The sequence below is a fragment of the Bubalus kerabau genome, chromosome 16 (assembly GCF_029407905.1).
Source record: "Bubalus kerabau isolate K-KA32 ecotype Philippines breed swamp buffalo chromosome 16, PCC_UOA_SB_1v2, whole genome shotgun sequence".
NCBI classification, from domain to species: domain Eukaryota; kingdom Metazoa; phylum Chordata; class Mammalia; order Artiodactyla; family Bovidae; genus Bubalus; species Bubalus kerabau.
This window is the reverse complement of record NC_073639.1, coordinates 18,741,739-18,813,827: the sequence shown is the minus strand read 5'-3', so window position 1 is coordinate 18,813,827 and position 72,089 is coordinate 18,741,739. Positions and strand designations below refer to the sequence as shown.

The following is a 72,089-nucleotide window of genomic DNA, read 5'->3' as shown; positions in this document are numbered from 1 at the left end:
TCCTTCACAAATGAAACCATAAAATCAATGAAGCGCCATTATTCATACATAGATAAAAGGAAATGTACAACTTTTGCTGATATTATGCCCCCAAAATACTTAAAAGGCAGAGTTTCCACATCATTGTATAAGTCCTGGTCACAAATTTCTTATCATGTGCATGTATTTGAAGAGTTGAGAAGGCAACTTGTTCAGAGAATTTGTTAAACGGCTAAAGACAAGAGACAATTCTAAAGAGAAGGTATTTTTCAAAATTGTATCTCTGTCCAAACTACAAGAATCTTATTTCTAAAATATATTTGTTAGTAAATAATGCATCAGAGTCTTCTGAAATATTTGCAACTCAAATTTATACATTCCTTAGCCCTGTCTAGAATTAAAAGTGCACAGATCTAAAGTGTTTATTTTTTGTGGCAGTCTGGCTTTCAGCCCATATGAAAAAAACAAACACTGGCATTTAACTCAAAATAAATTTTAACAACGAATAGTCCTAATAACGTATTTAACTTCTGGCCTAATAACAGCAGTTCCCATAGGTTGCAATAAGAGAAAAACAGCAAGCATAATGGGATAAAAGAAATATACATGAATTAGATGAGATTAACAATTCTCTACAAAGCCTATTCAAACTGCTGATGAAACTTTCTGAAAGGTTACATGAATCATTTTTAACCTTTCAATTTTGGCTTACAGTTACTATATTCTTCAAAAAAATCATTAGCAATAATCAAGAGTTTCACGTTATTGAGAAAAGAAATCTTGAAAGAAGCAGTAGTTTCTCTTTCATTTGACATATCAAGTCTCTTTCGACCACGTGCCCAATCTCTGGAGATAAATTCAGTAGCATGATCTCATTCAGTAGCATGATCTCAAGAACACCCTCTCGGTCCGTCCCATTCTCAAACCAAAGATGACAGTGCTGCCAATATATTTCTGTTATGTTATGATAGACAACCAGGGTAACATATTACTCCATTTAGTTCAACAGGCCGGATTCACCAAGGCATCTCTTTCCTTTGTATCACTCACCAACACACATTTTCTACCATAAACTTAGCTTTACTTCCCATTCTGTGCAACAGAGGCTTGGGAACAAACATCCAATTATCCACACCATAATTATTGTCTCTACTTTACAATACTCTACAAAGGCAGTGTGGTGTAGCAGAAATCACATGAAGTTTGAAATAAAGCAGATATTGGTTAGAATCCCAAGATCACTTACTAGATATAAGCCCTTGAGAAAATTACTCAGCCTGAATCTGTATCATTATCTGTAAAATAAGAGGAACAATACTTCATCAGCAAATTTGTTGTAAAATTTAAATGTAGTATATAAAGTACCCATCCCCACCAAATAATAAATACAAAGGCATACATTAAAGCAACAAGTTTTCATTCTTTCTGCATAGCAAGGTCATGCTTTGTACTGTTATCTATAAAAAGATAACAAGGCCTCCATGAATTATTTAATCTCACTCCCTGCAGTCCATCACCAATCCATTTCCCACTTCTGTTGCTTTCATTCCTAGCCAGGTGATGGTATTAGGAGCCACAATCTGGTAAGAAGGAGACATTAGAAAGACTATCTTAAAGCTGAACTTGCACAATAGGATTACTGTTTTGGTTCCAGTAAAAAGAGGGATTTTTGCATTGACTTTGTGCTTGCAAAGCAAGCAACCTGACTTTATATATGCTATATGTTACAGGAGTTTTCGGGAGGCTGATGGAGATACAAAGCACCTTAAAAAAAATCTCCTTCTCCAGACATACAGATGGCCAACAGTCACGTGAAAAGATGCTCAATGTTGCCAATTATTAGAGAAATGCAAATCAAAACTACAATGAGGTGCCACCTCACATCATCAGAATGGCCATCAGTAAGGTCTATATCCTACATACCTACAGCCAGACACCCTAGAATGTGAAGTTAAGTGGGCCTTAGGAAGCAGCACTACAAACAAAGCTAGTGGAGGTGATGGAACCCCAGCTGAGCTATTTCAAATCCTAAAAGATGAAGCTGGGAAAGTGCTGCAGTCAATATGCCAGCAAATTTGGAAAACTCAGCAGTGGCCACAGAACTGGAAAAGGTCAGTTTTCACTCTAATCCCAAAGAAGGGCATTGCCAAAGAATGTTCAAATCACTGCACAATAGCACTTATTTCACATGTTAGCAAGGTAATTCTCAAAATCCTCCAAGCTAGGCTTCAACAGTATGTGAACCAAGAACGTACAGATGTACAAGCTGGATTTAGAAAAGGTAGAGGAACCAGAGATCAAATTGGCAACATCTGTCGGATCATAGAAAAAGCAAGTGAATTCCAGAAAAACATCTATTTCTGCTTCATTGACTAAAGTTTTTGACTGTGTGGATCACAACAAACTATGGAAAATTCTTCAAGAGATGGGAATACCAAACCACTTTACCCGCCTCCTGAGAAACCCGTATGTACGTCAAGAAGCAACAGTCAGAACCAGACATGGAACAATGGACTGCTTCCAAATTGGAAAAGGAGTACATCAAGGCCATATATTGTCACCCTGCTTATTTAAAATATATGCAGAGTACATCATACAAGATGCCAGGCTGGATGAAACAGAGGCTGGAATCAAGATTGCCGGGAGAAATATCAACAACCTCAGATATGCAAATGACACCACCCTAATGGGAGAAATCGAAGAGGGAATTAAAAAGCCTCTTGATGAAGGTTAAAGAGGAGAGTGAAAAAACTGACTTAAAACTCAACATTCATAAAACTAAGATCATTGCATCCAGTCCCATCACTTCATGGCAAATAGATGGGGAAACAATGGAAACAGTGACAGACTTTATTTTCTTGGGCTCCAAAATCACTGCAGATGGTGATTGCAGCCATAAAATTAAAAGACATTTGCTCCTTTAATACTTAGATAGCAGGTATGAAAAAGAAGAGACATCACTTTGCTGACAAAGGTCTGTATAGTCAAAGCTATGGTTTTTCTAGCAGTCATGTACGGATGCGAGAGTTGAATCATAAAGAAGGCTGAGCGCCAAAGAACTGATGCTTTCAAACTGTGGGGCTGGAGAAGACTCTTGAGAGTCCCTTGGACAGCAAGGAAATCAAACCAGTCAATCCTAAAGGAAGTCAAACCTGAATATTCACTGGAAGGACTGAGGCTGATGCTGAATCTGAAGCTTCAATACTTTGGTCACCTGATGCAGAGAGCTGATTCACTGGAAAAGATCCTGATGCTGGGAAAGATTGAGGGCAGGAGGAGAAGGGGGTGACAAAGGATGAGATGGTTGGATGGCATCATCAACTGAATGGACATGAGTTTGAGCAAACTCTGGGAGATAGTGAACGACAGGGAAGCCTGGTGTGCTGCAGTCCATGGGGTCTTGAAGAGTTGAACACAACTTGGCAACTGAACAACGACAGTGTGTTACTTTTTAATTTATTGTACGTATGTTTATTGAGTACTTACTGTGTGCCAAAAACTGAAAATGAAATGGTGAATAAAAACAGTATTTCCCCTTCCTTGGTGATGCTTGCGTACAATCAGGGGAAAGCACCATCAATCCAATTATCATCAAACAAATTGAAAACATTAACTATGAAAAATGTTGCAAGGTGAAGAACATGATGCTGTAAGAAGGCCAATTTGCCAAAAATCAATTTGCAGCAAGCCAATTTGCCAAAAGTCAATTTTCCAAATGACTGATTCATTGAATTCCCTAACAGAAAATTCACTGAAAGATAGTTCATCCAAAACCAATTTCTAGAAAATCAATTTGATGAAAAGTAGTCTTTCAGATCATCACTTCATCAAATGACCAATTTACTGAATTATTGAGGACTTTTTGAAGTCTTAATTTCACAGAACTTTCAATGCAGTCCTTTCATGACAGCTCTTTAACCTCAAATTTGACAGTCTGTCTGGGCTGGATATCAATTTCATGTTTTCACATTTCAGATGCCAAGTCCTTCTCTAAAGCCCAATGATCCAGTACTTTAATGTAAGCAAATGGTGGGTTGCTTCTTATATGTAGTTACTGTCTTTAGGTTTGAGCTTTTTCCAGAAAGTTTGCTGCAAAAACACATCCTTGACCTGGGCAATGAACTGGTCTCCTGAAAGTTGGTTTTTGCTAAATTGGTTTTTAGCAAATTGGTCATTCATGGAACTCACCCTAAGTTTATTGTTTCTCAGTGAAATTACCTAAAGGCAATGCTTTGGAACTGGGGAATTTGGTCTTTCATGGCAGGGACAGAAGATTTTATTGAGGAAAACATAACTGGACTAAGGTCAGAAGGATAAATTTTAAAATCAACCAAGTAAAAGGAGGAAGGATCAAAAGGCAAAGAATATGCAAAAACTATTTGAAAGGGCAAAGAATGTTCAAACGATTGCACAATTGCACTCATCTTACACGCTAGCAAAGTAATGCTCAAAATTCTCCAAGCCAGGCTTCAACAGAACATGAACGGAGAACTTTCAGATGTTCAAGTTGGATTTAGAAAAGGCAGAGTAACCAGAGATCAAATTGACAACATCCGTTCAGTCATAGAAAATGCAAGAGAATTCCTGAAAAACATCTACTTCTGCTTCATTGACTACACTAAAGTAAAATTTGACTGTGTGGATCACAACAAACTTTGGAAAATTCTTAAAGGGATAGGAATATCAGACCATCTCCTGAGAAATCTGTATGCAGGTCAAGAAGCAACAGTTAGAACTAAACATGGAACAACGGACTGGTTCCAAATTGGGAAGAAGTATGTTAAGGTTGTATATTGTCAGCCTGCTTATTTAACTTATAAGCAGAGTACATCATGTGAGATGCCGGGCTAGATGAAGCACAAGCTGGAATCAAGATTGCCAGGAGAAATATCAGTAACCTCAGCTATACAGATGACACCACCTTAATGGCAGAAAGCTAAGAGGAACTAAAGAGCCTCATGAGGAAAGTGAAAGAGGAGATTGAAAAAAGCTGGCTTAAAACTCAATATTCATAAAATGAAGATCATGGCACCTGGTCCCATCACTTCATGGCAAATAGATGGGGAAACAATGGAAACAGTGACAGACTTTCTTTTCTAGCACTCCAAAATCACTGCAGATGGTGACTGCAGCCATGAAATTAAGACACTTGCTCCTTGGAAGAAAAGCTATGACCAACCTAGACAGCATATTAAAAAGCAGAGACATTACTTTGCCAACAAAGGTCTGTCCAGTCAAAGCTATGGTTTTTCCAGTAGTCATGTATGGATGTGAGAGTTGGATCATAAAGAAGGCTGAATGCTGAAGAATTGATGCTTTTGAACCGTGGTGATGGAGAAGACTCTTGAGAGTCCCTTGGACTGCAAAGAGATCCAACCAGTCCATTCTAAAGGAGATCAGTCCTGGGTGTTCATTGGAAGGACTGATGCTGAAGCTGAAGCTCCAATACTTTGCCCCCTGATGTGAAGAACTTACCAATGAAAAACACCGTGATGCTGGGAAAGGCTGAAGGCAGAACGGGATGACACAGGATGAGATGGTTGGATGGCATCATCGACTCGATGGATATAAGTTTGAGCAAGCTCTAGGAGTTAGTGATGGACAGGGAAGCCTGGTGTGCTGCAGTCCATGGAGTTGCAAAGAGTCAGACACAATTGTTACTGAACTGAACTGACTAATTTGAAAGGAAGAAGCACTGAAATCAGGAGAGTTAATGGTCAGTGTGGGTCAAGTACAAAGAACATGTGGGGAGCATAGTGTGAACTGAGTCCAGAGATATGGCTGGGAGCTAGACCATGCTGCGTCTCATAGACCATAATAAAAATTTCTGTTCTTTGAAAAATGTGGAACTTTAATACATTTTATGTACAGGAATGATATGACCAGATTACACTTTGAAAGATTATTCTGCAAGTGGTGTGGCTACCATGTTTTAAGAATGTGGTGGTATAGGCTATTTTCTTACCTGGAAATTTATTATTGAAGTAGTTCAGAAGAGAGAAGGTAGTACTTAGACTAGGGAACAGAAAAAAGTGGAGCAAGTTATTTAAGAGATCAAAACAGCATAATCTGTTATGCAGTGTTTGACATGGAGATGAAAAAGAGGAATGTAGGGAAATGTCTTGGACAACTCCTAGATTTCTGGTTTGCATAGCTAGATTGTGGTGCCATTCCTCAGAAAGGGAAAACTAGAAGACCAGGTTCACATAAGATCCTCTCAGTGTATTGCTGTATATTTGTACATTTTAGGTATCTATCAGAATATCTTCTTTCAAACTTTAGGTCCTTCACTATCTCTCAGAGTTTCCTCAAACTCACATCCATTGTGTCAATGATGCCATCCAACCATATCATCCTCTGTCGTCCCTTTCTCCTCCTGCCTTCGATCTTTCCCAAAACCAGAGTCTTTTCCAATGAGTCAGCTCTTCACATCAAGTGGCCAAAGTATTGGAGCTTCAGCTTCAGCATCAGTCCTTTCAATGAATGAATATTCAGGGTTGATTTCTTGTTGGATTGATTGGTTCAATCTCTGTGCTGTCCAAGGGACTCTCAAGAGCCTTCTCCAGTGCCCTGTATGTGTGGGTATTCCATAAATCATAATCATCTTCATCCAGCCTCCATCATTACTAGATTTGGTGCAACTGACTTAGTCTCTCTGTGCCCGTTTCCTCAGCCTTAAAATGGAAATAACACCAGTGCCTGCCCGGGAAGAAACTAGCTAGCAGTATTTCCACAATCCATTCTCTCCCTTTACTGACGGGAGGCCCCTAGAAAAGAAGGACACTGACCTAGTTGAACCTCCTTATGAACATAATGACAAATCTCCTAGCAAATCTGAAGCAAAGTTAATTATGCCAAATTATCATGTCACTCAATGATGCCAGTGAGATCTCTGACTCTTGTCTGACTGGAGAATACAATCTTTGTGTTAAGATTACTACATCAAAGGACACTAGTGAGGACTAAATGAGTCCATGCTTCTGAAAATGGAGTGCCAAGCTCGGTTAGCAGGCACTCATTAAGCTGGTGACTATTAATAATATATTATTATAACACCAAAAAACAGTAAGAGCTATCATTTACAGAGTGCATATTATGTGACCGGCAATTAAGCTAAGTGTCTTCCATGGATTATCTCATTTAATCACCAAAAAAGCCCTAAGTTCTATGTTTTTTACCATTATATAAGAAGCCTGAAGCCTGGAGATTAGTTTTCCCAGTCATACAGCTAGTAAACTGTGGCACTAAGTTTTACACCCAGGCAGTCTAACTCTCCAGTTGAGCTCTTGTCCCTAATTCCAAATAACATTGCCTTGCTACACTCCCGCCTCTGAAAGCTCACTACAGTGTCCGTCCGGGCACTATTTTAGTATGATGAAAGCATAATTTATTAAGAAGCACCAAAATGGCGCTCAAAATGTTAATATAGTTTCTAAATATACATGAGTTCCATTGAGGGAGCTGCTAACCTCAGGAGAAGTAAAAACAGAGAAAACTATTATTTTTACTCCATTTCTCAACATGTAATGACCATTTGATATTCCACTGAGCACAGCCCCCTTGTGCTGCCCCCAAAAGAGGCATAGGGCTGGTCAGTTATGAAACAATGAAATAAAACTGGAGTTGTAGGAAAATTACCACAAGGTTTGGTGAGTTTCTTTTTCTCTCTATGCTCATATCACTTAAGTTATTTTATCTCCTTATTGTTATCTTATAAACAACAATAGGGATAAACAAAGCAAAACAAGAGATACAAGTTAACTCAACTTTGCATACAGCAATAATTAACAAATATGGCTAAATTATTTTGGAGGGTGAAAGAGTATTGATTTGAAATCATGTTTAGAAATGACATAGGCTTTCCACAGCCTCTATTACATAAAAGTTATAAGCCACAGGCACTCATTTTAGTCTTAATTCATTCATTATGGCCATTCCCTTTTTAATAAAATCATCTGTATATTGGATACAAAATCTTATTCCCATGGATAATCCTGAGAATAAAATAACTATATATCAGTGTCCCTGGCACTGACACAGAAAAGTAGAAGATTATCTAATGTTACCCAAGAAGCTTTATGGTAGCCATGTTCCTGCCCATTGTGGTTTTCAGTCTAGATATCGAACAGGAAGCATTTTTCCTGCTAAACGGAGCAGACCACAGCCTTGAAGAAAACAGGACATGGCAAAGAGAACAAGGTGCACAGAAGCCATGTGAGGAAAGGGCCATATTTAAAGTAAGCTCTGCTCTAGGAACTTCAGATGCATAGGCAAAGACATTTCTGTAAATAGTTAATAAAGGCTTTGATACAAAAAAAGTCACCATTCTATGGCAGATTTGAATGGAACCCTCCAAAATATGATCAGGAAGACCTGGAAGAAAATAAATCTAGTTTGGACCAGAACACAGAAGAATGCTTATTAAGAAGGAAAATAAAATTGGCATCAGTATCCCATTTGTGAATAATTCATACTTAAATGTTATATAACTATATGGAAGTTAACTGTACATGAATATGCATATTTGTTGTTTTAGAAATCCCAAAATGAAGAAATTCTCTAAGTATCATTGGAGATACCAGAACTGAAAGGACCTATTGGGAGATGTAATCTGCCACAGGCAGTTAGCATCCTGCACTTTTTTTGCAAGGTGTGAAACGCATGCAAAGCTCTGACTGCTCTCTGCTCAGACCATTTCTCAAAATTGTGTTTGCAGAGACCAATCTTGAGAGATAAGGTAATGCACCCATCACAAAGAAACAGCAGGCTTGCTTGCTGCTTGCTATAAAAACCATGGATCCCCAAGTTTGGCTAGAATACAGCTGACTGCATGTGTCAGCTCCCCACTAGGCCCTCCCAGTGTACTCTCACATGAATGAGGGGCAAGGGGAACTAACGCCAACATACTGATGCTCATGCATTGATAAAACAGTAACATGCTTGCTGTTAGCTTGCAAGCATCGTAAAATCAAACTGCAGAACTGAAAAATCCTGCCTGTCGTTATAATAAATTTCTGGGGCCCAGAATAAGAGAAGTAAGCAGCATCTTTCATAATATGTCTTGGTTTTTTTAAAATAGGCTTTATTTTTTAGAGCAGTTTTGAGGCTTAAAGAAAAATCCCCCAGAAAGTTTAAAGGAATTTCCTATTCCTCCAGGTTTATACACTATCATTAACTAAATGTGACACACTTGTTACAATCAATGAAGCAATATGATACATTAGGGTTTACTTTTATGTCCTACATTCAGTGGATTTAACAAATGCATAATGGCATGTCCATCATTACAGTATCACAAAGAATAGTTTCACTAACATAAACATTTCCTGTGGTCTACTTATTCAACTCCTCTTTCCCCTAACTTCTGGAAACCACTGATTTTCTTTATTCTCTCCTTGGTTTTGTCTTTTCCAGAATTTCATACAGTGGGGATTATAAAATACAAAACATGTATCCTTTTCAGACTTGCTTGTTTCACTAAGCAATATGCATTTTCCCCCATGTTTTTCCATGGCTTGATAACTCATTTAATTTCATCACTTTGTGATCAGAGAAGATACTTGTGTGCTCTTTGAAACTACAGAGAATGTATTATATACATAACCAGGAAATTTTCCCATGTGACCTTGAGAAGAATGTTTTGCTATTTTTGTTGGATACAGTGTTCTGTATGTATCTATCAGATCTTGTTAGTGTATTGTGTTAAGTCTTCTATTTCCTTACTTAACCTCTGTCTGTTCTATCCAATATTGAGAGTGTATTGAAATCTTTCAACTATTATAGAACTGTTTCTCCTTTTATTTTTTCTGGTTTTATAATTGACATACAACATTGAATTAGTTTAAGGTGTGCAACAATGATTTGACATGCGTATATACTGCAACGGAGATGGCACCCCACTCCAGTACTCTTGCCTGGAAAATCCCATGGATGGAGGAGCCTGGTAGGCTGCAGTCCATGGGGTTGCTGAGGGTCGGACACGACTGAGCAACTTCACTTTCACTTTTCACTTTCATGCACTGGAGAAGGAAATGGCAACCCACTCCAGTGTTCTTGCCTGGAGAACCCCAGGGACGGGGGAGCCTGGTGGGCTGCCGTCTATGGGGTTGCACAGAGTCGGACATGACTGAAGCAACTTAGCAGTAGCAGCATATACTGCAAAATGATTAAGACAGTAAGTTTAGTTAATACTTCCCTGGTAGCTCAGAGGTTAAAGCGTCTGCCTGCAATGTGGGAGACCCAGGTTTGATCCCTGGGTTGGGAAGATCCCCTGGAGAAGGAAATGGCAACCCACTCCAGTATTCTTGCCTGGAGAATCCCATGGACTGAGGAGCCTGGTGGGCTATAGTCCATGGGGTCACAAAAAGTCAGACACGACTGAGTGACTTCACTTTTCTTTCATATAGCTACAGGTTTTTCTTGTGATGAAAACTTGTGAGACTCACTCTCAGCAACTTTCAAATATACAATATGGTATTTTTAACTGTATTCACCATGCTGTATATTACATTCACAAAACTTATACTAGAAGTTTGCACCTTTTGACCACCTTCACTCTTTTCCCCTACCCTCAACCTCTGCTTCTGGCAACTACCAATCTGCTCTCTGTTACTGAGTTTGATTTTTTTAGATTCCACATATAAATAAAATCATTCAGTATTTGTGTTTACCTGATGTACTCCCCTTAGCATTATGCATAGCTCACTTTAATTCTCTTTTGCTTCATATATTTTGATGGTCATGAAGTGCCTAAGTGTTTGTTACATCTTCTTGCTGCATTTAAACTTTTCTAAATGTTTTTGTCTCTTGTAACCTTTTTTGATGTAATGTCTATTTTGTCTGATAGAAGTATAGCAACATTTTCTCTCTTTTGGTAACTATTTTTATAGAATATCGTTTCCCATTCCTTCACTTTCAATCTGTTTGCACCTTTGGATATTAAATAAACCAATTGGAGACAGCATACAGTTGGATTATGTGTTTTTAATCCACTCTTCTAATCTCTGTTTTTGTCATTCACATGTAAGTACTAATAAGGAGTACTATCATTTTTTCCAGCCTTATTGAGATATAATTGACATAACACTGTGTAGACTTCGGAGAAGGCAATGGCACCCCACTCCAGTACTCTTGCCTGGAAAATCCATGGACAGGGGAGCCTGGTAGGCTGCAGTCCATGGGGTCGCTAAGAGTCGGACACGACTGAGTGACTTTACTTTCACTTTTTACTTTCATGCGTTGGAGAAGGAAATGGCAACCCACTCCAGTGTTCTTGCCTGGAGAATCCCAGGGACGGGGGAGCCTGGTGGGCTGCTGTCTATGGGTTCGCACAGAGTCGGACACAACTGAAGCGACTTAGCAGCAGCAGCAGCAGTGTAGACTTAGATCAGGGTGTACAATGTGATCCTTTGTTACACATATATACGTGAAATATTTACCATAGTAAGATTGTTAAAATAGTCCTCCTCTCACATAATTACCTTTGCTTTTGTTGTTGGGGTGACAATGGTTAGAACTCTACTCTCACAGCAACTCCCTAGCGTACAACACACTAACATTAACTAGAGTCCCCTTGTACTACCTTAGATCCACAGGATTTATTCATCTTCTAACTGGAGTCTGTACTATTTAACCAACATCTCCCTATATCCTCTATTCCTCAGCCCCTGGCAATTACCATTCTCCTTTCTGTTTCTAGGAGTTTGTTACTGGTAGATTCCAGGAGTTTGTTACATTTAGATTCCACGAGTGAGGTCATAAAGCACTTATCTTTCTTTCTCTGACTCATTTCACTTAGTAAAATGACTTCAATGTCTATCCATTTGTCACAAATGGCAAGATTTCTTTTATATGGATAAATAATATTCCACTCTACAAATATACCTCATGTTCTTTATCCATTCATCTGTCAGTGAACACCTAGGTTATTTCCATGTCTTGACTGCTGTGAAGAACACTACAGTGAACATGAAGGTATAGGTATAGCTTTGAGATAGTGATTTCATTTCAGTACATGGGTGAATCATATTATAGTTGTATCTTTAATCTTCTGAGAAACTGCCATACTTTTCCAATACAATAGGATGGGTGAATCATATTATAGTTGTATCTTTAATCTTTTGAGAAACCACCATACTTTTCCAATTGTGGTTATACCAATTTACATAGGAATAAAGGTTACTAAGAGTATTGCCAAAAGAATGTACTGGTCATAGCAAACACCCTCTTCCAACAACACAAGAGATGACTCTACACATGAACATCACCAGATAGTCAATATCAAAATCAGATTAATTATATCTTTCAGCCAAAGATGGAGAAGCTCTATACAGTCAGCAAAAACAAGACCAGGAGCTGACTGTGGCTCAGATCATGAATTCCTTATTGCAAAATTCAGACTTAAAATTGAAGAAAAGTAGAGAAAACCACTAGACCATTCAGGTATGGCCTAAATAAAATCCCTTTCAATTATACAGTGGAAGTGACAAATAGATTCAAGGGATTAGATCTAATAGACAGAGTGCCTGAAGAACTATGGACAGAGGTTCATAACAATGTACAGGAGGCAGGGATCAAACCATCGCCAAGAAAAAGAAATGCAAAAAGGCAAAATGGTTGTCTGAGGAGGCCTTATGAATAGCTGAGGAAAGAAGACAAGCTAAAGGCAAAGGAGAAAAGAAAAGATATACCCATTTGAATGCAGAGTTCCTAAGAAAGGCAAAGAGAGATAAGAAAGCCTTCCTCAGTGATCAATTCAAAGAAATAAAGGAAAACAATAGAATGGGAAAGACTAGAGATATTGTCAAGAAAATTAGAGATACCAAGGGAAATTTTCATGCAAAGATGGACACAATAAAGGACAGAAATGGTATGGACCTAACAGAAGCAGAAGATATAAAGAAGAGGTGGCAACAATACACAGAAGAACTATACAAAAATGACCTTCACGGCCCAGATAAACATAATGGTGTGATCACTCACCTAGAGCCAGACATCCTGGAATGCAAAGTCAAGTGGGCCATAGGAAGCAAAACTATGAACAAAGATAGTGGAGGTGACAGAATTCCAGTTGAGCTATTTCAAACCCTAAAAGTTGATCCTGTGAAAGTGCTGTACTCAATATGCCAGCAAATTTGGAAAACTCAGCAGTGGCTACAGGACTGGAAAAGGTCAGTTTCATTCCAATCCCAAAGAAGGGAAATGCCAAAGAATGTTCAAACTACTGCACAATGGTACTCAACTCAAACACTAGCAAAGTAACGCTCAAAATTCTCCAAGCCAGGCTTCAACAGTATGTGAACCGTGAACTTCCAGATGTTCAAGCTGAATTTAGAAAAGGCAGAGGAACCAGCAATCAAATTGCCAACATCTGCTGGATCATCAAAAAAGCAAGAGTTCAGAAAAACATCTACTTCTGCTTTATTGACTATGCCAAAGCCTTTGACTGTGTGGATCACAATAAACTGTAGAAAATTCTTAAAGAGATGGGAATATGAGACCACTTGATCTGCCTCCTGAGAAATCTGTATGCAGGTCAAGAAGCAACAGTTAGAACTGGACATGGAACAACAGACTGGTTCCAAATCAGGAAAGGAGTACATCAGGGTATATATTGTCACCTTGCTTATTTAACTTATATACAAAGTGGTGGTGGTGGTGGTTTAGTCACTAAGTCATGTCCAACTCTTGTGACCCCATGGACTGTAGCCCACCAGGCTCCTCTGTCCATAGGATTTTCCAGGCAAGAATAAAAGGGTGGATTGCCATTTCCTTCTTCAAGGGATCTTCCCGACCCAGGAATTGAACCCAGGTCTCCTGCACTGCAGGCAAATTCTTTACCGACTGAGCTAAGAAGGAACATCATGAGAAATGCTGGACTGGATGAAGCACAAGCTGGAATCAAGATTGCCAGGAGAAATATCAATAACCTCAGATATGCAGATGACATCACCCTTATGGCAGAAAGAGAAGAAGAACTAAAGAGATTCTTGATGAAACTGAAAGAGGAGAGTGAAAAAGCTGGCTTAAAACTCAACATTCAGAAAACTAAGATCATGGCATCTGGTCCCATCAGTTCAATTCAGTTCAGTTCAGTCGCTCAGTCATCACTTCATGGCAAATAGATGGGGAAACAGTGGAAACAGTGACAGACTTTATTTTTCTTGGGTTCCAAAATCCCTGCAGACGGTGACTCCAGCCATGAAATGAAAAGACACTTGCTCCTTGGAAGAAAAGTTATGACCAACCTAGATAGCATATTAAAAAGCAGAGATATTACTTTGCCAACATAGGTCTGTCTAGTCAAAGCTTTGGTTTTTCCAGTAGTCGTGTATAGATGTGAGACTTGGACTATAAAGAAAGCTGAGCACCGAAGAATTGATGCTTCTGAAGTGTGGTGTTGGAGAAGACTATCGAGAGGCCCTTGGACTTCAAGGAGATCTAACCAGTCCATCCTAAAGGAGATCAGTCCTGGGTGTTCACTGGAAGGACTGATGCTGAAGCTGAAACTCCCAACACTTTGGTCACCTGATGCAAAGAACTGACTCATTGGAAAAGACGCTGATGCTGGGAAAGATTGAAGGTGGGAGGAAAAGGGGATGACAGAGGATGAGATGATTCAGTGGCATCAATGACTCAATGGACATGAGTGTGAGTAAACTCTGGGAGTTGGTGATAGACAGGGAGGCCTGGCGTGCTGCAGTCCATGAGGTTGCAAGAGTCAGACACAACTGAGCGATTGAACTGACTAAACAATTTACATTCCCACAAACAGTGTGCCAGATTTCTTTTTCTACACATCCTTGCCAGCATGTGTCTTTCTGAGAACAATCATCTTAACAGATGAGAGATAGTATCTCATTGTGGTTTTGATTTGCATTTTCCTGATAGTGACACAGAGCTTCTTTTCATATGCTTTTTGGCCATTTGTATGTTTTCTTTGGGAAAATGACTGATTTTTGCTTTTTTTACTTGTGTCTTGGGATTCACATCCAAAAAATGTCATTGCTAAGACCTATGTCAAGGAGCTTTTTCTGTTTCCAAAAAATTTTCATAATTTCAGGTGTTATGTTATTTAATTCATTTTGAGTTACACATTGTGAATGACAGGAGGGTGTAGCTTCATTCTTTTGCAAGTGAATATCCAATTCACTCAACATCATTTACTAAAGAAACTATCTTTCCCCATTGAGTATGCTTGGCTCCCTAGTTGGCCATATATGCATGGGTTTATTTCTGGGCTCTCAATTATGACCCATTGGTCTATGTGTCTGTTTTCTGCCAGAACTATATTGTGTTTATTACCATAGCTTTGTAATATAATTTGAAATCCGAAATTGTGATGCCTCCAGCTTTCCGAGATACCTTTAGCTAGTTGAGGTCTTTGTGATTCCATATAAAATTTAGGATAGTTTCTTCTATTTCTCTGAAAAATGCCATTGGAATTTTGATAGAGATTGCATTAGATCTATATATGAATGAGATTAGTGGTCCCCAACCTTTTTGGCACCAGGGCCCAATTTCAGGGATGATAGTTTCTCCATAGACCAAGGGGATGGGGTGGTTCATGTGGTAATGTGAAAAATGGGGAGTGGCAGGTAAAGTGCCACTCACTTGCCCATTGCTCACCTCCTGCTGTGAGGCCTGGTTTCTAAGAGACCACAGACTGATAACTGGTTGGGGACCCCTGGGTTTAGGTAGTATGGCCATTTTGATAATATTAACTCTTTAGATTCATGGACATGGAAAATCTTTCCTTTTATTCATGTCTTCGTCAATTTCTTTGATCAATGTCTTAGTTTTTGGAGTACAGACCTTTCACTTTCTAGATTAAATTTATTCCTAGATATTTTATTGTTTTTGATCCTATAAATGAGACTTTTCTTTTTCAGACAGTTCATCATTAAAGTATAGAATTGTAAATAATTTTTGTATATTGATTCTATATTCTGCAACTTTACTTAATTCATTTCTTAGTTCTAACAGTTTTGGGTGGATTCTTTAGGATATTCTACATACAAGATCATGTCACCATCAAACAGTTTTATTTTTTTCCTTCTTAACATAAATGTTTTTTCTTTCTTTGTCCTGCCTAATTGCTCTGGCTAGGAGTTGCAGTTCTATGCTGAATAGAAATGGTGACAGTGGTCACCCTTGTTCTAATTTTAGAGGGAAATGTTTTGATTTTGCACCACTATGAAGTTAGTTGTCGGTTTGTCATGTATGGCCTTTATTATGTTGAGGAAGTTCCTTCTATATTCAACTTTTCTGTTTTTATCATGAAAAAAATGCTGTCAACTGCTCCTTCTGCATCTGATGAGGTGATCATATGATTTTTGTCTTTCATTCTATTAATGTGGTATATTACATTTATTATTTGTGTATATTAAGCCATACTTTCATCCCAGATATAAAAATCACTTGATCATGGTGTATGATCCTTTCAGTGCACTGTGGAACTCGATTTGATCTTCCTTGTTAAGGATTTTTACACCTACAATCATCAGAAATATTGGCCTGTAGTTTTCTTCTTTTGGCTTTGGTATCCGGGTAATGCTGGCCTTATAAAATAAATTTGGGAGTGTTCACTCCTCTTAAATTTTTTGGAAGAGGCTGAGAAGAGCTGGCATTAGTTCACTGTTAAATGTTTGGTAGAGTTCACCAGTGAAGCCATCTGTTCATGGTCTTTGATTGGGAGTTACATGATTACTGATTCAGTCTCCTTGTCTGTTCGAATGATCTGTCTTCATGGTTCACTCGGTAGGTTGCACTTCTGTCATGTTGCTCTGTTTTCTGTATGTCTTAAACATTTTTGTCATCCATTTCCTATATTACTGTCCTCTTTCGTGTTTGTGCTTAGTCACTCAGTTGTGTCTGACTCCTTGCGACCCCAAGGTTCTCTCATTGTCTTTGGCACTTCTATGGGTTGTTTAAAATGGAAGGTTTTTTATAGGAAGAAGGGTGGGGAAGGGAGCTATTAGCAACAGAACAGAAGGAATTACTTTAGGCTGGAGGACATTTTGGGGTGAGTGGGGAAGAACCACAGGGTTTTATCATGCAGATTGCCTCTCTTCCTCTAGAGGATGGAGAAGGCCCGCAGTGGCAGATTACCTCTGGTCAGATTGGTGCTGACAGAAAACTCCAGACTTGTTGATTAAGGGCAAACCATCCTTCAGTTCAGTTCAGCTCAATCGCTCAGTTGTGTCCGACTATTTGTAATCCCCTGGTTGCAACACGCCATGCAACCTTTGGTGAAGGCTTCCCTGTCCTTCACCAAAACCCAGAGCTTGCTCAAACTCAAGTCCATCAAGTCGGTGATGCCATCCAACCATCTCATCCTCTGTTGCTCCCTTCTCCTCCTGCCACCAATCTTTCCCAGCATCAGGGTCTTTTCAAATGACTCAGTTCTTCGCATCAGGAGGGAAAAGTACTGGAGCTTCAACTTCAGCATCAGCCCTTCCAATGAATATTCAGGACTGATTTCCTTTAGGATAGACTGGTTTGATTTCCTTGCTGTCAGAAGGACTCTCAAGTTCAAAAGCACCACAGTTCATAAGCATCAATTCTTCAGTGCTCAGCTTTCTTGATTGGTCCCACTCTCACATCCATACATGACCACTGGAAAAACCATAGCCTTGACTAGACAGACCTTTGTCAGCAAAGTAAATCTCTTCTTTTTAATATGCTATCTAGGTTGGTCATGGCTTTTCTTCCAAGCAGCAAGCATCTTTTAATTTCATGGCTGCAGACACCATCTGCAGTGATCTTAAAACCCAAGAAAATAAAATCCGTCACTGTTTCCATTGTTTCCCCATCTATTTGCCATGAAGTGATGGGACCAGATGCCATGACCTTAGTTTTCTGAATGTTGAGTTTTAAGCCAACATTTTCCTTTTTCATTTTCCTCTTTCATGAACAGACTCTAGTTCTTCTTTGCTTTCTGGATAAGACTGGTGTCGTCAGAATATCTGAGGTTATTGATATTTCTCCCAGCAATCTTGATTCCAGCTTGTGCTTCATCTATCCCAGCATTTTGTATGATGTACTTTGATGAAAGTGAAAGAGCTGAGTGAAAAAGTTGGCTTAAAGCTTAACATTCAGAAAACTAAGATCATGGTATCCGGTCCCATCACTTCATGGCAAACAGATGGGGAAACAGTGGAAACAGTGTCAAACTTTATTTTTCTGGGCTCCAAAATCACTGCAGAGGGTGACTGCAGCCATGAAATGAAAAGACGCTTACTCCTTTGAAGGAAAGTTATGACCAACCTAGACAGCATATTAAAAAGCAGAGACATTACTTTGTCAACAAAGATCTGTCTGGTCAAGGCTATGGTTTTTCCAGTGGTTGTGTATAAATGTGAGTTGGATTATAAAGAAAGCTGAATGCCAAAGAATTGATGCTTTTGAACTGTGGTGTTGGAGAAGACTCTTGAGAGTCCCTTAGACTGTAAGGAGATCCAGCCAGTCCATCCTAAAGGAGATCAGTCCTCAGTGTTCATTAGAAGGACTGATGCTGAAGCTGAAACTCCAATATTTTGGCCACCTGATGCAAAGAGCTGACTCATTTGAAAAGACCATGATTCTGGGAAAGATTGAGGGCAGGAGGAGAAGGGGACGACAGAGGATGAGATGGTTGGATGGCATCACCGACTCAATGGACATGGGTTTGAATGAACTCTGGGAATTGGTGATGGACAGGGAGGCCTGGTGTGCTGCGCTTCATGGGGTCACAAACAGCACACAACTGAGCAACTGAACTGAACTGAACTCTGCATATAAGTTAAATAAGCAAGGTAAAAATATACAGCCTTGACGTATGCCTTTCCAAATATGGAACCCTTCTGTTGTTCCATGACCAGTTCTACCTATTGCTTCTTGACCTGCATACAGGTTTCTCAGGAGGCAGGTCAGGCAGTCTGGTATTCCCAACTCTTTGAGAATTTTCCAGTTTGTTGCCATCCACACAGTCAAAGGCTTTGGCATGGTCAATAAAGCAGAAATAGATGTTTTCCTGGAACTCTCTTGCTTTTTCCATGATCCAGCAGATGTTGGCAATTTGATCTCTGGTTCCTCTCCCTTTTCTAACTCCAGCTTGAACATCTGGATGTTCTCTCTTTACAAACTGTTGAAGCTTAGCTTGGAGAATTTTTAGCATTACTGTGCTAGTGTGTGAGATGACTGCAATTGTGCGGTAGTTTGGACATTCTTTGGCATTGCCTTTCTTTTGGATTGGAATGAAAACTGACCTTTTCCAGTCCTGTGGCCACTGCTGAGTTTTCCAAATTTGCTGGCATATTGAGGGCAGCACTTTCACAGCATGATCTTTTAGGATCTGAAATAGCTCAACTGGCATTCCATCACCTCCACTAGCTTTGTTCTTAGTGATTCTTCCTAAGGCCCAGTTGACTTCGCACTCTAGGATGTCTGGCACTAGGTGAGTGTAATCATACAGTTGTGGTGTCTGGGTCATTAAGATCTTTTTTGTGTAGTTCTTCTGTGTATTGTTGCCACCTCTTCTTAATATCATCTCCTTCTGTTAGGTCCAAACTACTCCTGTCCTCTATTGTGACCATCTTTGCTGAACTGTTCCCTTGGTATCTCTAATTTTCTTGAAGAGATCTCTAGTCTTTCCCATTCTATTGTTTTCCTCTATTTCTTTGCATTGATCACTGAGCAAGGCTTTCTTATCTCTCCTTGCTATTCTTTAGAACTCTGCATTAAGATGGATATATCTTTCCTTTTCTCCTTTGCCTTTGGCTTCTCTTCTTTTCTCAGCTATTTGTAAGGCCTCCTCATATAGCCATTCTGTCTTTTGGCATTCCTTCTTCTTGGGAATGGTTTTGATCACTGCCTCCTGTACAACGTTACGAACCTCTGTCCATAGTTCTTCAGGCACTCTATAAGATCTAATCCCTTGAATCTATTTGTCACTTCCAATGTATAATAGTAAGAAATTTAATTTAGGTCATACCTGAATGGTCTAGCGGGTTTTCCTTCTTTCTTCAATTTACATCTGACTGTTGCAATAAGGAGTTGGTGATCTGAGCCACAGTCAGCTCCTAATCTTATTTTTGCTGACTATACAGAGCTTCTCCATCTTTGGCTGCAAAGAATATAATCAATCTGATTTTGGTAGTGATCATCTGGTGATGTCCATGTGTAGCGTCGTCTCTTGTGTTGTTGGAAGAGGGTGTTTGCTATGACCAGTGCATTCTCTTGGCAAAACTCTGTTATCCTTTGCCCTGTTTCTTTTGTACTCCAAGCCAAATTTGCCTATTACTCCAGGTATCTCCTGACTTCCTACTTTTGCATTCCAGTCCCCTATGATGAAAATGACATTTTTTTTTTTGGTGTTAGTTCTAGAAGGTCTTGTAGGGCTTCATAGAACCATTCAACTTCAACTTCTTCAGCATTAGTATTTGGGGCATAGGCTTGGATTACTGTAATACTGAATGGTTTGGAACAGAGATCATTCTGTCATTTTTGAGACTGCACCCAAGTACTGTATTGTGGACTTTTCTGTTGACTGTGAGGGCTAGTCCATTTCTTCTAAGGGATTCTTGCCCACAGTAGTAGATATAATGGTCATCTGAATTAAATTTACCCTTTCTGGCCCATTTTAGTGCACTGATTCCTAACATGTTCTCTCTTATCATCTCCTGTTTGGCCACTTCCAATCTACCTTGATTCATGGACCTAACATTCCAGATTCCTATGCAATACTGTTCTTTACAGCATCGGACTTTACTATCATCATCAGTCACATCCACAATTGGGCATTTTTTTCGCTTTGGCTCCATCTCTTCATTCTATCTGGAGTTACTTCTCCACTCTTCTCCAGTAGCATATTGAGCACCCACTGATGTGGGGAGTTCATCTGCAAGTGTCCTATTTTTTTTGTCTTTTCATACTGTTCATGGGGTTCTCAAGGCAAGAATACTGAAATGGTTTGCCATTCCCTTCTCCAGTGGACCACATTTTGTCAGAACTCTCCACCATGACCTGTCCATGTTGGGTGGCCCTACACGGCATGGCTGAGTTAGACAAGGCTGTGATCCAAGTGATCAGTTTAGTTTTCTGTAACTGTGGTTTCCATTCTGTCTGCCCTCTGATGGATAAGGATAGAGACTTATAAGGATAGAAGACTTGTGGAAGCTTTCTGATGAAAGTTTGTTGCTGAACCACAAGAAGACGCTGGGATTCTTGGCCCCCGGAGGAGAAGAATTGAATCCGGGGCCAGAGACAAGGCTTGATTGCTCAGAGCTTTTTGTGTAATAAAGTTTTATTAAAGTATAAAGGAGATAGAGAAAGCTTCTGACATAGGCATCAGAAGGGGCAGAAAGAGCACCCTCTTGTTAGTGTTAGCCATGGAGTTATATACTCTCTAATTAGTTATTACAGTGAATCAAAAGAATGTCTGAAGGTTGTAAAGACCTCACTAGACCTACTCCCATAATTTACACCTTAAGATAACAGTATTAGCCAGAAGGTTTAATCCAGAGACTGTCCTCAGGCAGGATACATAATCCTAAGGAATGTAGAGGGAAAAAAAGTTTGTCCTGTCTTCCTCCTTGAGAATTCCAGACCCCTCTCTCCTTGGGGACCCCTGGACTTCTTATCAATCTGCCTCAGAACTGACTCTCTCACTAGGCTAGATATTAAATTTAGGTGTAGTGTCATGGATGTTAGCACAAGTGACACTATCTTGGACCTGTGATTTTTCTCTTTAACATCACCAAATGAGCAGAAGAAGTATGTGTTGTGTGCCATTATTTGAAAAACATTATTTCTAGATTTAATCCACAGAACATCCCTAACAATAAGAAAATATTCTCATTTTACAGATGGGGAAGCTGAGATCCAAGTATGTGTCTCACTGAAGGTCACAACATAAAAGAGGGTGGTACAGTCACTCTATCAATACCTAGGTCTGTACTTAAAAACAGTAATATTTCTTCTGCACTAATATGCAACTGAAAATAAAAAGTATACAACATATAAAAAGCCAGAAAGATTATTTGGCCTGCTTTGTTACCAATTCTCTGATTCTTTGCTTACCACCACAACAGTCTACTTTTTAGAGCTAAAAGAGAACTTCAGAGAAACACTCTGGATTGCTCTTAACACTCTGAAATGCTTTGTAACTAAAGCTGACTTAAGCACTAGCTCCTTAAAATACAAATAATTTCTTCTACACTGAGAAACAAAATTCCCTGGTGAACTTTGAGAAAAAATATGTACAAAGAAAGGATATCTCATCTTTGAGAAAGAATATGTACAAAGCTTCAGAAGGAAGGCAATAAAACATTACTTGAAACAGTTAATAACCTAAAAGTTGGCAATGTCTACAGCATGTAAGAAAACTCATCAATATATAAATATATTCCAATTACAGTAAAGAAAAATAACACATAGTCCCTACAGATTTATAATGTCACTAAAAATCTTATTTCCTGTCTAATTTCTCTTTAACAGTACTGATATATGCCAAATGAGCATATCCCCAAAGAGACTTTTTTTTTTTTTTTAACTAAAACCAAGATTCATTATTTAATAATTACTGAGTGCTGAGTACTGGGAGATACTGTGCTGGGTGCTGGGTAAGGAGCAGGAAGAAAGATAACACATGACAAGTAGCCTCAAAGAACTTACTTTCTAAGGTAGAAAAAAGACATTCAAAAATTACAGAAAAAATAAGTATAATTGTGATAGGTGCTTGAGAGGAATACAGGATGATCTGAGGATATTTTATAGAATACTTGATCTATTTTGCGAAGTTAGGTAAAATTTCCCCTGAAGATGGGACATTTAAAGTGAGATCTGAAAGAAAATGTTAGTGATACTTGAGAAAAGGAACCATGATAGGGAAGACCTACTATTATTAAAAACACACACACATGCATACAGTAAAGAGTTTATGTAAATAACTAGAGAGGGTTTTTTACAACCAGAAGTCATTATTTTATTTCTATAAAAGATTCTCTGGTGGCTCACTGGTAAAGAGTCCATCTGCAAAGCAGGAGACACAGGTTCGATCCCTGAGTTGAGAAGATCATCCCTTGGAGAAGGAAATGGCAACCTGTTCCAGTATTCTTACCTGGGAAATCTCACGGACCTAGGAGCCTGGCAGGCTACAGTCTATAGGGTTGCCATAGAGTCAGATACGACTTAGAAACTAAAAAGCAACAAGACATTCCAAAACTAATCAAATAATTTCCAGAGAACTTTCAAGGAAATACAATTTAAGGAACCACTGGGCTCTGTACCTGTACCTTGCATATTTCATTTCATTTACTCTTACAATGAAACTATGAGGTAACTATTTGTATAGGCCCTGGTTTTATTCTTTCTATAATTTGCCAAACCGAAGTGTGTCTTGCACGCTGATTGTCATGAGAGAAACTTTAAAAAGAACCTAAACAGTAAATGATAAAGTTCTCAGTCCTGCTTTCCATCTAAGTCTTCAAAATCCGTACACAAACACTGCATGATTATCCATTCCAGCCCTCTCCCCATCTTAGCAAACTTAAGTCTTCAGACTCTGTAAATACCCTAATCGCATAAGAAGTAAAACTGCTGCCATGCCACAGCCACCTGCTTCCTTGTTCTTCACCTCATTCCTACTGACATCACCCTGTGACTACATGGACCTCTTTGAGCCAATCGAAGCCTTCACTGTCCCCAACCAGAAACGTTTTTACCTCTCAACATTCAAAAGCAGTGACAGTTCTCAGTTCCTTTTATAAATAAATGGAGACATACAGATCTAGTCTTAGATTAGGGGAAAAGATAAGCATGTGGACCAGATAAGAATTATGTAAAAATTAATATTCCCACCCACTGCTTTTTCCAGTATCACATGTTGCTTACTTGTGGCAAAAGAGGAAGTATTACAGTTTTTTATTAATATGTGTCTATAAACATTATTGGCTTCCCTGATAGTTCAGTTGGTAAAGAATCTGCCTGCAATGCAGGAGACCCCGGTTCAATTCCTGGGTTGAGAAGATCTGCTGGAGAAGGGATAGGCTACCCACTCCAGTATTCTTGAGCTTCTATGCTCAGCTGGCAAAGAATCCGCCTGCAATGCGGGAGACCTGGGTTTGATCCTGCAAGAGTCATTTCCTAGGCAGGTTGATAAGAAGTCTAGGGGTCCCCAAGGAGAGAGCGGTCTGGAATTCTCAAGGAGGAAGAAAAGACAAACTTTTTTTCCCTCTACATTCCTTAGGACTATGTATCCTGCCTGAGGACAGTCTCTGGATTAAACCTTTGGGCTAATCCTGTTAGCGCAGGCGGCTTCGACGGGCACGCCAAGCACAGCCGAGAGGAGCCACCCCACGTCCCAGGTCAGGGGCAGAAGCCAGGAGGACCCCATGCCCGAAGGGCGGCGGCCAAGAGGAGTTACCCCACGTCCGAGGTCAGGGGCAGCGGCCGAGAGTACCAGACTGCGACGGCGCAGGAACAGCCGAGAGGAGCTACCCTGCGTGTGAGGTCAGGGGGGCGGCCGAGAGGAGTTACCCCACGTCCGAGGTCAGGGGTGGCAGCCGGGAGGAGACACCCCAGGCCCCAAGCCCAAGGCCAAGGGTGGCGGCAGGGAGGAGCAACCCCACGACCGAGGCCAGGGGCAGTGGCCGGGAGGACCAACCCCATGTCCAAGGAGCCGTGGCTGCGCAGGCGCAGGAGGGCCTAGAGGAGCTATCCCACGTTGAAGGTCAGGAAGGGCGGCTGTGAGGAGATACCCCTCGTCCAAGGTAAGGAGCAATGGCTGCGCTTTGCTGGAGCAGCCATGAAGAGATACCCCACGCCCAAGGTAAGAGAAACCCAAGTAAGATGGTAGGTGTTGCAAGAGGGCATCAGAGGGCAAACACACTGAAACCATACTCACAGAAAACTAGTCAATCTAATCACACTAGGACCACAGCCTTGTCTAACTCAATGAAACTAAGCCATGCCCGTGGGGCAACCCAAGACAGGCGGGTCATGGTGGAGAGATCTGACAGAATGTGGTCCACTGGAGAAGGGAATGGCAAACCACTTCAGTATTCTTGCCTTGAGAACCCCATGAACACTATGAAAAGTCAAAATGATAGGATACTGAAAGAGAAACACCCCAGGTCAATAGGTGCCCAATATGCTACTGGAGATCAGTGGAGAAATAACTCCACAAAGAAGGGATGGAGCCAAAGCAAAAAGAATACCCAGCTGTGGATGTGACTGGTGATAGAAGCAAGGTCCGATGCTGTAAAGAGCAATATTGCATAGGAACCTGGAATGTCAGGTCCATGAATCAAGGCAAATTGGAAGTGGTCAAACAAGAGATGGCAAGAGTGAATGTCAACATTCTAGGAATCAGCGAACTGAAATGGACTGGAATGGGTGAATTTAACTCAGATGACCATTATATCTACTACTTTGGGCAGGAATCCCTCAGAAGACATGGAGTAGCCATCATGGTCAACAAAAGAGTCCGAAATTCAGTACTTGGATACAATCTCAAAACCGACAGAATGATCTCTATTCGTTTCCAAGGCAAACCATTCAATATCACAGTAATCCAAGTCTATGCCCCAACCAGTAAGGCTGAAGAAGCTGAAGTTAAATGGTTCTTCTACAAGACCTTTAGAACTAACACCCAAAAAAGATGTCCTTTTCATTATAGGGGACTGGAATGCAAAAGTAGGAAGTCAAGAAACACCTGGAGTAACAGACAAATTTGGCCTTGGAATACGGAATGAAGCAGGGCAAAGACTAATAAGAGTTTTGCCAAGAAAATGCACTGGTCATAACAAACACCCTCTTTCAACAACACAAGAGAAGACTCTATACATGGACATCACCAGATGGTCAACACTGAAATCCGATTGATTATATTCTTTGCAGCCAAAGATGGAGAAGCTCTCTATACAGTCAGCAAAAACAAGACCAGGAGCTGACTGTGGCTCAGACCATGAACTCCTTATTGCCAAATTCAGACTGAAATTGAAGAAAGTAGGGAAAACCACTAGACCATTCAGGTATGACCTAAATCAAATCCCTTATGATTATACAGTGGAAGTGAGAAATAGATTTAAGGGCCTAGATGTGATAGATAGAGTGCCTGATGAACTATGGAATGAGGTTCGTGACATTGTACAGGAGACAGGGATCAAGACCATTCCCATAGAAAAGAAATGTAAAAAAGCAAAATGACTGTCTGGGGAGGCCTTACAAATAGCTGTGAAAAGAAGAGAAGCAAAAAGCAAAGGAGAAAAGGAAAGATAGAAGCATCTGAATGCAGAGTTCCAAAGAATAGCAAGAAGAGATAAGAAAGCCTTCTTCAGTGATCAATGCAAAGAAATAGAGGAAAACAACAGAATGGGAAAGACTAGGGATCTCTTCAAGAAAATCAGAGATACCAAAGGAACATTTCATGCAAAGATGAGCTCGATAAAGGACAGAAATGATATGGACCTAACAGAAGCAGAAGATATTAAAAAGAGATGGCAAGAATACACAGAAGAACTGTACAAAAAAGATCTTCACGACCCAGATAATCACGATGGTGTGATCACTGACCTAGAGCCAGACATCCTGGAATGTGAAGTCAAGTGGGCCTTAGAAAGCATCACTACGAACAAAGCTAGTGGAGGTGATGGAATTCCAGTTGAGCTATTCCAAATCCTGAAAGATGATGCTGTGAAAGTGCTGCACTCAATATGCCAGCAAATTTGGAAAACTCAGCAGTGGCCACAGGACTGGAAAAGGTCAGTTTTCATTCCAATCCCTAAGAAAGGCAATGCTAAAGAATGCTCAAACTACTGCACAATTGCACTCATCTCACATGCTAGTAAAGTAATGCTCAAAATTCTCTAAGCCAGGCTTCAGCAATATGTGAACCGTGAACTTCCTGATGTTCAAGCTGGTTTTAGAAAAGGCAGAGGAACCAGAGATCAAATTGCCAACATCCGCTGGATCATGGAAAAAGCAAGAGAGTTCCAGAAAAATATATATTTCTGCTTCATTGACTATGGCAAAGCCTTAGACTGTGTGGATCATAATAAACTGTGGAAAATTCTGAAAGAGATGGGAATACCAGAACACCTGATCTGCCTCTTGAGAAATTTGTATGCAGGTCAGGAAGCAACAGTTAGAACTGGACATGAAACAACAGACTGGTTCCAAATAGGAAAAGGAGTACGTCAAGGCTGTATATTGTCACCCTGTTTATTTAACTTATATGCAGAGTACATCATGAGAAAAGCTGGACTGGAAGAAACACAAGCTGGAATCAAGATTGCCGGGAAAAATATCAATAACCTGAGATACGCAGATGACACCACCCTTATGGCAGAAAGTGAAGAGGAACTGAAAAGCCTCTTGATGAAAGTGAAAGTGGAGAGTGAAAAAGTTGGCTTAAGCTCAACATTCAGAAAACGAAGATCATGGCATCCGGTCCTACCACTTCATGGGAAATAGATGGGGAAACAGTGAAAACAGTGTCAGACTTTATTTTTCTGGGCTCCAAAATCACTACAGATGGTGACTGCAGCCATGAAATTAAAAGACGCTTACTCCTTGGAAGGAAAGTTATGACCAACCTAGATAGCATATTCAAAAGCAGAGACATTACTTTGCCAACAAAGGTTCATCTAGTCAAGGCTATGGTTTTTCCAGTGGTCATGTATGGATGTGAGAGTTGGACTGTGAAGGCTGAGTGCTGAAGAATTGATGCTTTTGAACTGTGGTGTTGGAGAAGACTCTTGAGAGTCCCTTGGACTGCAAGGAGATCCAGCCAGTCCATTCTGAAGGAGATCAGCCCTGGGTGTTCTTTGAAAGGAATGATGCTAAAGCTGAAACTCCAGTACTTTGGCCACCTCATGCGAAGAGTTGACTCATTGGAAAAGACTCTGATGCTGGGAGGGATTGGGGGCAAGAGGAGAAGGGGACGACAGAGGATGAGATGGCTGGATGGCATCACTGACTCGATGGACGTGAGTCTCAGTGAACTCCGGAGTTGGTGATGGACAGGGAAGCCTGGCGTGCTGCGATTCATGGGGTCACAAAGAGTCGGACAGGACTGAGTGACTGATCTGATCTGATCTGAATCCTGTTACCGTAAACTGTAAATTATGGGAGTAGGTCTTGTCTTTACAAGGATTATATAACAATAATGTAACCTGCCTGAGGACAGTCTCTGGATTAAACCTTCTGGCTAATTCTGTTATCTTAAAATGTAAATTATGGGAGTAGGTCTGGTGAGGTCTTTACAACCTCCAGACATTATTTGGATTCACTGGAGAGTATATAACTCCATTGCTAACACCAGCAAGGGGGTACTCTTTCTACCCCCTTCTGATGCCTATGTCAGAAGCTTTCTCTATCTCCTTTATACTTTAATAAAACTTTATCACACAAAAGCTCTGAGTGATCAAGCCTCATCTCTGATCCTGGATTGAATTCTTCTCCGGAGGCCAAGGATCCCAGCATCTTTGTGTGATACAACAACAACCTTTCAATCCCTGGGTTAGAAAGATCCCCTGGAGAAGGGAAAGGCTACCCACTCCAGTATGTGGCCTGGAGAATTCCATGGACAGTCCATGGGTTCACAAAGAGTCGGACACAACTGAGCGGCCTTCACTTTCATAAACATTATGTCCATTTTTTAGGTCTGGGGTCCCCCATGATTTCCTTATTTGAAATTCAAGCTCAGCCAGTTATAACTGCTATGATGTTTGGGGATTATTTTTCAAAAATCAAAATCTCAAGTTTCAAATTTTGTTTGAATGCAACAATATGTAAAATGTCTACAAATCAACAACATATTACTGCTATTCAAACTCCTCTCATGCAAGAGGGCAGAAAATTACTGCCTAGCTTTTGAGAAAGATCCTCTTCAGATGATGAAAGTCTTTGAGATAGCAGCAATAATTGCTAGATGATGTAAATTGAAGGTAATGAATAATAAACTTTGATTATCTCCAAGGTCTTCAGATCCCTTCATAACCCCATAAACCACCCTGCACCTTTACAAGGCAGACATTTGCCAGCCGACATTTCACTCATGACAGATCCAAGCCCAAACTTGTCCTTGAATAGGCACTGAGGTTGCACATTTATTTCATTATGGTTTCCACTCTGAACTTAAAGCTTCTTTCAAAGATTTCATCAGGATGAATCTCATGATGCCCTTTATGCCTGCTGATTTTAGTTGTCACAAGAAGCCAAAGTTAACTCTCATCTTCAGGACTCTAATTTCCATAAGACTGAACATCTCCCTTTCAGACCCATTTCTTATCCCTGTCCAATACCTGAAAAGTCTCCACTGGGTTCTGTGAGACTCAGTCATCAGCAAACTCACATTCTCTGTAAACATTCCCTTCCCTTCTTGCTTTAAAACCTGATCAACCCTGCAGCCCTCTCAACTCCCAAAGGCTACCACTACTAAGTCCGGAGGTGGAGATGACATGCCTGCTCCCCGTTGCTCCTTCCAGATCACTCTTCTTCTCTCAATAAACCTGCCCATTTAAGTATTATGACTTCAAATAACAGCACTAAGTCTCCTTCTCTGCTGCAGTGCTCAAACAGTCCCCAGGCCGGTCTCCCTTTCCCCTGTTTCCTGGAGATTTTACTTCCTTACTCCCCGACACTGTCTCAGCCCTACTCCTATCATTACTCTCAGTGGCCTTCAACGTCCACAGAGATGATCTGCCTAATACACTGCTACTCAGTGCCTCGACCTTCTCTTCTCCACTGATTTTATTCTCCACCTTACTCCAGCTACATACTCATGTGGCCATACCTCAACTCTCATCTTTCCCAATAACTACCATCGGCCCTCCATATCTGTGCATTCCAGATCCTCTAATTCAACCAATTGTGAATCAAAAAACATTCAGAAACAAATTCTAAAAAGTTTCTAAAAGCAAAACTTGCATTTGCTGTGCACTGACAACTATTTACATAATATTTACAGTTGATCCTCAAACAAGATGCAATTGAACAGTACAGGTCTTTCCATGTGGGTTTTTTTTTTAACTAAATACTATAGTATTGCATGATCCACAGCGGGTTGAATCTGTGGATGTGGTCAATCATAACCACTCCTTTGCGTACACTCTTAATCCTCCAGCCCTTCTTCTGTTTTTCCCTGTACTTGGCTAAACTACAACCCTGGTAATGTCCAACCCTCTCTGCTTACTCTATGCTTGCACTTGTGCATGTACACTTGGCTGGAGGAAACAAATAAATTTGTTCCTAGTCTCCCAAATATCTTAATGTTGAAGCACCCCATCTTAGAGGGTTTTTTTTTTTTTTTTTCCTCTCCCATCTACACTGATTCCCTTACTGATCTCAGACACTCTACAGTGGGCAAATTAGAAATGCTAGACCTGCCTTCACTTAATGCAGAGATTCAAAGACTTAGGGAGATTGAAATGTCAGAGTGGATTTGACAGTTAAGACCCAGGCATCCACACTGGAAAGTCCAGAAAATATTCTCACCACTACCATGAGAAACAGACTTCTGAGAAGAACCCCAACATCTTTGAAGAACTCTGTGACTGCTCTTCATTTTAGGCCAGACCTTTACAACGGGGATTGCAGTCACTGAATTGGAAAACCTAAATGCAATGGGAGTAACTATATCCTGAGCGGCAGGGATCTGCCAAAGGCAAGGACAGTATGGTGACCATAATGGAGAGCAAAGCAGCAGCAATCAAAGTAGTCTGACTTATAGACTTATGTGGAACCAAGCATACGGAGAGCTGACTGTAAAGTTTTTTTTTTAATTTATTCATTTTTAATTGGAGGATAATTGCTTTACAATATTGTTGGTTTCTGCCATATATCAGTGTGAATCAGCCATAGGTATACATATGTCCCCCCTGTCCTGAACCTCCCTCCCACCTCCCCTTATAGACCTAAGGCATTAGCTAGTTGATCATGTCACTCCTAGAAATGCAATAGTTAGGAAGCCTACTAAATTCTTTCTTGATCTGCCTAAGCAGGAAAATTCTAGGTCAAGAGAACAAAAATTTCACCTGAACCATAAAAAGACAGGTTTCAAGGTCCCTCATTCATTTCTAGATTTGATCTGGTTTATAGATCCAGAACCGATTGGATAAACTGCCAAAAATTTATGCTGTTAATCATTCTCCCAGCCTTTCCCAAAGTAACCCACAGTTTTTGCCAGGGTAACTGTGATTGGGCAAAAAGGAATTAATTAGTGTTTTGGGGGACTAATGTCAGTGTTGACTCAGAACTGACATTAATTCCAAGAGATCTAAAACATCGTTGTGATCTAGCAGTCAGAGTAAGAGCTTATGGAGGTCAAGCGGTCAATGGAATTTTAGCTCAAGTCTGTTTCACACTGAGTGAGCCCAGGGGGTCTCTTAATCTATTCTGTGGTTATTTCCCAATACCAGAATTATTGGAACAGATATACTCAGCAGCTAGAAGAATCCCCACAATGGCTCCCTGACCTATGGAGAGAGGGTTATTCAAATGGGAATAGCTAGGTGGAATCCATTAGAACTGCCTCTACCTAGGAAAATAGTAAACTAAAAGCACTGCCCTATTCCTGGGAAGACTGCAGTAGATTAGTGCTACAATCAAGGACTTGAAAAACGCAGGCATGGTGATTTCCACTACATCCACATTAAACTCATCTATTTAACCCATGCAGAAGAGAGATGCATCTCAGAGAATGACAATGGACCATCATAAGCTTAATCAGGCGCATAGGCCAGTTGCAGTTGCTCTCTCAGATGTAGCTCTATTGCCTGAGCAAATAAACACATCCCCTGGCACCTGACACGCAGCTATTGAGCTGACAAATGTTTTTTGTTTGTTTGCTTTTTCTCTATATCTATTGGTAAAACCAGCAGAAGCAGTTTCCAGCTAGCAAGGCCAACAGCAATACACTTTGGCTCTCCTACCTCAGAGGACTATGAACTCTCCAGTTCTAAGTAAGGGGTCATAATCTAATTCACAGGTATCTTGATTACCTTTCTCTTCCAAAAGATAGCACGTTGCTCCATTACACTGATGCTGTTATGCTCAGTGGGCTTGATGAGAGAAAGATGGACCTGGGGTAGGAACTACTCTAGACTTAATGGTAAGACGTTTGCACACCAGTAAAAAATAAATCTGCACCAAAGGCCTCATGGGGAGTTCCCTAAATCAGCTGACAGAGGAAGAGAAGACTCTGGCCTTGTTTACAGATGATTCTGGACAATATACAAGCACCACCCAAAAGTGGATGGCTATACTAATACAATCCCTTGCTCTGGGATATCCCTGAAGGGCAATGGTGAAGGAAATCCTGCCAGTGGGCAGACTTTGAGCAGGGAACCTGGTTGTTCACTTTGATTGGAAAGAGCAATGGCCAGATATGATCACAGAATGATTCCTGGTCTATGGCCAATCACTTTTTCCCTAGCCACCCCCATCATCGCCCAATGTTCTCATGGACAAAGTGGCCCTGCTGACAAGGATGCAGGTTAGACATGGACTCAGAAACATGGACTTCCACTTCCATTCCTCAAGGCCAACCTGGCTATGGCCACTGCTGAGCACTGAACCTTCCAACAGCAGAGACCAACCCTCGGATTACCATGCCTTGAATGCTAGCCAGCGACCTGGTGGCAGGTTGATTACCATGGACTCTTTCCATCATGGAAGGGGAAATGTTTTGTTCTTACTGCAATAAATATTGACTCTAGATATAAATTTGCCTTTCCTGCACACAGTGCTTCTGCCAAAACTACCATCCATGAACTTACAGAATGCTTCATCCACCATCGTAGTACTCTAGGCGGCACTGCTTCTGATCAAGAACTCACTTCACAACAAATGAAGTGAGGTACTGGACCCACATTCACAGAATTCACTGCTCTTACCATGGTTCCCATCACCCTGAAGCAGCTGGCTGGACAGAATAGTGGAGCAGCATTTCCAGCAAGGTGACTAGAACTTGCAGAACTGTAGCAAAGTTTTCCAGAATGACTGTATGCTTTGAATCAGCATCCAATACCCGGAGCTGTTTTTCTCATAGTCAGAATTCATAAGCCCAGAAACGAAATGGTAGAAATGGGAGTGGTACCACTCAACTATTTCTCCTAATGACTTACTAGCAAAATGTTTGCTCCCTGTTCTCGAGACCTTATGCTCTGCTTGTAGAATGCTTCTGCCAGGAAATGCAACAGTGATTCCATTGAATTTCAAGATGCCACTAGGCCACCTTGAATTCCTCATATCTATAAATCAATAGGTAAAGAAGGGAGTTACTGTGTTGGCAGGAGTGACTGATCCTGACTACCAAGAGAAAATTGGACAGCAACTCTATAATAGAGATAAGGAATGCACTCTGTCTGGAATAATATCCCTTAGGGCATCTCTTGGTATTTCCATGCTCTGTGATTAAAGCCCGTGTAAAGCTACAACAATCCAACCCAGGTAGGACTACTCACGGCCCAGACTCTTCAGAAATGAAGGTTTGTTTGGGTCACTCCACCAGGCAAAGAACTAGAACCAGCTGAGGTACTTGCTGAAAGCAAAGGGAATACAGAATAGACAGTGGGAAAAGGTTGTTAAAATACCAACTATAATCACATCTTCAGTGACAGAACCTGGACTATTGTCCAGGTTACTGTCACAAGCATTTATTCCTTATTTCATTATGAATGTATAATATATTTGCTTAGTATATATAACAAAAATATTTGCTTCAAATATATATTAATATGTATAACAAATATTGTCTCTTTTCCTCTCATTCCCTTATTATGTAACATAGGATGTAAGGTATAATGTTTAAATATTGTTAATTTTACATCTTAGATTTTAAATTAAAATCAGTAAATTCACAATCCTACCATTCATTCCTCTTAATGTTTTACTTTCACCTTATTTTTGTCTTCCAATGTGGCACCATTCCCAGTAAAGTAAAACTTTTCTCTGTAGTTTTACTTTCCATCTATTGGAAAAGAAAAAGTTCCAAAGCTATTCCTGAGCATGACTTTTACATCCACCAATTACCTCATTTCTCTTTTATCATCAATCTCTTTCTACAAACTAACTCCATCTCAAGTTTCTCTACCCAGTTTCTATCCTGTTTAAACTGCTATTCTTTTCAAGAGTATCCACCTGTGTGTGCTCAGCCAATCAGTCATATCCAACTCTGAGACTCCATGGACTATAGCCCTCCATGTTCCTCCATCCATGGGATTTTCCAGGCAAGAATACTGGAGCAGGTTGCCATTCCCTTCAGGGGATCTTCCTGACCCAGGGACTGAATCTGCATCTTTTGCCTCTCTTGCATTGGTAGACAAATACTTTACCACTGAACCACCTGGGAAGCCCCAAGATTACCCTCACCAATGTAGTAAATATATTGATGTTACCACTTTGTAAATTGGTAGAAACCCAACCACCATTGAGCAAAGTAAACAACTCACAAGTTTGCTTCTTTTCTATTGTATATTTTAAATGAACCAGCTGTTTAAATTTTCGTCTGTATTACAGGCCATTAAGGTCTGATTTCACAATTATAGGAGTCAAGTCTTAACGGAGACATAATTAGGTAATTTTTCAATTTAAAGGCCTCCGATGATGGACAGGGAGGCCTGGCGTGCTGCGATTGATGGGGTCGCAAAGAGTCGGACACGACTGAGCGACTGATCTGATCTTTTCTGATGAAAACCTAAATTCTTATTGAGAATCCTGGGAATTTAAGTTGAAAAACTACAAACATGATGACTCCATCTAGTCTTTACTGTTAACCAGTGTCAGCATAACATAAATACTGTTAAGATTTCACCGGGTTTATTTTCAAAGTACTGTCATTCTTTCTCATCTATCATTTTCCTTATTCTCCTCCCATTCTGGGGACAACGTATTTTTCGCTTATCCCACACTGTCATTGTTTCCCCATCGCTCAGTCGTGTCCGACTCTTTGCGACTCCATGGACTATACAGTCTACGGAATTCTCCAGGCCAGAATACTAAAGTGGGTAGCCTTTCCCTTCTCCAGGGGATCTTCCCAACCCAGGGATCGAACCGGGGTCTCCTGCATTGCAGGCGGATTCTTTACCAACAGATATCAGGGAAGCCCTGACAGCTATCCCACGAAAGCTCATTAAAAAGATACCTGTTAAAAAAAAAAAAAGTGGACCGTTTCTAAATGTATACCGCCGCCAGTACCGCCCTTACTTTAATAACCATACGTTAAGAGAAAGGCAATCGCATTTAGGAACCCTAGTTTATTTCTTGATGAATGACTTCTCGTCAATCCGATTTTTGGGTCCTTTTCCTTATTTTCTCCCCCAAATGCCCCTCGGTTCGCGTTTCCAAAACTTTATGATTCACAAGACTTGAACTAAATAAAACTTTCTCGGCCTTTCACATGTAACCCGACCCGAACAGAACCGACAAGAGATCAGAAGGTGGGAATCCTGGACTCGTCACTTCCACCGCTCTCCGGAGCGGCTCCCGGCCGCACCTCCCGGAAAGCCGCCTATGACTTACACGTGATCCCCAGTGACGCGGGTGTCGCGGCGCGACTCCACCGGGGCGGCCGCGCCTGCGCGGCAGCGAGGAGGCGGAACCGCGGGGGGATCCGAGCCGGGCCAGGGAGGGAGCAGGCGAGCGGGGACGGAGGAGGGAGAGAGGGGAGGGAGGAAAGAGGTAGAGTGGGGAGGAGGACGGAGGGGCGGGCCTTTCCGGAGGTTCCGACGCCCTTCACTTCCTGTTCGCTGGACCTTCTGAATCCGGGTCAAGGGTGTCCGCCTCCTCGTCTCTCCGGCTGATCCGGCACCTTTCGTGACAGCCGCTTCTGACTCAACCCAGGCCGGGTTTCATCCCAGGAACGGCTGGAGCCCAAACACCTACACCTGCCGCGGCACGCGGAGGCGCGCTTCCTCACCCGGCGGCTGGCAGCCCCAGGCCCTGAGTGCCCGCCGCAGCTGGGGGGGCCCCCCGCTGGCCCCTCCGCGCTGATGCTTAGAGAGACCGCGGGCCCGGGGCGGCGGCGGCGGTGGAGTGTGGGCCTCTGGCTCCTTAGGCCCAGCGCGGACGGGGCCGGTTCTTAGACGCCCCAGACTTGCCAACTCCCGCCCGGACTCGGATGGGCCCCCCTGCCCGATAAATGTGGCTACTGAGGCGGCGGTGGCGGTGGTCGGTCCCGCTGCTGCTGCTGCTGCGCTCCAGGTTCGCCTCCGCCCCGGGGCTCTCCTGGCCCACCTCGGGGCCGTGGCCACCGGCTCATCACCCCCTGGCCCGGGCCTTGCCGCGTGGCGACAATGGACAAGATCCTGGAGGGCCTGGTGAGTTCTTCGCACCCGCTGCCCCTGAAGCGGGTGATCGTGCGGAAGGTGGTGGAGTCGGCAGAGCACTGGCTGGACGAGGCGCAGTGCGAGGCCATGTTTGACCTGACGACCCGGCTCATCCTGGAGGGCCAGGACCCCTTTCAGCGGCAGGTGGGCCACCAAGTGCTGGAGGCCTACGCGCGCTACCACCGGCCGGAGTTCGAGTCCTTCTTCAACAAGACGTTCGTGCTGGGTCTCCTTCAGCAGGGCTACCACTCGCTGGACAGGAAGGACGTAGCCATCGTGGACTACATTCATAACGGCCTGAAGCTGATCATGAGCTGCCCGTCGGTGCTGGACCTCTTCAGCCTGCTGCAGGTGGAGGTGCTGCGGATGGTGTGCGAGAGGCCAGAGCCGCAGCTGTGCGCCCGACTCAGCGACCTCCTGACAGACTTCGTGCAGTGCATCCCCAAGGGGAAGTTGTCCATCACCTTCTGCCAACAGCTAGTTCGAACGATAGGCCACTTCCAGTGCGTGTCCACCCAGGAGAAAGAGCTGCGGGAATATGTTTCGCAGGTGACAAAAGTGAGTAACTTGCTGCAGAACATCTGGAAGGCCGAGCCCTCCACCCTGCTGCCTTCTCTGCAAGAAGTTTTTGCAAGCATTTCCTCCACAGGTAAGGGTCGTGGCCTTCCCGGACAGCCTCTCTTGGAAATGTAATTTGTGTCTCTTACATACACACTGTGTTCGTTTCCCTGCTCTGAAAACGTCTTCGTGGAAAAGCAGATCTTAACACCCTCATCCAGATTCTCTTCCACTTGCCATATTCAGCCTGTCACTTTGGACCTTAAAAAAAAAAAAAAGGGCAGTGTTTCTATTTTAAAGGTTGAGAATGTCCAAGTCTAAGACCTTTGGCAGGAAACAAGTCGCTGAATTACTCAGCCTCTGCTCAAGTTATGGAATGCTTTGAGGATGACAGATACTATATAAAGCATGTAAAGCTTTTATTCATTAGTGACTAATGGCAGCATAATCATGTTTACTGTATCATAATCGTGCTGTGATTTTGTCATCTTGTTGTCATGAGTTTTTCCTTAGCTTCTGAATTTTCCCACATTTTAATTCCTGGACTGTGCCGTTCATTTTATGACTGTATTATCCTAGTTAACCATGTAGTTGCTAAATATTGGCATTTTCTGTTTGTGAGAGTGGATGCAGGGGGGCTGAGTGATCGGTGTTTCCCGCTCCAGGTGTATATAGGCCTCGAATTGCGTCCTTAGAACTACAGGAGCGGGTCAGGTGCTGCTTAACAGGAAAATGCCTTCTCACCCAGAAATTTTACCTGTGTGTTTACATTCCTTGTCTAGACATGGAGCTTCCAGCTCTGTAAGTTGTGCAACACGAGATCCAAAACTGTGTTCACTCCCTCTCTGCTTGGTACCGTCATCCTTCCGGAATTTGCATCATCTGAGTTTAGGTTTATTTTTTAATTGTAATTGTTCTTATATTGCCTGTGTTGCTAGAACAGTTCGATTTCCCCAGAAGTTTCTCACCTTTAGCAGTAAAGGTGCTCACCTTGGCTTTGCCCAATTTTTATGTGTTTTAAGCAAAGTCCCCCTAAAATTCATCTTAATTTCTACTTCTTTAAGAGATTTAAAAAACTGTCCTTAGAACAATGTAATGACTACTGTAATTAATAGGGTTAAGCTACTTTGGAGGATCTAAGGAGTTAATTTGAATGATGCCTTGCATTTCTTTTCTGACTACTGCTTTTACAAATGACTATTTTAGCACAACAAAAACAATATTAAAGAATGCAAGAAAATAAAGTAACTTACGGACTAAATATGGTGATAGGAATAGTTTTTATGTTGCAGTTCTTCTTCCTGTAAAATGAACGTTCATTGCCATTAGCTCTTAATCTCTCATTTCTGCAGTTCAACATTCCTTGTATGTTAGCGTCTGCACAGGAGGTGGAGCATAACAACCACTTGGAAGGGGTGGTAAACTGTTCTCTCTACATACTTCATTTAAACCTTCTTGCCGTATTCCTTTGTCTTTTTCATTAAAACAATATAGATGCTTCATTTGAACCTTCTGTAGCACTGGCGAGCCTCGTGCAGCACATCCCTCTTCAGATGATCACAGTTCTCATCAGGAGCCTTACTACGGATCCAAATGTAAAAGATGCGAGTATGACCCAAGCTCTTTGCAGGTACTTCTTCATAATGTCATAGATGGTAATTGTAGATTTGGGAGGAGAAGATTATTTTGCTGTATTTTGTGGGTAATGAAAAACTTAGGGCAATGTGCAGAACTGAAACCACGGAATCAAATATATAAAGATTCTCCTAATTAATTGAAATGAATCATTTACCTGCGGGCATTCCAGTAATTCACGAATACATTTTCAATTCAACATTTTTTAATTACAAAAATATAACACACATATACACTTATGGTACAGTCAGGAGTTGGTTGGATTATCGATATAGTTTACGAATTTCTTTGCCCGGTATCATTTCCTGAAATCTGTTGCCTCCCTCTGGGATCTTCTTTTTTCTTCCTGACTAAGCATGTACCTTTACTTAGTACATACTTTTACTTTCTCTTTCAACCAGGACCTCTGGGTAAGACTTTCTTAGTCTGTTCAAAGCATGTTTCTTTCTTGCATATTCTCAAGTATATGATTTGGCAAGACACAGAATTCTAATCTGATAATCATTTTCTCTTAGCATTTTGAAAATAATACTGCACTATCTTCTGGCATCTGTTGTTGCTAATATGGAGTGTACAGTTGGTTTGATTATCTTTCCTTTGTGAGTAGTAGGCTCTCCTGGTATGTTTATGCTTTCTCTTTATCCTTGATGTTTTTCAGTTTTAGTCTTATATGTCTAGGTGTAAACTTAATGTTATTTTTACTTCTCAGTACTCTTGTACTCTTGTGCTTCCGGTCATTCAGCTATTCACACACATTTATTGGGCACTTACCAGGAATGCCGAGCAATATTTAAAAGTCAAATGGATAGAACTATCTCTCCTCATGAGCATGTAGTTGGGGAAGCAGGCAGATAGTATCAACATATTATATTGATTCCAAGATACATCCTGATTTCAGAGATGTTGAAAGGTATAGTCATTGGTGTTTAAATTGCAGAACTTTTGTTGCTGCAGTGGTATATAACCTAATTGTACATCCTAAAATTGATTCTGTTTTTAGATTTAATTAAATATGATAAGTAAAATAATTTAGTATGTTGGATAGTGATGAATGGTTTTGAAAAAAAAGTAGATAGGAAAGCAATAAAGCATGGGGAATGGTTTGCAATTTTAAATAAGATAGACAGGAAGCCCTCACTGAAAAGGTGACCTTGAAGTAAAGATACAAAGGAAATGAGAGTGCAGACCTCTTGGAGATATAAGGGGAAGGACAGCAATACTATCTTATAATTTACTAATTTTTCTTTCAAAGGTAAGATATTATTAGTTATTGAGTTTATTTCAATGACTATTTTCTTCTAATTGAGCTTTCCCTGTCTTCCTATTCTTATTTCATATCTGTCTGATTTTGTTTTGTAATTTTTTTCCCCTGTGTGTATTGATAGGACATTGAAAGAAAATGTAAGGATTTGGAACAAAATGTTTTCTGCATTACAGATTATATTTTAACTAATTATAAATTACAGTCATGAAGTAACATGTAAACTTCAGTATCAATATTTTATGTTGGGGTCTCAGAAATTTACATGTGTACACATCTCATTCTCTGGTTCTTTTTTTTTCTTATAGTTGATTTATAATGTCAGGTATGGCACCCTTTTCATACTGTTCATGGGGTTCTCTGATGGCACCCTTAGTCTTAATTTTTCAGCCTCTTCAAAACAACGATAGTTTCCAACTTAATAATTTATTTTAAGATATATTTGAAAATTATTTTTCACCTGCCTCTTTCTATGGGAAATTGTGATCCATTTTTTGTATTGCATTTCCAATGTATCTCCTACATGATCCTATTTAACTTACAATGTACCTGGAGTAATTATTCTTGTATTACAAATGTAAATGAAAAGGATAGTAACATTTACTTTTATCATACCCCACCCTCTACTCCCTCATGCTCTATATTTCACACATAGCGCTTGTCATGCTTCACTGTCATTTTCTGTAACCCACAGAAACCCAAATGCAGATACTGTACCAGAATTAGATGAGTCACACTAAAGGATGAAATAGGCCAGGTGTAACTGACCTGGTGGCTCAGTGGTAAAGAATCCATCTGCCAACACAGAAGATGCTGGTTCAATCCCTGAGTTGGGAAGATCCCGTGGAGAAGGCAACCCACTCCAGTATTCTTGCCTGGGAAATCCCACGAACAGACGACGCTGGCTGGCCACAGTCCATGGGGTCGCAAAGAGTTGGACACAACCTAGCAGCTAAGCAACAACTGAAACAATAGGAAATAGGGTTCATGCTGCTGCTGCTGCTAAGTCGCTTCAGTCGTGTCCAACTCTATGCGACCCCACAGACGGCAGCCCATTAGGTTCCTCTGTCCCTGGGATTCTCCAAGCACTTTCTAAAAGAGAAAGCTGACCCTCAACTTCTGTTGTCTTATTATCAAGGGGGATTTTTTTTTGCTTTTAAATTTTTTAATTTATATTGGAGTATAGCCGATTAACAATGTTGTGGTAGTTTCAAGTGGACAGCAGAGGGACTCAGCCATACATGTACATGTATCCATTCTCCCCCAAACTCCCCTCTGGTCCAGGCTGCCATGCAATATTGAGCAGCAGAGTCCCCTGTGCTATCCAGTAGGACCTTGTTGGTTATCCGTTTAAAATAGAGCAATGTGTACGTGTCGATTCCAAACTCCCCAAGTATCCCCTCCCCTGATCCTTCTCCCCTGGCAATCGTAAGTTCCATTCTCTAAGTCTGTATCATAGGAAAATTTGAGTTCAGTGTTGCTAATCTGATTTTTCAAAAGAAGCCTGACGTCCATTTTTTATGTGAAGTTTTCCAATTTTAAAAACATTGCAAAGAATAAGACTGAAAGCTGGATCTAGCCCTTACGCTGCCATATAAAAGTGAAAATTGCCTTTATTCTCCACAAATTAAGATTGGATCTATTTTGTGGCCTTTCATAATATTATGTGAGTCGTTCAGTCATGTCCAAGCCTCTGCGGCCCCACCGACTGTAGCCCACCAGGCTCCTTGGTCCATGGGGTTCTCCAGGCGAGAACACTGGAGTGTGCTGCTGTTTCCTTCCCCAGGGCATCTTCCGGAACCACGGATCAAAGCCGGGTCTCCCGCATTGCAGGTAGATCCCTGAGCCACTAGGGAAGACCTGCCAGTTTTAATTTTTTTAAGTTGCATGTCCTTTTTTTAGCTCTAGAGGGTAATGATTTCATTTAGTCAGTAGATTTGAGCTCCATTTCAATGCAGATCAAAGATTAGAGGTTAAAAAAACAAAACAGAACAGTGACAACTGTTCTGAATCCCACAGTCTAATTGAGGAATCAAGATTTATTGCAACTACTGAATGCTCTTTAAATAGTAGGAAATTAAATCAGCCTATCAGGGTTAAGTGTCCTTAAAATTCAAATTGTAACCAGTACACAGTGGATAAGATTACAGTAGTCAACCATAAAAATAACTGATTCTAGAGTGACTATGTGTGAGAGGATTTGAGCCTATGTATATCCAATCAAATTGAAGCAAGACTAGAATGTAATTAAAGTGTAACCCAAAGTGTCTCTTTACCTGCCAGCAGAGCAGGTAATGAGATCATCGCTTCAGATACCAGCACTGCTCCTTATTGTGTGGCCTGTTGAATATTTCCTAACTTTCCCTATCAGTTTGAAGGCATACATCATAATTTAGAGTTATATTCTTAGCATTTACTGCAGTATCTATTATATAATAGACACTCGAATATTTTTTGAATGAGTGGCTTCTAATTTGTGTTACTTCTGACTTTAAGTATCTTTAGGGTGGTTAGGACATGGGGTACACATGGGATAAGGTAAAAACTAGATAGAGGCTTGTGAGAGGGGAGGCTGGAAGTGGAGAGGATGGAGGAAAAGGCTGATTGGGTGATTAGGGATGTTGAAAAGCCATGGCCAAGTGGAATTTGCTACTCTGCCCCCACCCCCGGCTTTCCTTGTACTCCCCCAGGACCTGAGCTAAAGGGAAACTTGGGCCCCGTGTGCTAGGGAGCCCAGTCTGGTTCCATTCTGGGACTGTGCTCCCCACGGGGAAGAGTCTATAGAGCCAAAGAAAGGTGCTCGCTTGTTCTCCTTCTCTAAACCACAGTTCTTTCATGTACATTTTATAGTAAATATATATATATATACATAAAACATGTACTCGTATGTTTTCTTTTAAACAAATCAGTTTTTAAGAAGATTTACTAGCTTTTTTTTCTTTTTTAATTCAATAATAGCTCAGATATTTTTGTGTTAGATCCCTGTGGATAGATTCATATCGACCTATCTCATATTTTAAAACCCTGCCTAATGTTCCATAGTATATGTAAGTCATTTCCTTATGATAATTTTGCATTTTTCTGTATTGTAAGCAGTGCTGCAGTGAATATACTCTTCACACACAAATGCAAATGTCTCTACTTTCTACTCCGGGTATGTAGAGTGGCCACAGACTTGTGAAAACCAGATTAACAACAGTTGAGAGGTGTGAAACAGCTTTCAGAGACAACTGTAATGACTTAAAACCATCATTGTTGGCCAGAAAAACAAGAAAGGGAAAAAGAAATAATGTGTGTAGAGTATAGAGGAAACATACAGATAACCTGTAGTAAAATGAGTATGAACTTTGGAGCCACTCAGGGTCTGATAGGACAGGTTAATCATTAAGAGCAAAAATCTTAATAAAGGTAACACTCCAGTGTTAATGTAGACAGTTTATATCAATATGAAAGTCAGTCCTTTTGACATGTTAGTTGCTCTTTTGGTCATGTGTTTATGTACTTAGTATTTGTATTTTACATTTTGTACAATCAAAGTATGTATTTATTTCCTCGTCTTAACATTTAGAAGGGAGACATTCACAGTATTTCCAGTGTATTAGTTGATTTAACCTTCTCATCAGTCCTGTAAAATTCATTCATAACCTACAGATGAGGAACTGAAACACAAAGAAGTAACTCATAAAAGTATTTAGGGACCCCCAGCTAATAAATGGTGAACTGAGATTTTTAAACCAAATCACTCTGACTTAAAAACCTGGTTTGTTTTACTATTTGTTTTATTATATATTCACCCAAACTGGATTACTGGATCAAAATCAAATAATATGAACATCTGGCCCAGTTGCCTTCCAGAAGCATTGTAGCATCTTCTTCATTGTGGTTGATATCTAACATAAGGCATAGTTTCCATCATACCCCATATTACTTTATTTTCATTTAATTGGGTTGGTACTCAGAAAGGTGGTGGTAGTGGTTTAGTCACTAAGTCGTGTCCAACTCTTGGGACCCCATGGACTGTAGCCTGCCAGGCTCCTCTGTCCATGGGATTTCCCAGGCAAGAATCCTGACTGAAGCAGGTTGCCATTTCCTCCCCCAGGGGATCTTTGCAACCCACAGATCAAATCTGAGTCTCCTGCATTGCAGGCATATTCTTTACCAACTGAACCACCAAGGAAACCCTACTCAAAGAGAAAAGCACTCACTGTTACAAAACGAGGCCATTTCAATATTTGTATACTTGGTGCCCTTTTATCTATTTGAAATTTCTTTTTGTTGTCATTGTATAGTAGAATTTTGAGAGAGATGAAGAGACCTATTTCACAATTCAAAATGTAGTCTTTTTTTAACAGTACATTTTATATTTATTTAGATTGTAATCACCAGAAAGGAGAAATTTTGGTTCATATGCATGTCTTAGTTCATATAGCCATATTTGAACAGTTCTTCTTAAAGTAAATTTGCCTAATAAATTGACACTATTGAAAAATAAATTCAAAACTTTGCATTTATGCAGAATGATTATCAGAAATTATTTTTATACAAATGTGTTATATAAGACTGTCAGTTGACAAGATTGGAAATCCCTGAGTACAAGCAGCCAGTTGTTCATATTATTTGATTTTGATCCAGTAATCCAGTTTGGGTGAATATATACAACAAAAATAGTAAAACAAACCAGGTTTTTAAGTCAGAGTTATTTGGTTTAAAAATCTCAATTCACCATTTATTAGCTGGGGGTCCGTAAATACTTTTATGAGTTACTTCTTTGTGTTTCAGTTCCTCATCTGTAGGTTATGAATGAATTTTACAGGACTGATGAGAAGGTTAAATGAATTAATACACTGGAAACACATCTTCAATAGTACTTTTCGCGTGCAAGCTCAGTAAATATTGAGTCACAAAGTGAGTGACTTTGTAACCACTGCTGTAGTTACTCCTGTTATTCCTAACTGAGTAATGTCAAAGCTATTGTCAATGCTAATAGTTGTGTTATCCTTTAATTTTCAGAATGATTGACTGGCTGTCTTGGCCATTGGCTCAGCACGTAGACACATGGGTGATTGCACTCTTGAAAGGACTGGCAGCTGTCCAGAAGTTTACTATTTTGATAGATGTTACTTTACTGAAAATAGAATTGGTAAGTGGGAGTATATTAATATTTTGGAATGTATAGAGCCATATAATACATGTGTGCTAAGTCATTTCAGTCATGTCTGACTCTTTGCAACCCTATGGACTGTAGCCCCCCAGGCTCTTCTGTCCATGGGATTTCCCAGGCAAGAGTACTCGAGTGGGTTGCCGTTTCCTTCCCCAGGGGATCTTCCTGACTTGGCATCGAACCCACATCTCTCTCTTACATATCCTGCATTGGCGGGTTCTTTTCCACCAGTGCTACCTGGGAAGCAAGACCCTGTAAGTCCATATAATAAGTCTTTTTATCTTTGGGTTGGCCCCTTTAAAGCGTCTAGTTTTGAATATAGTCTTGTTTTGGGTTTTCTTTTGAATAAAAATTTTGAATAGGCTTTAGAAATTTAAAATGCTACTTAAGATTAGGTCATAATAATAATTTTGCTGTTTTCAAATATTTATTATGAAAACACAGTCTTCCCATTATCTCTTGAATCCTGACTAATCAAGCTTTTACCACCATTTTTCTGCCAAAACAATCTTTGACACCTGTGCTCTTCAATGTTGCTTAACTCAAGAGTCATTTCTCAAGCCTCCTCTCATTTGACCTGTTAGTCATTTGACATAGTTGATCACTCTCTCTTGAAACACTTTCCTCCCTTGGTTTCCAGAATGTTATACTCTCCTGGATTTTGTTCTAGTTCACTAGATTCTCAGTCCTGGTGTGGATCTTTCTAACTTTAGAATGCCTTAGAGTTTCATCTCTGGTTTCCTTTCTCCTCAGTTCACGCAGTCACCATGGCTTTAAACAACATCTCGAAGTTTATGACCGATGGGTTTTTATTTCTAGTCCATTATTCTCCTGTAAATTCCATATTCATGTATCCAGCTCTCTATATACTTGGATCTCAGGTTCAGCTTATCCACAATCTAATTCCTGATTTTTCCCTCCCAAACCTGGTCTTCCCCATCTTAAATGACTATTTTAGCCTTTCAGGTCAGAGAAGGCAATGGCACCCCACTTCAGTACTCTTGCCTGGAAAATCCCATGGACAGAGGAGCCTGGAAGGCTGCAGTCCATGGGGTCGCTGAGGGTCAGACACGACTGAGCGACTTCACTTTCACTTTTCACTTTCGTGCATTGGAGAAGGAAATGGCAACCCACTCCAGTGTTCTTGCCTGGAGAATGCCAGGGGCGGGGGAGGCTGGTGAGCTGCCGTCTATGGGGTCACACAGTTGGACACGACTGAAGTGACTTAGCAGCAGCAGCAGCACCAGCCTTTCATGTGCTTAGGCTCAACCTTGAAGCTGTTCTTGTCTCTCTTCATGCTCTCTCATCCCATATCTTACAAATCCTATTGACTCCACCTTTAAGATATATCCCGAATTCTACCACTCTCAACCAGCTACATCACTACCACCCTGGTCCAGATTCATCACCGGTTGTGCTAAGTCACTTCGGTTGTGTCCGACGCTATGCAACCCTCTCGACTGTAGCCCACCAGGCTCCTCCGTCCAAAGGAAATCTATAGGCAGGATACTGGAGTGGGTTGTCATGGCCTCCTCCAGGGGATCTTCCCAACCCACAGATCAAACCTGGGTTTCCTGCCTCGAAAGCATCACCCCCTGCTATGTTGATAGCCCTGCGGCTCCTGCTCTTTATCCCCTTTGGGCATCACACAAGGTCCTGATCTGAGCCGCTGCTGCTTCTCTCGTCCTGTCTTCCACTGTAACTGCCTCAATCTCCGTGCTCTATTTACACACACTGCCCTCCTCGTTATATCTCTAGTCCACCAGGCTGAAGGCCTCGGGGCTTTTGCAGTGCTGAGTATATATAATAAGCAGAGCAAAGGCCCTTCTCCCAGTTATCTGTCAGACTTAATCTCATTCCCTTCAGTTTTTTGTAGTCAAGGGTCACATTTATCATGAGGCCTTTTTTAAATTCCATATAATAAAACAGCAGAGCCTTTTGCCACTCAGCATTCCCTATTCAACATGCCTTGCTTTCATAGCATTTTTCTCTCATGGTACTTTTAATTGCCTCTATCCAACCCTCTAGACAGTAAGCCCTCTAAGATCAGAGGTTTCCTTTGAATCCACTATAGTTTTCTCAGTATATACAATAGTGCCAAGCAGTAGTAGATGATCAGGAAGTATTTTCTGAATGAATAATGGGCCAGGGAGTATCACCTTGTAAACATTGTTTAACAGATTTTTACTTGATGATGTAGTTTTAAGAGTCGGTGGGGTCATTATACTCCCTTGATCTCTGTCATATTATTTCCTAACTTTCTCCCTCTCCCAGAGTTTAATTACATATGTTATGATAAAACTTCCCAGGAGGGAGATATGCACATAAATAATCTGGGGCCCTATGAAAGTAGCCACTGGTCAGGGTAACAGTTTCCATGCCATATCCTAAAGTGGATGCTTGTCTTTTGGGCAGGTTTTTAATCGCCTCTGGTTTCCTCTCGTGCGACCTGGTGCTCTCGCAGTTCTCTCTCACATGCTGCTTAGTTTTCAGCATTCTCCAGAGGCGTTCCATTTGGTAAGTTACGACTCAAGTTTCCTACTTCAAAAAACCTTGTTTTAAAATTTCAACTTAGTATTGAGTCACATTTGTATTTGTGAAAAGATTATAGATTGGTCCTAAATCTATTTTCCTGTAGCTTTATGAGTCCTTTTAAAATTGATATTGTGAGATTTCCTCTCAAAGAATATATTTTAGAATGTTTTGGATCTCACCAAAACTTCCACTTGGGGTCACAACGAGCAACTGAAAGTTAAAAGTTACTCTTGCACTTGAGAAATGTCACGTGCCAGTGTCGCCGTTCACTGTCGGTTGCACACATGAGCAGTGTAGAAGGAGAAAAATGGTTTAAAACCACTGACTGCTCTAGAACTTCAGAAGCAGGAGAACATCAGTCTTTAATGCCCTAGAATTAGGGCTTTGCATTCTCTCTCAGCTCATACCCTATAAATTCTGTTGATTCCTCCTTTAAAATATATCCAGAATCCTACCACTTTTAACCAGCTGCATCACTGGTTTTGGTTTGACTTCATATTATTTATTTGATTATCAGTATTGCAAGTGAGAAATGACAAAATGTAATTTTGAGAACCTGTCCATTTTTCTGTCTAGGGCATCACAGGAAAGCAGTGCTTTGTGTGGTTACTCACTTCCTCCAAGGTCTGATCCTCAGTTTCACAGGACTAGAAACTGAATCAACACACCCACAGTTTAAAATTTTAGGAGGCCTGACCCACCACAAACATATTCAAAAGAGGCTGATGAAATGCAGAATTTCAGTTGCTGATTGTTGGTTGGAAATTTAACTAGCCTCAGAGAATTATGTATCACATCAGCTACTCAGTGCCCCATTTCCACTGAAGGAAAATCTTCAGGCTTATCAGAAATAAACCTTACTAACAAGTAATTACATTATAATACATTATCACTTAGGAAGAGTGATTTCTGTAGTTTATTGTTCTAATTGGTGAGCCTGATCATCAGTTAATAAACTTGTTATCCATTACATAAAACTCAAACTTGAGCTAATGTAGCAAGAATACTAGCAAAATCGTCCAAGGGGATAAAACTATTTGTCCCTCCCTTCAGGCACATCATGTATCAGCTGTTTGAGAAAAGGTTTATATTTATTTATTTTCTGGGGAGGAAATCCATTCTAATGTTTATTACTGTCCACACTTTCCTTATTCTCTCAGATAAGTCACTTTTGCTATGCTCTAAACCTATTTCTTTGCTCAATTTTTTAAAAGATGGAAGGGATCTCCTTACCTTTTGTTGCCTTCACCCTCCCCACAAAAAAGTAATTGAAATGGCAAATGGTTGACTTTGAAATATTTGACTACTGAAATAAGAAAATATGAAATCATTTATTTAAAGAACAGTTAGAGCTAAAATAGGAAACTGTGATCTGGCTTAATATAGTCTAAAAACAAAGACCTAATTCTGTCTACATACTGTATATAGCCTGACCTACTACTCAACTGAAATTGACTTGGGCATCTAGTAGTGGGTCATGCAGGAGTTAAATCACCTGTAACTCGAAATAACTCAGCAAAGGACTCAGATTTAGGAGTTGCTAAGTATGAACAGGAACCTGGAATCACTAGTGTATTATGCATTTAGAATATTTTAAAGCAAACCAAGATTGATGTTACAGAGTATGTTTTTACGGACCATTTGCTTTTCATATGCTTTTTATAAGTGACGAAAAAATTTTAAATGGAAGAGAAAATATCAAACCTTCTAATTAAATGTTATACACATTTTCTCAAATAATAACTTAAGTTTAATGAATATCACAGTAATGTCTGCAAATATTCAGATTTGCTCATTCAGAAAAAAAAAATCAGTTTTCAGATATTTAGAAGATAATAACCTGCTTGGACATCTGTCTTATACACTTGTGAAGAACTTAGTCTTATTTTTGAGTCAGCGATCATTTTTTACCATGTAAGATGTAATAGTAGATAACTAGGTATATTATCTGTCTGCAAAGATCCAATCTACATTAGGAAGGCTTTTGGATGATTTAGTATTATACATTAAATAATCATTTTAAAAATTCTTTCTTCTCTTCCATCTTTGTCTCTCCTATCACCTCTGAGGAAACCATAATTTTGGATTTCTGACTATTTTAGCAAATATCTGATAGATATGGCTTTATGGAGAAAAAATTCAGATTTGCTTTGAAATGTAGCGCTGATAGCAGTGGTGTGAACCATTAGGAACTGGTAGTTTTATGGTCAGATTAATGCCTTCAATAGAGGTAAGATTAAAGAAAGCGGTGTGAAAGCAAAAATATGATTTAAGACCTCAAAGCATAAGAGTAAAACCAGAGAGGAGAACGAAGAATAGCACTATTATTTTAAGAATATGAATTTCTTTCTACAAGAAGGAAGGGGGCTGATTGGAATATAACTGTAATTGTTTGCTGTTTGATGGTAAGACCATAGAGCTGGCTGTAACTTCACTTTTTTCATGAGTTAGCCATGAACCAAATAGATGTTCTACATTGCTTATACCAAATAATGTTCTACACTGCTTTTTATTTGGCTCATTTGGCTACTTTAAGAGTAGTCTGAAGGAGGGCAAAAGGTGAAAGCAAGGAGACCATTTGGGAGGCTTTGCATGAATTTGAGGCAAGAGATGATTGTCAGTTGAAACAAGAAAAGTTCTAGGCAGTATATAGGTTTGATTCCATTTATACAAAAAAATCACATATATGGTATGTGCCGTGACATGCCATATGAAGTTTGATATACAACCAATGTCTTTCGCTGGACAGTGGGATGGAGACTTTTACTTCATACATGTTTGTATCGTCAGATTTTCTTTATAGTAAGTGTATAATTCATTTACAACAAAATTAAACTTGTATAGAAAGATAATATAACAATCTAGGAAGTTTGGGCAATATATCATGAATTGCCCACAATCTCACTACACAACTTTTATGATTTGCATTACAGTGTTTTTTTTCCCCTAAATATTTTAACAAGGTTGTATTTATATTTATAATCAATATGTAATTTTTGTATCCTTCTTTTGAAATTTAACATCACATAATAAATATTTTCCCATGTTGCTGCATATACATACACACATACATACACAAAAGTTCTACAAAGAGAAAATAATAAGATGCTTTTTACATGTAGACTCTAAATATGTAGTATCAAATTATAATAATTAGTTGAAACAAGTGTAGTTCTGTACTAATGAGCCATTGCTGCAAAGTAGCATTTTTGTTAATAATGTCTTAAATATGTGATTGGCTCTGTATTGACTTTTTCTCTAATTTTATAATGAAAGGACATTGTTGTGCTTATTATCAGTGTTAATAGTTTTCTACATAATTATGAGCAATGAGCATTTTAGATTTCACTTTAATTTCTAACCCCAGTTCCTTAAAAATAATGGACTTTGCTAATTCTCTTTATTTTTAGAATCATCTCTTCTTTTTTGGAAGTGGGGCATGGGGATCATTAGTAAGGATAACCATGGTTGCATAAGACACCGTCCCTAAAATAAAGGTAGTCCCTTGTCTAAAATAGAGGTGGTGCTGTAGCCTCAGCTGTAATTTTAGTTGTATGGATAAGTTATCGTGAAGATCTTCTTGAAGCAGTCTTTAATGTGCTGCTGCTGCTGCTGCTAAGTCGCTTCAGTCGTGTCAGACTCTGGGAGATCCCATAGACGGCAGCCCACCAGGCTCCCCCGTCCTTGGGATAACATGTCTAGTTCTTTCAAGTGAAAAATCTAAAATTCACACTAGATGGCGCTCTTAAGCTAATGCTTGGTTTATCTTTTAAACATTTGTCCCTATTAAACAATCTGGTAAATATAATAGCCCCAACATTTTTCAGTTTAAGCCATTTTTAGAATGGCAGCAGTGACTTAGGCTCCTATTTATTACCTTAATTTTTTGTACCTTAGTTTTAAATGGAGTATAAGCATGAGGAGAGGGGTCTTATATGGATTACAATTACATATGCTTCAAAAACTAGATTTACCTTGGTATTCTAGAAATGTTTAACTTCATAAGGTTTTTAGAAAAAGACAGTGACCGAACATACAGAAGAGCATTTGCTAATCATGTAACACTTGCGTTCCATTTGTACTGGTGTGGGTTGCCACTTCCTTCTCCAGGGGATCTTTCCCAAACCTGGGTCTCCTGCATTGCAGGCTGGTTCTTTACAGACTGAGCCACCAGGGAAACCCGATTCCATTTGTAGGCTAGGGAATTTGTTGCCAGTTTGTGTAAATTGAAGAATGTTTGTCTTTTTTTCTGTTCAGATTGTTCCTCATGTAGTTAATCTGGTTCATTCCTTCAAAAGTGATGGCCTGCCTTCCAGTACAGCCTTCCTAGTGCAGTTAACAGAACTGATTCACTGTATGATGTATCACTACTCTGGATTTCCAGATCTCTACGAACCCATCCTGGAGGCAATAAAGGTATGATGGCAGTTGTACCAGTGTCTGTGGAGCTGCAGCCTATGATGTGATAGATGAATGCGATGAAACATTCCTATAACCAGCTATTCAATTTACTTTTTTATGGAAATGTGCGTTTTGTTTGAAAAATGCAATTGGAACCGTGGTTCAGTAATTCTTAGTGATGTCTTTCTTATGTGCTATTACTCTCCAAATTAATAATCATATTTCTTCAGTTCTACAGTGCCAACAATGATAAGGTATATCTTTAAATTCGTAACAGCTTTGGAGGAAATTTGTTTTAAAAAATGATATATTAAGTTGAAACGTACATAAGTTGCTTCCCAATATCAGAAGTGTCAAAATATGTAAGATACATCTTAGATTCAAAGGAAGGCATTGTAATTACAGTATTTGACCTCTCTTTCTTCTCTGATTTTTATTTCATTTTTGCTATGGATTGTTCATGAATGTTCATATATCTTAGAATCTTTACTTGAATTATTTGTGAACTCACTGTTTTTCAACTTTGTGTGGATATGGGCTCTAAAAAGCATTGATTCTGTTTGTCTTGAAAAATGGGTCACAGATAGCGCACTTTCCTCTTAGTAAATGTATTGCTTAATCAGGGAACAGCAAAATAATTGGAGAACTTCCTTCAGCTAGATGTGTTCAGAAGTCGTTAGAAATCAGTTCTATTGATAATGTTCCTTTTTGAGATCTGAAATAAAGTATAAGGTCTCATTATCTTTACTTCTGTATATGAAATGAATACAAAGCATATTCTTTCTACTGTAGAGTTTCTAGTTAGACTTAGAATGAGTTTGGATGAGGCCAAAACACAAAACTGTTCAGCAAAGAAGGTATACTACTGGTAAGACCCTTGGACACTTCAGAAGTAAATGTCTTTATTTATAAAAGATTTTTGTCATGGATTTGATGGCAATATTAACCCCTTTCTGCAATGTTGCTGTGTCCACAAATGAAAGCTACTGCTGTTGTTAAATGTCATTCTTCACCACTAAAAGCTGAAAATTCTGATAACTGAAGTAGGCTCAGTTTGCACAGATCTCCTGTTAAACTAAGGGAAGCATTTTCCATTAGATGTCAACAATAACAATAAAATCAAAAGATTAAAATTCCTTCAGAAAGTACTTTCTGAGGTTTAAGTTCTTTAGGTGGTAACAGCAGGCCAAAAAAGCCTTCAAGATTTCGCCCCAGCTTCCTTAGTCTCCAGTACTCCACTCATGCTTGAAAACCACTGACACTCAACATTTTCTCTCATATGTCACAAAGCGGGGAAGAAACTGTGTCTTGTAATAATTTTCTCTGTGGTTAAACATGAGATGGAGTTTTGTTTTTTAAAGTCAGAGGTCATTGTGCTTAGATACTTTCATTTTTCATTCTCTGACTACTTTGAGATTTCATTTCTAAGGGTTAACACTGGGTAAATATTAGTAGTGAATGATAAAGAGATATTCCTTATTTTACTATGAACTTTGAAAGCAAATTGTTAAGCTAATTCAGTTGTGTGCTAAGTCCTCATTCTACAAACTTTGAATAGCACTGCCACATATTCTCTGAGGTTTATTTTGAAAATATTTTGCTGACAAATAGGAAGTAGAAATAGTTCAAATGTGATTTGAGTTCCTATTTCTTGAGTATTCCTCAGCTTGATAAACTCTAGGAGATAGGTATTCATTTTTGGAGACCATTATTTTTGCCATGTACTGTGATTTTTTTGACTATCAGTCAAAACTAAATGGGAAAAGAGAAAGATTAAATGTCAGTGGAAGAATCTTCTTTATGGTGTTAATAACAAAAAATAGTTTATATTTTATACTACTTTTCCTCTTTATGATCTACAGGATTTCCCTAAGCCCAGTGAAGAGAAGATTAAATTGATTCTCAATCAAAGTGCCTGGACTTCTCAATCCAATTCTTTGGCATCTTGCTTGTCTAGACTTTCTGGAAAATCTGAAACTGGGAAAACTGGTCTTATTAATCTAGGGAATACATGTTATATGAACAGTGTTATACAAGCATTGTTTATGGCCACAGAGTAAGTTTAAATTTGAACTTTTAAAAAATTTTTCATTTTAACTGTAGAAATTGATGCATGCTGATGAAATGTAAGATGGTGAGATTGTCTTCAAATTATTTCTTATATGTGGCAGAACAAATATTAATATTTTCATATAATTGCCTTATTCAGAAATGAAATTGCTTTTAGTGCCTGGACCTATTAAAATGCTAATTTATATAAATTATACTTCATGTTTATATTATTTATTTCATTTAGAGTCTTTCAATTGCTCTGACTTGATATTTATTAATATATCAGAGGAAGTGATTGAACTTATTTCACAGAGTTTAAGGGTCCTCAAGTACTAATTTGTTATTATCCTGTAAGACTGATTTTTTTTTTTAACCTGTATATCTTCTGAAGTGGTCATATTTAGTTTTTTCTGCTTGTAGGTATTTTGCTGTTTGTTTCTCAGATCAATAACTTCTTCACTGCCCTTAAAGAAATTCAAGCTCTGCTTCCCATCCCAAGTTGATAGATACTGAACAGATGTATAACAGACATGTTCCTTTGTCGTCTTACAGATTTACTTTCAAATACATTTTCTTTTGCAGCCAAGCAAATAGGAAATCAGTAGCTGTTAGCTATGTGAATGCACTCTGTAAAGGAACAAAAGAGTGATGAACTTTTCCTGAAGGCAAAAACCTGGTTGAATTTTTCTCTTCTATACCAATAGGATATTCATGGAACTTGACCAAAGATGTTTACAAATTGAATTCTAGGCCTTTGTAAGTTTTTATGCCTTCCTAGAGGTATCACAGGAAAAGGAGAAGGAAATGGCAACCCACTCCAGCACTCTTGCCTGGAAAATCCCATGGATGGAGGAGCCTGGTGCTGCAGTCCCTGGGGTCGCTGCGAGTCGGACACGACTGAGTGGCTTTGCTTTCACTTTTCACTTTCATCATTGGAGAAGGAAATGGCAACCCACTCCAGTGTTCTTGCCTGAAGAATCTCAGGGACAGAGGAGCCTGGTAGGCTTCCGTCTATGGGGTCGCATAGAGTCAGACACGACTGACGCGACTTAGCAGCAGCAGCAGCAGCAGCAGAGGTATCATACCTGGAGCAGGGTTTGGGAGCCCACTTCAGTATTATTGCCTGGAGAATCCCATAGACAGAGGAGCCTGGAGGGCTGCGATGTGGGGTTGCAAAGAGTCGGACATGACTGAGCGACTGATCACAGAGCAATCATAAACTAAAAGCTGAAGAGTTTAGCTTTATTTTCTTTCCTGGCCTCAATATATACAATCAAAACTAAGGTGTTTTCATTTGGTCTAGGGGTTCGTTTGTTTTTAGGAATTTTTTCTTGTGTTCTAAGAAAATATTTATTCATAGACACAACTGATACTAGGCATAAAACCAAAATAATCCATGTCTTACCACCAGAGGTCATCTAATCCAGCCATCTCATTTTACAAATGATAGAGAAAGCAAAAACTCAAAGCAATTATAACTGACAGCTACAATTCAAAGAGCACATCTTATTTTATAGCAGCCAATACTATCTCAGAATAGGCAGACAGCATATTTTATTTCTTTGGTAATATGTAAATTCTTAAATAAATCTAGGAGTACATAAAATAAAAATCAGACATTCCCATAGGTTTCTGTTAATAGTTTTGCTTGCATTGTTCCAGACCTATTTTTTGTATAGTGATAAGATTCATCTAGTATAAAACAAATGCGTTGGTTTTTAAAAATATGTTTACAAAGAATCTTGTTTATTTTTTTCCAGCCACTTATTTTTTTTCTTTTGATGATTTATATTGGAAATAGTCCCATGTTAGTGTAATGACAGAGCTATGTCATTCTGAGTAAATAGATGTGCCGTAGTTAATTTAATCATCTTCCTAATGATGAATATTAGGTTGTTTTGCTTATAATTAACATATGCCTATGATATAGAGGCTATTCTTTGAATAGGGTGTGCCACATTGGTCTTATAGAAAGGTTATAGCATTTGAACTTGCATACTAATACATGATTGTACCTATGACCCCATACCTTTAGCAGTACTTGATAAAATCAGTATTAAAAAATCTTTCCGATCTGGACAACAGTGTCTTTGTGCATCTTGGCTGACCTTTAGTTTTTTGCCCTCTCTAGTATCTTTGTTCACTTCTGTCTCTTTTCTGAATGATCTTTTCTTTCCATCACGCACTTTTCTGTTGGGTCCTTTTCTTTTTCCTACTGATTTATCCTGGATGTATATGTGCTTTCTTCCCATCAGAATGATACATTTAGCGAGTGTTTTGTTTGCAGTTTTTTATTTTATGTAGTCAGATCTGCTATTTATCATTTATAGCTTCTGAATTCTAGGACACCTTCCCCTCCAAAATCCCTTTACCCCCTTTTCTTCTGTTAAATACTTCAGTATTTTCATATTTTATATTTAGCTCATTACTTCTCTGTGGCATCTGTAATGATATGAAATCTTGTTTAATTCCATTTTTTTCCCAAAAGGATACCCAATTGTTCTATACTGTTTTTTGAAGTTTCTTCTTTTCCCATTCAGCGCTAGTACTACATTCTTTAAAACTCTAACTTTATCATAGTTTTGATGACAGGACTTTTTTTTATATTTCACGAGTTGAAAGAATTTAAAAGTTGTTTACTCAAGTTACTAGTTAATAGCTTCATCTATTTCTATTTGCACCATTTTCTTTCTTCTTTACTACATTGTAGGTAGTAACTGTGCTAGGTAAAGGGCCTTCAGGTAAGTGAAATTTTACTTTAAGTATAATAACCTGAACTAACTTCCCTTTAGCTTTTAAAAAGTGCATCATGTGTAAACATGTAGACAAAAAATCATTATATTTTACTATCTTTCAGTTTCAGGAGACAAGTATTATCTTTAAATCTAAATGGGTGCAATTCATTAATGAAAAAATTACAGCATCTTTTTGCCTTTTTGGCTCATACACAGGTGAGTGTAAGTGTGTATAGTATGTATATGTGAACTGAATTGATAATCTTCTTTAAACTTCACATTATATCAAATTTGATGAACCTTTTTCGCTGAAGAAATAATCTCTCTCTCTCCCAGCACAACAGATCCACATAGAAATCTAAAGAGATACTGCCTAAAATCAGGATATGCCCTAAGTTCTTACTTCTCCCTTCTACTTTCCATTCTTGTAGATGAATATTTTACTGACCCATTATTCTAATTATTATAGGTAAAATTTGATTTCCTATCCAAAAATTAGCTCCTTCATGAAGAAATATTTTAAAATGCATCTTTAATATTAAGTTTATAGATATTAATTTGGTAGATTTTCATAGTAATGAACAATTTAACATGAATAATTAAAATAATTTTGTGGCATCTTGGCTTTTCTCCCCCTCCCATTTCTAATGTATATACCCTTTCATTATGACTAAACTTTTGAACTCAATGGATAAACTGTTTACCTGTTAAAAGTTACAGAGCTTAAAATTTTGTGATCTTTTATATCCACAAATTAATCCAAGAAAATAAGTTTATGCTAATAGCAAGAACGTCATGTAAATAGCCATTTATTGAGAGATATAATATGAAGTCTGATAAGCATTCAGAAAGGAATCCTTATGCTCAAGGAACTTGTACTTTTAAGTTTTGAGTAATACCTATGAATAATACAAATCATTTATAAATAATATTTTCTGGTTTTACTGTTTTCATTTCACAGAGGTCTAAAGGAATAGGTAGTTACAGCCAGAAGAGAAGATAGATTTAGAATTGATGGAATTGAGTTGTTAGGAATGCTTTGTTTCCTATCTACAAGCTGAGAAATATCTCAAGTATAACTTCTTAAATGGAAGGAATCAAGATTGACATGAGTGATGGCCTGAAATACTCAGAGGATCATTTTACTGTTCTCTACCTGGAGGAAATATGTTCACAAATTTAACACCTCAGGACCAAAGGAGATGAAATCTCCTCCCTGCAACTTCCAAACATTGTTTTCTAGTAAATGGATGTATGTACTTGCTGTATTTACTGTATGCTGTATTTACTGTATGTTATATAGAGTTTGCCCTTGAACATCACAGTCTGAACTGCAAAGGTTCACTTACACATGGATTTTTTTCAATAAATATGTACTACAGTACTACATAATCCATGTCTGAGTCCACAGATACAGAACCACAGATATGATGGGCCTATTGTAAAGTTATACACAAGTTTTTGACTAAGCAGAGGGTCAGCACCCCTAACCCCATGTTGTTCAATGGTCAGCTATATAACATGTATGCATATGGTAGGTGTATGTGTATCTATGTGTACATGTGTAGAAATAAATACATTATATATACTATATTAACTTAAGTCAGAGCTATTAGGAAAAAGCCTTAGGAGTCTTCCATATTCCCAACAAAAGAAGAATTAACAAGAGAACCTAATTAAACTTCTGCCATAGTTGAGACCCTGTCTGACAAGTAGATTAGGTAGGTAGATTTACCCTATACGATTTAAAAGGCTTTTATTCTCATAATTAATAAAGCTAATATGTATTAAGCATTTAAATTCGTCTTTCACTTTTCACTTTCATGCATTGGAGAAGGAAATGGCAACCCACTCCAGTGTTCTTGCCTGGAGAATCCTAGGGATGGGGGAGCCTGGTGGGCTGCCGTCTATGGGGTCACACAGAGTCGGACACGACTGAAGCGACTTAGCAGCAGCAGCAGCAGCAGCTCCTCTGCTAGGTGGTTTACATATATTATCTCTTAATCCTCAAAATCAATCTGTGAGGTAATAAGGTAGTGTCCCCATTTTACAGGTAAAGAAACAGGGCTTACATGACCTGCTTTCATGGCCATGCAAACAAGTGGAAAGACTGGAATATGAATCAAATGATTTCTGAAACCCATTGCAAACAATCCACCAAATTCCTTTTCTTCAAAATGCCATAAACACACCTATTTTGATAGAAATGTTTTCCTTAACTGAGAACCCTGTCATATACCACAAATACTCAAATTCTAAATTTTTAAGTTATAATCACAACTTTGCAGATGTCTTTTTGAGTTCTTTTTGTGTTGTGGCAAAATCTAGGATTTCAGCCTACCTTGCTCTAAAGTCCACAAGCAATCACTTCACTAAACTGCTCCTATGTATGTGACTTGTTCTCTTGTTAATTGTTCTTTTATTGGGAATATTTCCTAACAAATAAAGTTAGCAAAGTTCCTGACCAGTGTGTTCATATTCCATACATTTATGACATGTGTTCCCAAATAAATTTTCACCTAAAATCAGTATGCATGGCTCTGTAGAGTATGTCCCTTATTAATCCAAAATATATATCCACTAACTTTTTTTTTCAGATTTTTTTTTTAAATTGTGGATTCAAGCACATCAGAGAGATAAGGCCAGAAGCATTGTATTAAGTTAAAGAGACTTGGGGTCTGATAAAAATCCCCTCTGCTACTAGTTTAGCTATATGACCTTGGGCAAGTCACATACTTTCTCTAGATCTTATTTCTGATCTGCAGAATGAGACGTTATGACTGAAAGTTACCTAAATGTATTTGTTTGGTCCTTTGTAGTAAAGGTTAAGCCCATGTAATTGTAGTAATCTTTATTAAACATTATATATTAAGATTTAGGTATTTAGCTCATGATGTGAGAATCACTTCTTTGTGTTTTCTTGATCACTAGAGAGAAGCATATGCACCTCGGATATTCTTTGAGGCTTCCAGACCTCCATGGTTTACCCCCAGATCACAACAAGACTGTTCTGAATACCTCAGGTTTCTACTAGACAGGTAAAAAGTATTTCTAGAGCTGTGATTTGAATTAGTTCTTTCCTAACAGATTATTTCTACCGAATATTGTTTTTACCTTTAAAGACATTATTTCTAATGTTAAACTCTAAAATGCCTTGCATTTATTGTATTTTTTTAGGTGTTTTTAATTTAGTTTCTTTTTTAAATTTTCTTACTTTAGCTGTTCTCAAAGTGTAGTACAGGAACCCCTAGGTGTTCCCAAAACACTTTCAGGGATCTTTCCCTTTCCGACTGCATATCTGTGTATCTGTAGTTAAGGCCAGACTTTCTTCATATGCTTCATCCAAAATAACAGAGCACAATAGACTGAATGCAGAGCAGATACAAGGATCCAGCCTTCCTTCTGTTAAGCCAGGTGCTTGAAATATTTGCAAAATGAGCCATTCTTCTCACTAAATTTTTTTGGGTTTAGAAAATATAACTGTTTTTCATTTAAAAATGTTATTTATATTAGCATGTAATGAGTTTATTATTTATTATTGTGTAGCACTTTATTACTTTTATTCTCAGTTTTTGAGTACAGTAAATATTGATAGATACAACCACATACATGATAGCTCTCAGGTTCCTCAGTTATTTTTAAGAGTATAAAGGCATTCTGAGATAACAAAATTTAATAACTTAACCTTTAGACCAACTGATAATTAGGTGGGTTTGATAAATTGTATTGTCTTCTTCCCATTTAGGTAATAAAACCTATTGTTTCCCAGTCTTTGCCTCCTTTCTGGAATGTAAATGACTAGTAAAGTTAGTTGAACCCAACATGTGCAACATGTTCCTCCCATTCAACAAGGATACGTTGAGTAGTTTCTTTGTGCCAGGCTTTCTGTGAGATGCCAGGCAGTCGAAGATCTATAAGACAGTTAGTGGGTATATACAGTATAAGTGCTATAAAATAGCAGTATGAAGAACGTGTAGTGAGAATATAGGTCAGGAACAATCCCTGACTTATCTTCTGATCTACATTCTCGAACTGTTTGATAAAGGATTATCTGGTTTAAAGGAGGAGAAACTTTATTTTTTAAATAAGCATTATATTTGATAAGAATAATTTGGCTATTTATATAAGCCAAGCCACTCATATTTTTGAGTAGAACTGACATTTAAATGTAAGCCAAGTAGCTATATAATGATATACTCTCCTGCAGGCTCCATGAAGAAGAAAAGATCTTGAAAGTTCAGTCCTCACACAAGTCTTCTGAAAGTCCAGGATGCAGTGAAACTTCTTTACAGGAGGTAGCCAATAAAGCAGCTGTCCTAACGGAGACCCATTGCACAAGTGACGGTGAGAAGACGCTAATTGAAAAAATGTTTGGAGGAAAACTGCGAACTCACATTTGTTGTCTGAACTGCAGGAGTACCTCACAGAAAGTGGAAGCCTTTACAGATCTTTCACTGGCCTTTTGTCCTTCCTCTTCTGTGGAAAACTTGTCTTTTCAAGATCCAGCATCATCACCCAGTACACAAGATGATGGCCTAACCCAGGCCAGCGGGCCTGGTCCTTCAAAAGAACCAGGAGTCTGTAACGCGTCAGCAGTTGCCATTGCCTGTGACTCAGCTGTGAATGAAAGAATGGTTGACAGTCCTGATGAGCTCTGCTGTACTGAGGACACTTCTGTCCCTAATGACTCTAGCAAGATGCTTGTTAATAAAGATGTACCTCAGAAACCAGGAGGTGAAACCACACCTTCAGTGACTGACTTATTAAATTATTTTTTGGCTCCAGAGATTCTTACTGGTGATAACCAGTATTATTGTGAAAACTGTGCCTCTCTGCAGAATGCCGAGAAAACTATGCAAATCACAGAGGAACCTGAATACCTTATCCTTACTCTCTTAAGATTTTCATATGATCAGAAGTATCACGTGAGAAGAAAAATACTAGACAATGTGTCACTGCCACTGGTTTTGGAGTTGCCAGTTAAAAGAACTCCTTTCTCTTCATTGTCAGAAAGTTGGTCTCTAGATGTTGACTTCACTGACATTAGTGAGAATCTAGCTAAAAAGTTAAAGCCTTCTGGGACTGAAGAAGCTTGCTCCCCCAAACTGGTGCCCTATCTCTTGAGTTCTGTGGTCGTTCACTCTGGTGTGTCCTCAGAAAGTGGGCATTACTATTCTTATGCCAGAAACGTCACAGGAACAGAGTCCTCCTGCCAGATGTGCCCCCAGCCTGAAACTCTGGCGTTTTCCTCCTCCCGGAATCACTTACTAGGGAGAGAGAGTCCCACCACAGTGATTGAACAGGACTTGGAAAATAAGGACATGTCAAAAGAATGGTTTTTATTTAATGACAGCCGAGTGACGTTTACTTCATTTCAGTCAGTCCAGAAAATTACGAGTAGGTTTCCCAAGGATACAGCTTATGTACTTTTATATAAGAGACAGAACAGTACTAATGGTTTAAATGGTAATAATTCAACCACTGGACTCTGGGTAAATGGAGACCCACCTCTACAGAAAGAACTAATGGATGCTATAACAAAAGACAATAAACTATATTTACAGGTAGGTTGGAAATACAGTCATCATTTGTGGAAGATATTTAAACAGTTGATAAGTGGTTGAATGCTTGCCTTTATTTTGAAATCCACCTTTACACTTCCTAGGAATTTACAAAGTGGTGATTTTGAAATTTGAATCTGGGTTCATATGAAATGGGTTCAACCTATATAACTAAATTTTCTTACTTGCTAATATTGTGAATTAGTTATGGAGAGTCACAATTAGATGCAGTATAGAAGCCCTTCTTTGTTTTCAACTAGAAAAGATCTGATCATTATAAAATCATGCCATTCAGATATTTAATGTTTAATAAATTTAATAAGAATAAATTCAGAAGTTTAATAAAATGGAAATATTTTCCTCTTCCTTTTAGTTCCACCTGCCAGGGGAAACAACTGCTAAATTTGCATTTATTTCTTCTTGACCTTTGTACAAATATTTTAAGAACTATTTATTGACAAGTAGTTAAAAGGAGACTAAAAGGTAGAATATGTACACAACAGATGTTTGTATTCTTTAAGGACCTGATCGGTAGACTCAAGGCAATAATACAACAGTAAATAAAACTATGGAATAAGGATTTCATATGAGCTGAATTTACTTATAAATATACTTTTCACAAAGATTTTTCTTACTTTAAACTTAATATAGACCTTGCTGAAAGTATTTTTCTTTGAAACCTGCCAACTTGCTATCAACATAAAAGACCAACAGTAAATAGGAGTTAAAGCTGTAGGTGTTACAAACACACCAAATGATTTTATGAGTTTAAATATGTAAGTTTCTAAAAATTTTGTGTTACAGACTCTTAAAAGATTCAGAATAAGAGAAAAAACAGTACTGATTTTTGAGAAAGTTTACTGTATTATGAAATATTCAAATAATGATACATGATACATTTTTAAAGGAGTATGGCAGTGTTCCAGGATTACACAGAAACAATACATTTTGCAGGAAAAAAAAATAAGAAACTCAGAATATTCCTTATTCACTACCAGAAAGGCTTATGATCAAGGTAATAGAATATATTCAACCATGTACTTCTTGCTAGATATCAGATAAGCCATTAGATAGGAATCATCAGGATTCTTGAACATTGCAAAGATGGAGTGAGGGTAAGAAGGTAAGGTTGAAACAGAATTTCTACAAAATAAAATATGAAAGTAAGGCCCAGTGCAATCTTGACTTTTGAAATATATAAAAATGACTCTAATTTCTATAATTGGAATGCCAAAAACTTACCCCATTACATCCTATTTTACAGTGTTTGTGATGAGCCATTCTTTTCATTATGACTTTATTATCCGTATGCCATTATAAAGAAAAAGCATTACGTACTTTGTGAATTCAGTTTCTCGAGCTGTGCAGTTGTTCTAAATTCCATTTTATGTCTCAGATTGTCCAGTTGTCTAATGCAAAAAAGTTATCACTTCATTTTACATTAAAGTTATTACCTGTTTTAAGATATTATTTATTTACCTGTATTAAGACTCTTAGGCTGTTAAAGCTTCATATTAAAGTGCCTTTTTGAACCAAATTACAATAACAAATACCCAACTAGAAATTAATTAGAAACTTAAATATATTTAGACTTTATATGATTTAATTTCAATACAGTAATATAATGGATAGGTTTTGAATGGTGATGTTTCTCATACTGTAACCAAATCATTCTGGTGTTTTAAGTTTGCGTTAGGAGCTGTAGTGCTTCTTCTGTTGTGAATGTGTCTTCATAATTGCCTGGCAGTGAGAATATGTGGTGAGATTTTATATATAGCAGTTTTCAGCTGTCATTCTTTAGTTTTGAACACGTGGAACATATATGTGTATATTTTTCCTCTCATTTCCAGTGCTGTTTTTACATTCACTCTTGAGTTATAGTTAAAAGTGTGTGCCCATTGAATAGTAATAATGCTTTGTAATAGATTGCTATGTTTGGGATACAGCTTTGGCTTTAAGAAATGGCATTCTGCCTAATTATAAAATAGTTGTAAAAAACTTACCAAATCTTAGTAAAAGTAAGGCTATGGAGTTAAGTCACAGCTAGACTTACAAGTGTTAGAAGGACTCTTGCTGTTTATAGTATGGGAAGGACTAGTGGTTTTGAAAAACCTAGGCAAAAGAATTCTACCACACAAACTATTTTCTACTCTGTATCATAACCTGACACGCAGGAAAGCAGTGCAAACTGTGGATCTTGAAGTATATCTGGGAAAGGGCTTGTTCCTCATATCCTTCTACCCCCAACTTCCATTGGGAGTATCTCCATTCTTTTAGTGACTGGACTACAAACATCATGCTTTCTGTTAGGATCCAGTGTGAGAAAGGATGTGTGAATGGTATCACCTAACCCCATGTGTTCCACCCTAACTGCAGACAATCCTCTCCTTTCTTGTTCAGTTTCTTTTCTTTCTTTGGAGGAGGTGGGAGTTTGTCTGAATATCTTTCTTCATCATACATCATACATAAGAGTATATATTGCATATACATACATAATAGTATATATGGTATCGCATACATAAGAGTATATATTGTATCTCATGCATAAGAGTATATATTGTATCTGTGTAGTTTAAAACAAACAAACAAAAAAGCTGGATCAATTTTATGCTTACAGATTTACTTAAATGAGAGATCTAAATATACTGAAAGGTTTTTGTCCCAAAGCAACAGTAGCTCCTTTTTGTTACTTGACCAATAGTCCACTATTGAAATAAGAATTAATTTTAATACTTGATATAAAATTGGGTAAAATTACTTATAAATTTGTGAATTTACCTAATATTCTCATCTATATTAAAAGAAATAAAATGAAAAGTTGTTTCCCCTACTTTTATCCATAGATGAAGCTTATCTTCTGAAAACAGAATATCATATGCTTTTCTCCATCAGCCATGTATTTATATAAATAACTACAAAAGTAAAAATGGAGTCTTACTTCCTTGAGAAGCTCTGTATCTTAAAGTATAATATAATATAGGTTTCAGATGTCTCAGAAGCAGTGGGGTTACTCAGTTTTGTATTGTGTAGGTTCTTCAACATAGTTTCTGGTGGGAAATCACTTTTTAATAGAGTCTAGGCAAGGTCTTCTTGAACAGAACTTCTTGAACTCTGCCTTGCATATTTACTCAGTTTATTTATTTCATTAGGGACCATGATCTGTATCCTAAACCAAATATTGTTTCTTAGATACAGAGCCATATTTTCATTGCTTGTTTAGATAGCTTAATATATTATAGAGCCAGAATGGAGTATTTCTGTTTTTATTTTTGTGTCTATTTCTGATATCTGTATGGCAGCTTTTATTTTTTTATCTGTCAAACATATGTAATCTTACTCTAACTTTACAAATTGAAGAATAAATTAATATAATCCCTGAGAAATATCGTGTGGTTAGACATGATACAGAGGAGCCAGCAGTTATAAATGTTGTAACTGATAGAGTTAATGGAAGAATTGTTTTTGAGAAGTATCCTGTAAATTAAGTTTTAAAAGCCTTTCTAAGGGCCTATCAGAGACTGGTTAATTAAGCCATTCTGCTATAAGGATTTCTTATCTATGATCACATTCAGCCATAAAATGTGTGGTTGTTGATCATTTTGTGTATTGGGAATCGCACAGCAGTCATGTATGCTTACTGAGAAACCAGGGTGTCCATAATATAGAGAGAGATGTCAAGGTATGCCTGAGGTTTTTCCTCCATAATAAAACTCAGGCATCTCATGAAGAGGGTAGAATAGTCAACTAAGAAAATTTAGCTAGAAATTAACATTACATAGCCAGGAGGAGCAAACTAATTGGACTTTTAGTTGAAAAGCTGGAAATAGTACAGTTTTTAATATTAATGTTGATGGCACTGTGAGAGTCCTTCAGGATGGGTATACCTAATCATTTAAGGGTTATGCTGTTACCAGTGGCTTTTACACCTTGTTGACACTAATGACCTCATTTGACAGTTGCAGACTCGTTCCCAGAAAATGGACCTATGCCAGAATATTTTGCCTGTTCTTCTTAGGAGTTTGTGTCAGTTTTAGAATCTAGTTCAACACCTTGCCAAATGAATTTGCAATTTATAAATAAATGTTTATTCATATTTGTTCCTTTCATGGCTGAGTACCTAACAGTGTTCTAGTTTGAGATCATGAATATTTACTGAGCACTTAATATGTGTCTGGCACAGAGATGAATATGAGTCCTTATAAAAGTTCTAATAATCTGGTAGGGGATGGTTTTAAGTAATACTGTAAGAAGACAGGCTCCATTTTCTTTAGCAGTGTTTTTGAGATGAGATCTGTTATTTACTGAGAAATATTCTAAGGAAAGGGCAGGAAAACATTGAGCCCTCTTTCATTATTTATACCTTTTACTGTAATCACCCACTTCCAAAACAGCCCCACTTGACGGAAAGTAGATAATCCATTGTCATAACCTTTGAATTTTGTGTTCTGTGTATTAGGAAAGAAATCCATTCTTGTATTTGTTGATGAGCTTTGCAAGAACTGTGATGTTTCTGTAGAGAAATCTGAAGACTGTGGGGCTTCAGTTAAAGTGGGGTATTGACAGAGGATGGCCTTTAGGATCTATCATTCTGTAAAATTACACCAGGATTTTGCTCTCTCTCTTGTTTGCTCCATTTGTGATTATGTACTTTAGTACGATTTGATAAGGATTAGTGTAATCAGTATTTTTAAAGTTACTGAGATTTGAAGGATACTTAAGGATTAAAGCAACTGAAAATATTTTTATAGATGATATACCCATCCACAGTATTTAGAGTTTTAATGTCATAAAAACTATTTTAAATTTCAGGAACAAGAGTTGAATGCTCGAGCCCGGGCCCTACAAGCTGCATCTGCATCCTGTTCATTTCGGCCCAATGGATTTGATGACAACGATCCACCCGGAAGCTGTGGACCAACTGGTGGTGGGGGTGGAGGCGGATTTAATACAGTTGGAAGACTCGTATTTTGATGCTGAGAGAGTCCAAAATGCACTGGTCACAAAACATCCAATACCATGACTGTTAAAATGTCAGACTGTAACAAATATCATATCTATCTTTTATTTTTCTTTTCATTAGACCCTTATACTTTAAGAAAACACACTCAGTGCTTGTTTTATTTTCTTGACAATACATTTATTAACAAAATGCATCATGGGAAAAAAAATCTACCTCTTAAAACTCCATTTGCTTTTATGGTTAGACATGCTTGACCAAAAATTTTCAGAGGAAAATATGTACCTGGTCCCTAATGAAGCTGCATTAAATTTAGTTAGAGGCATTTAAATGGTCCTTGCTCAGTTTTACCGAACAGAAAATAGATTTCACTTAGCATCCTTTATAAAAGAATTGTGTGTTGGAGGTGAAGAAAATATTGTTTAAAAAGAAAGCAAATATTTTATTCCCTTGGTAGTTACCCCATTATTAAATTCAAGTCTTTGAGAATACTAGCGGTGATACGGTCTCTTATGAAGGCAATAACATAAACCTGATCGAGCTGTAGTACTTGGCAGGTTTGTTCAGTGCTGTCTTCAGCATCACTGTCTCTGCATTTCAAGTAAAAATGTTTTAAAAAGATTATTTATACATATGTGCTGAATTTGATCTTAAGAAAGGTGCATGATCCTGTAGGAGTCACATTTTTACCTAAGAATTGCTAACTTTGTAGTATTTCTAATTGAGGATTTTAAAAATTCTATTTCAGGGAGTATATCTTCTGTGTGTTTTGAAGGAGGTGAGTTCTGTATGTGCCTTGCAGTACTGTAATTCAAAAATAAGAATCTTTGGCTGTGGAAAAGGTTTTCTAAAATGAAATGTTAGGAAGTAATTTTTTGTGCTAACATTAAAATTATAACTTTTGAAAGGTATTAGATTTTCCTGAAGTAAAATCTGATGGTTCTAAATCAAAAAGTGTGATAGTTTGTTTTTAACTCTTTTAAGAATTCAGAGGAAATGAACTAGATCAAGTAAAAAAAATGTTTTTGATTTTTTTACTTAATCCTCAGAATATTAAACATTGATCGTATATTTTCAGAGTTGTACATTTGGGCTTTTTTTTTTTTTGAGTCATGTGTTTTGCACAATTATTTCTGTTTCACGGTTTCAGATAAAATGTCAAAATGTCAGCCCCTACCCTCCCACATTTTCTTTGCCGGGAAACTGGAAACAAGTCACTTCTAGGTCTTGATTATACAGTATTCAGGAATTATCCCAGTTGTCTCCATTCCTAAAAGTTTTAACTTACCCATCATGTACATAGTTCCGAAGATTGGTCATATATTTATTTTTAAAACATTTCACGGAAAGAATGTTCTTTGTTGATTTGGGATTTATCTTTTTCCCAAGCTTTTAATGTCAGTGGTTAAAAACAGATATCTTCATCTTCATTCTACTACTTCCCATTCCTAACCTGTTTCTGGTCATCAGGAAGATTAGAAAAACTGATTGGATTAGTTAAAAACTGGAAGTTCTTTACAGAATTGAGATTTCTCTTCCCTACAAATCACTGAAACCAGAAGGAATTTTATCAAGTTTCTTTCCTATGGACTTCCTGTTGTTCTAATAGTGAATGTCTAAGTTATGTGTTCAGTTATCCACTGGCTAGAAAATGATTTATAGTCAGACTATATCAATCGGCATCTATTGAAACTGGTAAAGTCATTTAATACTTGGTGGGTTGATATTGGATTCAACTGCTTCTACTAGGAACTTGCATAAAGACAATTAAACCTACATAAAGTTTTATCTTTGAATAGCAAGCCATTCAAGGATTTTTATGTGTCAAGGTAATTGAATATTCAAAATGATAACAAAGATGAAATTCTAGTTATGTAATATACTGAGCATGGGGACTTCCTTGGTAGTCTAGTGACTCTATGCTTCCAATTCAGGGGCATGGGTTTGATCCCTGGTTAGGGAATTAGAATCCTAGGTGCTGTGTGGTGTGGCAGAAAAAAAAAAAAAATACATACTACTGAGCATATTTAGATTAACTTCATACCACTACCAAAAACTGGAAGTTAAAGATTTCCTTTTAAAATTACAACTATAGTAATAGTTATTTGGAAGCAACCTAAATGTCCATCAACAGATGAATGAATAAAAGAAAATGTGGTTATTTATATATAGTGGAATGTTACTCAGCCATAGGAAAGAAATACTGCCATTTGGAGCAACATGGATAGACCTAGAGTTTATCATACTAAGTGAAATAAGCCAGAGCAAGACAAATATCATATGATGTAACTTATATGTGGAATCTTAAAAAAAAAAATATGCAAATGAACTTATTTATAAAACAGAAAGAGACTCACAGACATAGAAAACAAGCTTATGGTAAACAGAGTAGAATGGTGAGGGATAAATTAGGAGTTTGGGAGTAACATATACACACTACTATGTGTGTAAAGTAGATCATTAACAGGGACCTACTGTATAGCATAAAGAACTGTACTCAGTATTTTATAATAACATATTGGAAAAGAATCTGAAAAGATAATGTATGTGTGTATGTATACCTATACACACACACACACACATATCTAACTAACTATAAGTGGATCACTTATAGTTGTAATCTGAAGCACTGTAAATCAACTATACTTCAATTTAAAAAATAAATTTAAAAATAAAAAAGATAATAAACCTCCCCCCCCAAAAAAAACCCAATGAATCTTAAAAAAGAAGTCTAATAAAAGAAAAAAGAAGTCTAAAAGGCTCTTCTATGTGTGTGTGTGTGTATATATATATGCATTTACCAAACCGTCATATCATCATAATGTTAGCCTTATTTTTCGTTTTACTAATTTTCTTATAGAGTCCTTTTTGGAAGTGAATGAAACTCAAAATGAATGAAGGATTTTTAAAAATACAAGGATTCAAAGTAAACAGTTCTTTAAAAAAAAAACTTATAAAGAAAAACCTCAGGTTTTCTGTGTAAAAGGAAATTCTGTTATATAAATAGTTTTAAAGAAATGAAATAAAGATTTTATTCAACAAATCAACTATCTGGGTTTTACAAAATCAAAAGGATTTGTTATGTAAAACCTTTAGCCCCAGTGTTACATAACCAGTGTGGATTTAACTTTAAAAATAGAATCTAAGAAGTCAGCCAAGTGCGTAGCCAACTCTCATCATCAGTGTCAGTTATGGCCTGCAGTTGTTTTTCTCTTAATAAATCTCATGTTTTCAAGTTTTGCTTTGTGTGCTAGACACACACACACCTTGATTTCAGAGAGATGAAAAGCTTAGCCTTCCCTGGGTAGATCAGTGGTTTTCAACCATGCAAAATGTTAGAATCACTTGGAAAGTTTATAAAAAATATTACCAGGCCTGGCCCCGCCCCAGACCTATTAAATTACATGGCGACTGGGTATCAGTATTTTTTGAAGTTCGTCACATGACTTAAATATACAGCCTTTGCTGAGAACTTCCGGGCTAGAAAAGGAATTGTTTTCTCTGGGACTTTTATCCAAGGATAGTAACATGTAGAGTGATTAAGTAAGATTAAAACTACAGTAATATTAATTATTTGGAAGCAGCCTAAGTGTCAACCAGATGATGAAAGATGATGTGGTGGATACTGATAGATGTTTATGTCTTTTGAACTTACACCAGCCCTGTAAGTGACTTCATACCTTTGCCCTCCCTTACTCTTAAATGGATAAAGAAAGTAAAGACTCAGTAAAGAGCAAGTAAAGAACTTGCTCAAAGCTGTGCAGCTAAAAAATCAGAAATTGAGATTTTTCAAAGTCATAATTGAGATTTTAATCCATGTCTTCAGAATTCCAAAGTCAGTGCTCAAAAAGAGGGACGGTAACAAGTAGGAGAAAAACATGAGCAAAAGAATGAAGCAAATCACATATGAATAAAGGTTTGTAGTAAACTATGAAATAGAATTTCTATAATCTGTATCGGTTATTCTTTTGCACTCCAAACACCATTAAAAAAAAAAGTGAGACCCACTCTTGAAACCTGTAGGTAGTGATCCCAACAGTTGAGAAATATGGTTCTGAGCAAACTCATGTGCTACCCCTGTTTAATCTACGCTTATTTTACTAGCCTTATCTCTTCCAATCTTCCCTTTCTGTCCTCCCATGTCATATTGGGCTGTGCATCAAACCCTGGTCTCCTGCATTTCAGGCAGATTCTTTACCATCTGAGCCATCAGGGAAGCCCAGTTCTTACTCAGACATTATATACTTGCCATCTCTAGGCTTTTCCACATGCAGGTAACAGTAAGCACATCATTCCCCTGACCCCACTTCCCTCCCTGCTTTCATTTGACTAATTCCTGTTCATCTGTCAATATGCTCAAGTCTTCTCATACCAACCTCCCAAACTGACTAGTCTCCCGTTTTATCCTGGTTGTCTTGTGCTTCTTGAAAATACCATAGCTTAGTAATGGAGTAAATTGGAGTTAAAGACTGATCCTTCACAGCAGACGTCCCCAACCTCCGGGATCTAATACCTGATGATCTGAGATGGAGCTGATGTAATAATGATGGAAATCAATGAACAATAAATGTACTTGAATCATCCCTAAACTATCCCCCCATCCCTGGTCTGTGGAAAACTTGTCTTTCACAAAACCAGTCCCTGGTGCCAAAAGTTTGGGGACTGCTGCTTTGCAACAACAAAGATTCAAAGCAGGTCTTAACACAAGCAGGCTATTTTACTTGGCATAAAATTCACCTTAACTCGTGTATAAGCCAGAAAGACTTCTCTGTATCTCAATATGTGAAATTTTCTTTTATCATTTCCCTGTTAGAATCATAAGATGTCCTTTCCAGTCTCCTATTCTTGCTGTGAAAGACCCTGCACCCCAGTAAATCGTTACAGGAGCATATAACTGTAGTCCAGGTACAAACAATTCCCCAAAGACCCTATTTTTCTGTAAGTCA

The 72,089-nt window shown here is 38.7% G+C and overlaps 1 protein-coding gene across 2 annotated transcripts; it reads left to right on the top strand.

Annotated features, from left to right (window-relative positions):
• The first annotated feature begins 35,684 nt into the window (after positions 1 to 35,684).
• Positions 35,685 to 68,220, top strand: USP38 (ubiquitin specific peptidase 38). Of its 2 annotated transcripts, XM_055550231.1 has the most exons (10): positions 35,685 to 36,936; positions 38,340 to 38,475; positions 44,752 to 44,881; positions 47,318 to 47,419; positions 51,695 to 51,853; positions 53,701 to 53,894; positions 56,748 to 56,841; positions 59,557 to 59,663; positions 60,833 to 62,189; positions 66,996 to 68,220. In XM_055550231.1, exons 1-10 carry the CDS (start codon positions 36,255 to 36,257, stop codon positions 67,155 to 67,157), a joined length of 3,123 nt encoding a protein of 1,040 aa, XP_055406206.1. In that variant the 5' UTR covers positions 35,685 to 36,254; the 3' UTR covers positions 67,158 to 68,220. The 2 variants fall into 2 exon arrangements, with proteins under 2 accessions (XP_055406206.1, XP_055406207.1); XM_055550232.1 differs by lacking the exons at positions 35,685 to 36,936; positions 38,340 to 38,475; positions 44,752 to 44,881 and adding an exon at positions 44,959 to 45,156.
• The last annotated feature ends 3,869 nt before the right edge of the window (positions 68,221 to 72,089 follow it).

Excerpts from the sequence above, each read along its gene's own strand:
- USP38 (XM_055550231.1), top strand. The coding sequence starts at position 36,255 with ATGGACAAGATCCTGGAGGGCCTGGTGAGTTCTTCGCACCCGCTGCCC. Across the intron at positions 36,937-38,339 it reads TGCAAGCATTTCCTCCACAG|ATGCTTCATTTGAACCTTCT; the intron begins GTAAGGGTCGTG and ends AAAACAATATAG. Across the intron at positions 44,882-47,317 it reads CTTTACTGAAAATAGAATTG|GTTTTTAATCGCCTCTGGTT; the intron begins GTAAGTGGGAGT and ends TCTTTTGGGCAG.